Raw genomic sequence first — 60606 nt, 5'->3', positions numbered from 1 at the left:
GATGAGTGCCAAAAATTGCATATTTGAGCTCTTAAATTTGCATATGTTAATTTCTTAGTATTGTTATTTGTTTGATATTGTTTTGTTTTAGTGTTTTCAGGTTTTGAAGGAAAAATGAAATAAATTTCATTGATTTTAGGCTTAAAGCACACTTTAAGAAGACTTAGATGATGTGGTTAAGTTTAACAAAATCAAGAAAATGATTAAATCGGAATTTCTCTAATTGGAGTCAAAATTGGATTTGATTAAATTTTAGATTCTGCATGTCTTAGTATTTTGACTATAATTTAGCTCAAGTATCGGATTAAAGAAAAACTAGTAGCATTGGAAAGCTAACTCAAAATAATAGAAATCATTATGAAATAGGATTTTCCTCATTCACACGTTTACTATGCCAAAAGCGTCCCGCAATATAAGATCGTAAATCTAGATGAATCCTATTCCAATTTATACTAGGATTGCTTCCTAATTTGACTAGGAGATTGAAGTACGATTTTTATTTGACTAGGGATTGAAGTACGAAATTAAAGTAAAACTTTACTTCAATTTAATTAGTGGGATGATTCTTGGATATCTCTTGTGATTTGTTCCACAAATACATTTGATGATTTGAGATAGTTTCATTTAATTGATTGCTTGGGTTTTTTATTTATCAAAACATTGGATATTCATTGTGTTTCGATCTATGTATACATTTGATGATTTGGTTTAAATTGGATATCTTTTGTGATTTATGGATACATTTGATTATTTAATTTAAACTGGATATCTTTTGTGATTTGTGCCAAGAACGGATTCATTGAATGATTTAATTAATCTTTAAAGCAAAGTACAACATACATGAGTTTTTCTATGTGAGAACTTTGGATATATATTGATGAACATGAGAATATGCTACTATGATTTTGTCAGTGTAGATTCCAAAACCTTAGTGCTTTATCTTTTGATTAATTTTACTTTGTTTAGTTTATGTTTTCTTTTTATTCAAAAATCATAAATCTTTCGGAACTAGGTTAAGATTTAATTGATTTAGTCATTTTTTTTTTTCTTCATAAACACAATTCCCTGTGGGTTCGACCTTGCACTTGCATCCATATATTGCAAAACGATTCATGCATTTCAGAGTACATTAAAATTTCACAACCTTGGGCTTAATTGACAGTGTGATTATGTGGAGATGGGTCTTAAGGATTTTTTTTTTTTTTTTTTTGGTGTGTGTATATGTCTTCAAACACTGTTCCAGCAAAAGGAAAGCATACAAAGAAAAAAAATTGGCAGAACAGGTGAAGTAGGGTCCAGCTCAACCCTAAGATTTTGGACTGCCATTGGACGTGCCCCTCCTCTCAATCCCTCACTGGTTGTTGTTGGTGAAGCTAGGTTCGGAAAGCGGTTTCAAAATGCTGCTGATCAGAATTGATTTTTCAACATGTGCTTCAACCAATGAAAGGTAATAGTTGAACGTCCTATTACACTTCTTGGTTTCACCTGTGAGAATTTGCTTTCATTCCCCAACTCCTTAAATCCAGAGGTTGGTTGCCTTTCTCTCAACCTCAGCCTATTGTTTATTTGGATTTAGTTCCCGAATTTTACTCCAACATTCGCGGCTACTGTGCACTCACCTCTTCCTTCACAACTCGTGTTTGAGGGATATGTATTTCTTTAACTCATGAGTCTTTATTTCAAATTTTCAATATTTCACATGTGCCTGACAGCCAATATCCCTACCCCCTAACACTGCTCCCAATAGAGAAGAGTTAGGTAAACTTTTTGGAACATCTCCCTGGCCCTTTTCCCTGGCTTCTTTTCTTGTGAAATCCATTAGATTGCCTGAGCGTATGCTTGTTCTTCTGATTATGAGCAATTTATTATGTGTGCTTAGAAAAATTAACTTTACTCTTGATAAGGCACAATTTTTATATGCATTGCTAAAAAATCATCGCATTAATTTAGCTACATACATCATTGATCTCATAGCTTATATCAAGACTTCAAAATCGAAAAAATTAGCCATTCCCTATGGTGGTATCATTAGTAAAATCTTGACCCATTTTTCTGTTGTTTCTTGTTCATCTGATCACATAGCTCTAGAGTCTGGTCCTTGTGATCAATCTACAGTTGTTAAATCTGATTCTGTAAAAAGGAAAAGGTCAAGTGACCCTATTTCTGCTCCTTCCTCTTCCAACTTCTGTTCCTCCTCTCCCTCCTTCATTTCCTTCTGAGGTGTTTGCTCGTCCTGAGAATATGGTTGTGGAGATAAAGGACATGGTCAAGAAACTACGTCAAGAAGTTGCTGCTCTCAAAGGGTCCTTCTCAAATGTAGAATTTGTTCTATCGACTCTACTTGAAAGAACAAAGGAGAAGTGCCAGCCAGGGATTGAGCCAGAGGCGCGAATGGGAGATATGGGTAATGATGTCATGGAGGAAGAAGTTGAAAGCACATAGGCTGAAAATGCAGAACCAATTGAGAGACCCATTTCATTTGGGAGTTTTGATACAGGCATCTTAGCACAACAAAAAATTATTTTTTTTGTCACGAGCCGTTAGTGACTTGTTAAGGCTGTTGACACGTTACTAATAGTAAGTAACATGTCATTGGTAACGTGCCTGGTGGGTTAAAAAATTTGACGTAACTATTGGGGATTTAATAATGTGTCGTAATGGTAATGTGTTAATTTTGACACATTACTACAATGTTGGTAACGTGTCAGAATTGATACGTTACCATTCGGTGACATGTTATAGTTGACACGTTACCAAAAATGTAGTAACGTGTCAAATTTAACACGTTACTAAAAGGTAATGTGTCAAAATAACACGTCATGTAATGGTAACGTGTCAAGTTTGGCACGTTACAAAAGTTTGATATTAATAGTGGTAACGTGTCAAACTTCACCATTAGGTGACATGTTAACTATGTAACATGTCACTATATGATGACGTGTCATATTTGACACGTCACCAATTATGCCAGGAAAAAAAAAAATTTTTGTCAGGTCGTTATACCCGAATTTAGGAGTTGCCACACCTGATATATGAGTTACATCAATCTAACTATCAGAACCTATCACAAACTATCCATCAATCTAAATATAACAATTCAAATATCACAAATAACCCAACTATCACAAATATATACATCACAACCTATCAACAATAATCCAACTATAAATATATAAATATATATATATATATATATATATATATATATATATATATACACACATCAACAAAACATATGAAATACACAACTTACTTTATACACGAATACAAGAAACCTAACTTAAGTTAACTTATATAAGTTATACACAAAAAACTCCCAAACAAACACCCCCGACGAATTCCGAGTGAACATCGTCATGATCTCCAGACTTCTCTGCACTAATTGCAAATAATAAAACAAACAATCAATCAACAAAATAACATGATAGAATCTTATCAAGTCCTAAGAGATGAGCAACATCCTAATAAAGTCATCATACTCAATATAATTAATATTCAAGTTTAGCAAACCGAATGTCGCATAAACAACTTCAACATATATATCTACACTACTTACGCATAAACACATATACATCTATATGTATATTTATTCAATGAGGCGGCTTCAACAATATGGTAAAATTAAATATGCAAAACTCCAACCACAACCAAACCAACCAAGAATAACAAAGTAAATTATTTTGAGTTAATTATATACGCTATTCGATTATTATATATTGCATTTTTATTAAGTCAAATATACATACAGGGTTGCTGAACGATGGGTATAATATTTTGACAAACGAGACTTCTGTCCAATTGGGGTCCGGTGTTGGCTTTCATTGTGATGGGTGACGGAGGAGTGATCGAGTGAGAGAGAGCTATTGGGCTGAAGAAGAAAAAAAGAGAGAGAGAGGAACTGTGCGCGATGGGAGAAGGGGAAAAAATGGGAGGAAGGGAAAAAAGAAAAGGGAAGAAGAAAGCTAGAGGCACTGCCACGTGGCACATTGTAGTGACGTGCCATATGTGGCATATGACTAATTGGTAATGTGGCACAGTGTCACGTTACTATATTTGTAAATAGTAAGCCGAGTCCTTGTTATTGCGATCGAGCGTAAGCTGAGTCTTTGTTATTGCGATCGAGCGCAAGTGTTGCGGATAAAACTTTTGGTAACGTGTCATATTCACATGTTAACAAATGGTAACGTGTCAAATTGACACGTTACAAAATTGTAATGTGTTAAGTTAATATGTTAAAATTTAGTAACGTTTCAACTTGACACGTTACCAAAATATGGTAACGTGTCAAATTGTGTTAAGATGACACGTTACCAAACAGTAACGTGTGAAGATGACACATTACAATTTGGTAACGTGTCCAACTGACACGTTACCAAAAGATGACATGTCAATTTAACACCTCATCTTTTGGTAATGTGGTAGGTTTAACACGTCACCAAATGGTGACGTGTTGAAATTGACATGTTACCAAAAACTCTAGTAACATGTTGAGAGTTGGCATGTCACAATATGGTGACATGGCAATAATTTGTGAACAGTTGTCACGTCACTAAACCCACTTTTTTTGTAGTGTGGATCCAGGGAATGATCAGTACTTCACTACCTTTTCTTAGTTGGTTAGAACCCTCTTCAGGCCCCTAATGATGTCATAGCTACAGTTCCGTTGATCCCATGCAGCATGATGAGGATGATAAGGATTCTGAGTGATCCTGTTTTTTTTTTTTTATTTTAATGTTTTGGTTTTTCTTCCCCCTTGTCCATTGTGACAAAAACGAGGAGAATGGTTGAGTTTGATCAAACAATAATTCTTTTCATTTGGTTTTTCGAATATATTTGTTTATATTTCATTTTGTGACAATTTGGTTTTGGTTTAAAAGTTATGCTTTATGCAATTTAGTTTATCATGGAAATATTGAATATGATGCAATAATGCCTTTTTTTGTGAAATGTTTCATAATTAGGACAGTGTGGTCTTGATATTTTGATTATGGGTTGGGAGAATGTTTTGGTGGTACCTTTTTGGACTAGTGCAACAATGGTCATTGGTGAAGTATTCTATAACCTAGCACTTTGATTGTGTTAGTTTGCACTGTGTTCATTTTGAAAATTTGTTTGTGTAAAAGTTTTAAACCTTGGGTTTAAGGTTTTGTCATTAAATGGCCGAATGGGGAGCTTGTTAGATTTAGATTGGCCTCATTCAATGATATTTATTGTAATAGTTTGTTTTTCAAAACTTTGGGAAATAGCACTTAGGGTTTCATGGGTTTTGGAAGAGCTTTCTATTTTCCTGTCACGAACCCCGTCAGAATGGGACATGTAATGAGACTGAGCTAAGAACCTACATTTTCCTCGTCAAGAGTTTCGTTAGGGCGGGACATGCAATGAGAAGTTACTGTTTCCTCATCAGGAGTTGCGTCAAGACGGGGATGTAACGGCAAGTTACTATTTACTTGTTAGGAGCTAGGTCAAGACGGGGATGTAACGGGATTGAAGTTGAAGCCACTATTTTCTCGTCAAGAACCTCATCAGGACAAGCATGTAACAGGACCAATGTTGGACTCCCTATTTTTTCGTCAAATGGAGCGTTAGGATGGAACATGTGATGTGGATGAGACGTTTGTTCTTCTCGTCATGATGGAATTCCTTTCTCGTTAAGACATGAATTTTTCAAATCTATTATTTTGTTCATCCCGTCTTAACGAGAAATGAGCCCAATTACGACGTGAAAAATAGAATGGTTTTCCCATAAAAGGATTTTGCTGTCATTGTTCACTGCAGACTTTTTGGGAGGATTTTTCTCTGTGTAGTCTCAAAGTTTCTCTTAGGGCGCTATGTCTCGGGAGTGTTTGTTCAAAAGAGGACGTGATAAAGCTTCGGGTTGTCCTTTGCTCTTGTTTTGGTGTGTTGCCTTGTTCGTTCATCTACACAAGATTATTGGTTTGGTTACTTAAAGAAAAAAAGTATACTGAATGGTCGGTAAGGAAATGCACTTTGTGAAGATGGTTTGGATGGAGACAAGGTGGGAAGCTTGTTGTTCTTATTAAGTCTAAAGGTCCTCAAGGGTTGTGAGTATCGTCTAGTCTATAACTCTGAATTTTCATTCAGTGATTTCCCAAGTTTGGCTGCCCCGGAATGGTTTTTACATTTGATGTGTTCAAAGGGTTTTTCACTTCGTAAACAAATCTTGTATTGTGTTTGTGATGTTGTTTAAATTCCGATGTGCTTGATTTATATTGTTAAATGGCTTAATTCCATGTTTTTGATTATTTGGTGATTAGAGGTAGAACATGATCCTAGTAATCTGTCAACTACTATTACAATCAAATTTTATAAGAACTACAAAACGAAAGATAAATACTATAGGTACTCATTTTTTTTAGGGGAAACTTCACTAAAGACCCCTGAACTTCTACACGTTTTGAAATACTTCTCCTAAACTACAAAATCTCTCAATTTAGTCCTCTGAACTTTCAACTGCTCTCAATTTGGACCCGTCCGTCAAATTTTAAATGTTACATGACGTTTATACCCCTGACTTTTGTATAAAAGTTCAACTTCCAAAACGTTTTTTTTTTATTAAAAAAAAAAAACAAAAATTAGGGATATTTTGGTCTTTTTTTGTATTTTTAACGGGTAAAATAGACGGAGGGGTCCAAATTAAGAGCAATTGAAAGTTCAGGGAACTAAATTGAGAGATTTTGAGGTTTAAGGGGGGTATTTCAAAACGGGTGGAAGTTCGGGGGTCTTTAGTGAAGTTTCCCTAAAGAAAAATGCATATATAGGAGTTAGCAATCTTACATTTAAAGAAAGTCTAACAATATTTATTTTTTTAACTAAACAATCTAACGGATTATCATCTCGTATTTTTGAAAAGAATACATGTTTGTCATCGATTAGATTATAATGATCTTTAATAACCTGTAAAACAAAAAGAATTAAATCATAATTAGACAATGTCAAACTAAATATTGAGCACAAAAACAATTAAGAAAGTGTAAAAATGTATGCTTATGGTATCTCTAGCTCTCTAGTACCATTGTGCTGTAAGATAAAGAGCACCATCAATCGCCTCAAACATTTCCATAATCTTACAAATATAATTAGGTTCCCTTTCGCCAGCCTAAAGACACAACATACAAAAAACACACATTACATCCCGTAGTAAATAGTCATGTATAAGTGTGAATGTCACAAAGATTTCTAATTTTAATGAAAACATTGTATGAATTCACTCATTCAACATTCAAAACCAGTAAAACTACAACTAATAATGTGACCCAACAATAGACCATTTTAACACTATTGAAGACAACCATCTCATAGGTTTGATTAATGAAAAAACAACAAAGAAACTCCCAACAAATGTCTAAAGACTAAAAAAATTCATCTTAATTTTATGTAAGGCCAAGTGGGGACCCACCATTGTTACTATCTTATGTCAACTAGGTGAACAAATATCTATTTTATGCTAGTAAATTTAAAAGAGTCTCAACCTCTCAAACATCAAAGTCTCCCAATGTAAGCAATTAAGAAGCATGTCAACCATATATTTAAAACAAAACCTGCTTTTAAAAAGCTAGTTGTAACAGTTAAAACGCACTTAAGTTCTAAAGGTGCACAAAAAAAAAAACATAGGAACTAATAAATAAATAGGCCACCTTTTAAATATGTAATACACTCTAAAAAAATAAAGCAGCAAGGGGAAGCAATTAATGTATACAACAAGTATATAAGAGAAACACCCAATTAAGGAAAATAACATGTATGAAGACATTTTAAGAAATTAGAAAAAACAAAAATAGTTGGAAGCAATCATCCAAATATACAAAGACTTGACCATACTAAATTTTAGTTTTGTCAGTGTCCTCGTACAATTTCCAAAGTTTTGAACATTGTGTTCTCTCCAAATACACGACATTAAGCACACAAAACATCTTCCAAACTTCTAAATTGCAATGTTTTCTGAATTGTCATCTCCAATAAATAGACAATATGATTACTCTGGTGTAATTTGATCAAATTTACACAAGAATCTACAAATCTTAAACCAAAGAAATTTACTATTGACTAATATTTGACAAGATCTTAAACCTCAAATTTTACACACTAATGCTATTATTCAAACTAAAATTGGAATATAAAATGAATAACACAATAGTTGAAACTTGAGCTCACTTTGACATGAGCATCATCACCTAGACCATAAACAAACCCTCCATCAACTTTTGCCTAAGTGTAATGGCGTAGAGCTTTGTTAGGTTTACAAGCTTGAATAATCTCTTCAGAATCATCTTTACAGCTACAAATAATAGTATAATATGCCATTAAAAGGTTGCAAACATCCATAAAAGTAAAATGGTACTCAAAGAAATACATCATGTTAGGAATAAAGACAATAGTATATTAAAACAAAACCAAGGACGTTAAAACATAAGAAACAATGCTATACATGAATATAAATGTCCACATAAATAAAGAACTTATTCTATCGAAAACTTGCTTATTTGAACTTTTTGCCCCAGCTATACGCTTCTTCTGAAATAAAAGAGAGTTACATTATAATTAATTTTGACATGAGTTTAACAGAACAAAGACAACCAAAATTGCTTTGCTTTGGTTGTAGAGATAATTAGTGTCAGGATGCATAAAATTTATAATTTATAATTTCATTTTTTGGTGCCAAAAGAAGGAAGAAGACGTTCTCTTTTTCCACTTGACTAACCCAAATTTAACTACTCAATTTATGTTTATTATAAAGCATGCCATAAAATTGAAATTAAAATCTATTTCTACTCCTTTGATCTTTTAAGAGTGAATATTTCTTTTCTTTTCTTAAATCCCAAAACATGTGAATTTGGACTAACAAACCAATAAGTGAAATATATTAAACACCCAATACCACTGTCAAGCAATGAAATTTTGTTTGAAAAGAAAGGGACAACTAGAATGTTGAGTTTTAGATATTGATTTTGAGCACCCAAACTTACATTATATCCAAATGAGCATAACACAAATATTCAATTTAGTTGCAATGCCTTTCAACTCCCAAGAATGAAAGCATCATATAACTATAAATTTCTTATCTCATACATTCAAACAACAACCCAACAAAGATTGCTTACATATAATATACATAATTTACAGTAAAGATGAAACAAATCATACTTACAAGGATAAAGCTAAGGAGGGGTGCACAAGGGTCATGGCCTCTCGGAGGTGTTAAAGTCATTTTAAGAGTCAACTCATGATTGTATTATTCATATTTGAGCAATTAATTCAACTAAGATGATTATGGGATTCTACTTTATTTTTTACAAATTTATTTTAAATTTTAATATTTCTTAGGAATGTATTTTTCTTTTTTCCCCTTATTCAAACTTTTATAGGAACAAAATTTACACAATATGATATACAATTACTATAATACCCAACATCAATGAATTAGTATGTTTCTTCAACTAGCAACCAACTTCTACAATTCTTTTCTCTATTTTATTGAACAAAATTTGCTAATAAATGTATTTTGAGAAAACTTATAATTTTGTTCTGAAAAATGTGAGTAGGATCGATTTTTTCTGTCTAATTAAGTTGTTATCTTTACATATATTGACAATAAAGTAGAAGCTAATGCCTTACCCTCCCTAGAATCGAACTGTTGCCTTCACCCCTATATAATCAATTTCCTGATCTTGATGAAAGATCCACTCAAGATAATGAGGATAGCCTCTCTCTCTATCTCACTACTCCCATCCAATGCCATCTCACTATGCTGTTGTGACATTGTCAATCCACTTTTAGATTAATTTTAATTAAAAAAAAAATCCAATGATAAATTAAAAATGCAACATCAACATAGTAGGATAGGAGTATACTATTTAGACTTTTATATATATATATATATATATATACTATGTTACTAGGGCTGTAATCGAGCTGAGCCAAGCTGAAATGTGCTATTTGAGCTGAGTCAGACTTAACTCAAGCTCAAACTAGGCTATTAAATTCTTTAATGTATGACTCGAGTAAAGTTCAAGACCAAATTTTAAAACAACCCTAAGACATTTATCTATAGTATAAATATATAATACGTAACTATATAAGACATATTATACAATATAACATATAGCTATAGTCTATAGGTAGCAAATTAAGAATATATTATTATATATAACTAGTTAATAGAAACTATAGTATATTTATAATGTGAGCAAATTATAAATATAGTATATAGTTATACTTGAAGAAGAAAAAAGAATTCAATTTGGCTTTTCTATTGGGATGCTCTACTAGTTAGTATGTTAATATTAATATATAACACACACGCATATATAATAATATAAGATAATAACTACTATAAGGAAATGGCATAAACCAGGTCATTTGTGCCCTCCAATAAAAAAAAAAAAAAAAAGACACATCAGCATATTACACAAAATACCAAAAGAACAAAAACACAAGATCAAATCCCCCTTTCCTCATTCAATCAGCAACAAGAACCCACAGAGTCATTGCCCTCTCTTTCCTCCCTCCTCTAGTTTGGTCAACCCCTAAGCGATTTCCTCATCCACTTTCAGTTGTCATCTATTAATCCTAGTCACCTCCATTTTTTATGGCAGCATTCTTCATACGGGCATAGACATTTGGTATCCTAATTCATGAATGGGTCAAGAACACTAAGAAGTTGCGGTGATGGTCCCAGAATTTCAGGCCAAGAAGTTCTCTCAACAGATGTGAAAATTTCATCCCAACCTCGGTTATCTCCTAAGCCAACCAATCAAACAGATCGAGTTATGTAACCTTAGCTTAAATTAATCAACTCCGAGAACACCCATTTCCTGTTTGGAGAGAAAGAAAGTGAAGAAAATTAGAAAAAAGTCGAGAGACAGAGTTAGAGAGAGTACTTTAAGGACTTACAAGAGAGGCGGAGGAACAGGGAGGAGAGGCAGTGGCTCTTTGCTGATTGAATGGGAAAAGGAAGGGTTGCTGATTGAATGGAGAAAGGAGGGGTTTGATCTTGTGTTTTTGTTCTTATAGTATTTTGTATAATATGCTGATGTGTTTTTTGTTTATTGGAGGGCACAAAAGACCTGGTTTATGATAGGTCCTTATAGAAGTTATTCTCATAATATATGTTGGGTCATGGATCAGCCACATAGAGTTCAAGAGGCCTTCCAAACCTATATAATGTACAAGCTCTGCTCAGACAGCCCAAATGAGAAACGGCCCAGCCCGATACTCAAGTTAACTAGCCTAGGACTTTCCCAGGCTCGTCAAGCAAGCTTCTATGATTCGCCACAGCATTATCATGATAGATAATTCCAAACCAAGATATGTACGCCACAAATAGCTCAGGACTCTTATCTTCGCCATCAAGGCCGGATCACATGATTCGAAACTTGAATTCCTTAAAATCATGAAACAACTCATATCTTTGATCAACATTGAGCGGTAGATAAAGATGTTGGGCCGAGATACAAGGGGTGATAACCAATACCGCTTGCCTATAAAAGGGAAGCTTCAATTCATTATTTGGTAACTGGCAATTTCTCTCTTTAAGCTCTCATTGCGTTTGCTATTTCTATAAGCCCTTTACGGACTTAGGCATGTCTAATGATCCCGGCAGCTCTGATCCAATTACTTTCTTTTGATAGCCGGAGATCCAACTGTTCGATTGTTCCTTGGGCATGGTATCAATCCTCGGACGCAGCAGGAGACCTACTCTGCCTCGTACAACGTGCTAGAACGTGCCATGTCACCAATCAAAAAACGGTCTCAAACAGTTTGGCGCCGTCTGTGGGAAACTCGATTTTCATCAGTTCTTACCATTCAAAATTTGAGATGGTGCAAACATGTTCACACCCTCTCCCTCCTCTAGAAGGTGTAGCTGGAATGTCTAATGATCCAAACGTTCAGCTCTAGGAGTTCAGTAAGCAGATGAATGAGTCCATGGAGGCGTTGGAGAAAAAAAATGAAGATCTTGCTACTCGACTCACAGTGGCTGAAGGCCGTAATAGCCGGAGGGACCAAGAACGTGAAGAGAGGCATTCAAAAGAAAGAGAGCATGCAGAGAAGCGTGAGCGAATCCGCAAGGAGAAGCAAGCAGTAGGCCATGAAGATCGTGTGAGTTCTGTCGATGGCAGCCATCATACTACTGTACAAAACCAGGAGGATAGCCCGTGAGGGATCTCATCCTTCTCATCATGAACATGGATCCCGCCATTCTCGTCATGAGCATGATTCTTGTTGTGAGAATAACAGATCCCTTCATGAGAGTGAAAGATCTCGACGCAGTCCATCTGTTCATTCTCATCATGAGAGACGACGCGACACAGTGTGGAGGATCTTAAGAAGAAGATGGAAAAAATCGCTAAACAGATTGCGGATGGAGAAGATGGAGCACTGTCCTAAGATCTAATGCAAAGTACCAATTTGCCCTTTATAGATCGGGTAATGAGGTATCCCTTCCCTGACAAGTTCAAAGTCCCACGGGTGGACAAGTATGACGGGAGTGGGGATCCCACCGAGCATATGGAGAGTTTTTTAGCTCACCTTTTTCTCCACGGTACCCCTGATGAGATCACTTGTTGTGCTTTCCCTTTAACCTTGAAAGGAGTTGCCAAGGATTGGTTCGGGGGATTGGATCCCAAGTCTGTGGACAATTTCAAAACCCTCGGACGATTGTTCTAATCCCAAGTTTTGGCAGTTTGAAAGCGCAAGAAGAATCTTGCCTACTTGCTGTCCCTCCAACAAAGAAAGAATGAGTCGTTGAAGGACTACCTACTGAGGTTTAATCGGGAGAAGCTAATGGTAGAAAAGGTTAGTGATGAAACGGTGCTTTTGGTGTTGATGAACGGAATCAAAGCAGAAGGACCACTGATGGCTGAGCTTGCCCAAAAGAAAAAATGGGTAACTCTTCAGTAGTTCATAAGTAAAGCTGAGGAGTTTATCAATCAGGAGGAAATCGTTGGAGCTTTGTTGAAGTCCAAAACCGAGGTTGCCTTGATTAAGCCCAGCAATGGGAAAGCACCAGAGAGCTCTAAAAAAAAGAGGAAGGAGGAGAAGGCACCTCCAAGAAGTCTCCAAAGAAAGGTGGAGCCACAACACCAGCAGGGCTATAAATATACTCTGTTAAATGCCAGTATCACCAAGGTGTTTATGGAAATCAAGAGTGATCCAACCTTCAAATGGCCGGCGAAGATGAGGACTCCTTCATTCAAGCACACTAACTAGAGATACTGTGAGTATCACAATGACCATGGTCACCTCACTGAAGACTGTATATCTCTACGTCATAAGATAGAAAACTTCATCAGGAACGGGAAGTTGGTGAGATTCCTAGCTCGTGAAAGGAGCAGGGGTAGAGACCCTCAGGAGCTTTTACAACAGAGTGGTAATGAAGCCCTTGAAAGAAGGCGGGATGATCAGGTTGTGAGACCAAGGCACAATGATGAACCGAGGATGGCTCAGGCTTACCATCATAACCCTTAGAACTAAGATGTGATTGGGGAAATCCATATGATATCTGGGGGGGTTAGCTGGTGGAGGTGAGTCAAACTCGGCGATGAAAGCTCACGTAAGAAGAGTGAACACGGAAGAGGTTTTCTTTCTGGGAAGGCCATCAAAAGCCCAATAGAAGAATTCGATGAATCTATCGTTCTCGGACGAAGACTCGGAGGGAGTGGCGATGCCCCACGAAGATGCACTTGTAGCAACAATAACGGTGGCCAATCACGCCATTCACCAAATTCTGGTGGACAGCAGAAGCTCGACTGATATCATATATTGGCTAGTTTTCAAACAAATGGGAATCGATCAGGATAGGATCAAGCCATTTGGTTCACCACTGGTCGGATTTACGGGAGAGCAAGTTCAGCCTGTGGGGCTCATTTCTCTTCCTATCATAGCGGGAATAGCCCTTAAACAAGTGACAATAATGGTGGATTTCTTGGTGATTGACCTACCATCTGCCTACAACGCAATTATTGGTCGACCATCATTAGATAAGTTGAGGGCTATCACCTCAACTTGCCATTTAAAGATGAAGTTCCCATTAGAAGACGGAATTGGAGAAGTCAAAGGAGACCAGGTTGTAGCGAGGAATTGTTATAACACTTCTATGAAGAAATTTTCAGAGTCTGCGCCCTTTACAATCGGTAATGTGACCAGTAGGAAAGAAGGCGAACCAGCCGAGGATTTGGTAAATGTGTCTGTGGGAGAAGACAAAGTCGTTAAGGTTGGCTCTCAACTAACCCCACAAGTCCGGAAAGCCTCATCAACTTTCTTCAGAATAACTTTCAATGTTTGCTTGGACTCATGAGGACATGCCCAGAATCAATCCTAAAGAAATACTTCACCACCTGAATGCTGACCCGATAATGGCGCCGGTGAAACAAAAGAGAAGAAAGTTCGCCCCTAAGCGAAACATTACTATAGCCAAGGAAGTAGAAAAATTTCTTAAAGCTCGGTTCATCGAACAAGTCTACTATCCAGATTAGTTGACCAATGTAGTATTGGTCAAGAAGCCCAATGGAAAGTGGAGGATGTGCGTAGACTTCACCGATCTTAACAAAGCATGTCTAAAAGACAGCTTTCCACTGCCATGGATAGATGCGTTGGTGGATTTAACGGTTGGGTACGGGTTACTTAGTTTTATGGACGCATTCTCTGGCTACAACCAGATCTACATGCATCCGAAAGACTGAGAGAAGGCTGCATTCATCACTGACCGAGGCCTGTACTGCTACAAAGTTATGTCTTTCGGTTTGAAAAATGCTGAAGCAACCTATCAGAGGCTGGTTAACAAAATTTTCTGACCACAGATCAGACGTAACATGGAGGTTTACGTTGATGACATGCTCGTCAAGTGTGTGTCACCGTTGGATCATGCACATGATTTGCAAGAAATGTTTCAGACATTGAGACAATGCGGGATGAAGCTGAATCCCGCGAAGTATGCTTTTCGGAGTTTCCTTGGGCAAATTCCTCGATTATATAGTGTCAAATCAAGGAATGGAGGCCTACCCCGAGAAAATCCAAGCTGTCCTAGAGATGCAATCTCCAAAGAGTACAAGTAGCTTCAACAGCTGACCGGCAGGATAGCGACATTAAACAAATTCATTTCTCGGTAGACCGATAAACGCTTACCTTTCTTCAAGATATTAAGAAAGGCATTTGAGTGGTCTGAGGAATGTGAACAGGCCTTCGAGCAGCTGAAAAATTACCTAGCTAGCCCACCACTACTTAGTCGAACCATTCCCGAAGAAATACTATACTTATACTTAGTCGTATCTCCTACTGCGGTTAGTGCAACATTAGTCCAAGAAGAAGAAGGCGTACAAAAGCTAGTATACTTCATCAGCCGAGCTTTGAGAGGAATGGAAGAAAGGTACACGCAAATGGAGAAGCTTGCATTTGCCTTAACCATTGCATCAAGGAAGCTTCGGCCGTACTTTCAAGCCCACACCATCTGGGTCTTAACTTAGTATCCCCTAAAAAAGATACTTCAAAAGCTAGATATGTCTGGTAGATTAGCTAATTTGGCTATTGAGATCGGAGAATTTGACATCGAGTTTATCCCTCGGAACGCCATTAAGGGCCAAGCACTCACAGATTTCGTGGCAGAGTTCACAAACTTGCCAGAAACCGAGGAGTGGCCAAGGGATGAAACTTGAGTGATTTATGTGGATGGATCATCCACTAAGAAGAATGGAGGAGCTAGGGTAGTATTGATCACCCCGGACGAAGAAGAGTTATTTAGTTCATTGAGGTTGGAATTCAAGACTACTAACAGCGAGGCCAAGTATAAAGTGGTCTTGGCGGGACTTAGCCTAGCTCAATAAATGGTAGCAGAATTTGTCGAAGGATGAAGTGGCTTCAAGTAGTTGTCGGACACATCTGATGAGAGTTCGAGGCCAAAGGTGAGAAGATGAAGTTGTACTTGGCCAAAGTACAAAACATGCAAAAGTTTTTCAAAAATTTTTGCATCATCAAGGTCGCAAGGCAAGAGAACGAGAGAGCTAATCAATTGGCACAGATGGGTTCATCAATAGAAGACGGTTTGGAAGAAACCGAGGAACTAGTACAAACCCTACTCAAGCTTGCAGTAACCGAGGATCTCTCGATTATGACAACAGAGGCAATGCCCAACTTGGTAGAAGAACTGGTAGAATACTTGGAGAAGGGCACTCTTTCAACCGACAGGAAGAAAGCAGTCCAACTCAGGACTAAAGCTGCTCAGTTTACTATGGTAAATGGTACCCTTTACAAATGAGGGTTCATGTTACCTTTTCTTAAATATGTCTTCAAGGAGGAAGGTGATTACATTCTCCGAGAGATTCATGAAGGTATCTACGGCAGTCACTCAGGAGCAAGAGTTCTGGCACACAAAGTAGTCCGAGCAGGGTTCTATTGGCCGAACATGGGTCGGGATTCATTGAAAATGGTCAAAACTTGCTACAATTGCCAGCACTTTGCCAACATCTCCAAGCAACTCTCCAAGGAGTAGAGTTTGGTTTCCTCACCCTAGCCTTTCTCGCAATGGGGGGTGGATATAGTAGGACCATTACCCAAAGGAAAGGCGGGTGTTTGGTTTGTAGTAGTAGTTGATTATTTCACCAAATGGGCAAAGTTGAGGCCCTGGTGAATATTACAGCCAAAAGCAAAGTGCGATTTCTTTGGAGAAATATCATATGTCGCTATGGAATTTTGCACGCATTCCTTATAGATAACGGAAGGCAGTTCAACTGTGATTCATTCCGAGAATGGTACGCCAAGCTCCATATCAGGAACTACTTTCATCCACGGGACATCCTCAAGCGAATGGGCAAGTAGAAGCCACCAACAAGACCATCTTCAAAATTTTGAAAAAAAAGCTTGGTGATCGCAAGGGAAACTGGGCTAAGGATCTCCCTGAAGTTCTTTGGGCATACCGAACTACGAAGAGGACGCCAACCGAAGAAACCCCTTATGCCTTAGCTTTTGGGACCGAGGTAGTCATACCAGCTGAGGTTGGGTCGGGCAGCTTCCGCATAGAGACTTTTTGACCAGAAACCAATGATGAAGGCCTCAGGTTACATCTCGACTTGTTATAAGAAAAATAGGATCATGCCTAAGTAACCATGGTAGCGTACTAGGAGTGAGTGGCTCGATACTTCAATCAGAAGGTCAAGCGCCAAAGCTTCAATTTGTGAAATTTGGTCTTGCGGAAGGTCATTATCGCCACTAAAGACACAACTAAAGGAAAGTTAGCTCCAAATTGGGAAGGGCCGTACAAAGTAGTCGAACACCACAGAGCTAGAGCTTATCATCTCAAAGATTCGGAAGGTAAAGCACTACCAAGGCCATAGAATGCTGAGCATCTCACGAAGTACTATATTTAGTCATTGTAATTCCGTACGAAGGTTCATTTTTGTATAACTTCTGTTGAAAACCATATTATCAATAAGATTTTGAAATTACAATAACCTATTAAGAGCATAAAGCCTTTGAAGTAGGATTGTTCAAAGGTTAGAATACCTCAGGAAACATAGCTAGGAACACAGCCTCTGAAGTAGGATTGTTCAAAAAGCGCTTTCTCGAGGTCAAGCACTCAGCCAAAGAACTCTGCCAAGCACTCTGCCAAGTATATATACTAGCAATCCCAAAAGTAAAACTTTCTAAGTTTTACTTAAAGATTGCCAAGGGAAAATATGAACAAGCGAGGCAGTAATGTTAAGCAAAATACCTTTTTCTTATTAGACCATTCAAAGATTTTTACAAATCTTTAGTCTCGAAAGGGTTAACCTCGAAAACTTAATCGTTATCCGAGTTATTGTCATGCCTGACAATCTAAGGTTTCTAATCCTAAGGACGAGAACCGAGGATTGATTTCAGTTTTGAACTTAAATTGTTATTAAAATTGCGAATGAAAGAGAAAACAAGCAAGATCAATTCGAGCTAAGAATCTCTCAATTGCAATAAAATAATGGTAACAAATAGTTTGAGCAAAAATCTTCATTCATATAAACAATATTTACAAGGTATTATCATGTTTACTGATCTTTGCCCTTAGGCGGTACAATATTCTTAGCCTTTAGAGTACTAGCGTTACCCGAAGAACCCTTAGAAGCCTCGTCACTATACGAGTTTGCACTACCTTCAAGGACGGCAAAAGGGTCATGTCTAAGTATGGTTATTCCTCAAGCGTCCGACATCATTTCCTTTTCGAGGTTGGCTATCTCATCCATGGCGGTCTCCGAGGGGACAATGTCGTCAGCTTTGATAGCCTCAAGGTCAATGTCCCAGGTAGGGTCCAAACCTAGGCTCGAAATGTCTCAAAACCTAGCACGATGCCTTGGGGCCAGCCTATGTCTCGTGTCCAGGAGGCATATGACAACTGTTTTAAGTAATTTATGGCCTTCTCCTTGGCATCGGGCCGCTGAGCCCTCGTCTTCTTTAGCTGGCCTTGAAGAACTTTGATCGAGAGTTAGTGATTTCCAACTTGGTCTCTACAACTTCGGCCCTGGACTGTTGAGCTATGACCTCTTGTTGAGCCTCTCGGAGTTGTTCGGTGTGCAGATCACTATCTTTGGAATGACTCTCCTCCAGCTATCGAAGGTCCTCCTTGTCAATGGAGTGATCTTCCTAGACAAATTGTAGCTCCGCAGTGAGCTCTTTGATCCGCGACTGCTTCCTAGAATTGGTCTCGGTAGACTCAGACTGCTGCTTACCAGCAACAAGCAAGTCAGCATCCTGGTCCTCTAAGAGATCTTTAAGCCTCACCACCTAAGCCTCAGATATCGCAAGCCTCTTCTTTAGATCCTCTGTCTCCGTGGCCAAGGATTGTAAATACTTCCTGAAGTCGCAGTAAAGGAGAATTGCACCCCCAAACTTACATATTGCTAGTCCCTTAGCAATACTAAACTAAAAACAAAATGAAAAATAGAAAACAAAAAGATAAATCAATCTTTCGTGGGATGTAGGATTGCATTTAGCATATGCAACAAGCCTTTTAAACCCTAGGAATTCCCTATAGGACAAGTGAATTCTCGTAAGGGTTTTCCAGAAATGTTACCCACAAACATTATGCACAAGTTCATATTATCCAAAAAGGAAAATTACAGTTTACCCCATCAAAGTTGACATCGTTTTTTCAATTCGAACACCAAAGTTTCAATTTTTGCAATCCACCCCCACAAAGTTCCAATTTTTTTTCAAATCAACCAATATTATCCAAAAATTTCCATATTACCCTTAATTTTTATTTTTTATGAAAAAATAAATAAATTTGGAGTTGCAAAAATGGCCAGATGGCCAAAGGGGTGGCCGTAGGGGTGGCTACGGCCACCCCGAATATTTTTTAAATTTTTTTATAAAAGATAAAAAAATAAAAATTATGGGCAATATGAGAAGCTTTGGATACAATTGGTCAAATTGTAAAAATTTGGAACCTTTGAGGGTGAATTGCAAAAATTGAAACTTTGGTGTTCGAATTGAAAAACGATGTCAACTTTGGGGGGGGGGGGAACTGTAATTTTCCTTATCCAAAATTAAGGTATCACTCAAGATCATGATTTTCATTCATTAGCAAGCTTAAAAAGATAAACTCCATCTTCACAATGAATTGAAATTTTAAAGTTTAATTAGTTACAAAAGACATGCTAAGGCATCACAAGTTATAAATAGTGTAAAGTGAACTAGCACATAAATATGAAGCTTTCAATTATTTCTAATGTGCAATGTCTCAATATCTCAAAGTTCACTGAAATTTCCATTACAATGAATATCTATAGCATAACTTTTTTTTTTTTTTTTTTTTGGTCAAGCTGTATAATGTTTGGTTCTCTTAAGCTTTCTAATTTACCCATGTAGCAAGTGTTAAGTCAATGACTCCCAAACCATATGGTTTTAGGACATTAGGTGTAAAACAACCTCAAGGACATACTAACTCGAGTAAAAAAGGCTACAAAACCAAACTAACCATGACATTAACCAAATCAAAATTCTTCACCTTTTGACGTGAATACTCAATGCTTTGAGGTAAGATGTCCTGTTACTTAGTGAAAAGCTTATCAATGATCATCATTTTTTTTTTTTCTTTTTTTTTTTCTATACTCTTTTTTTTTTTTTTTTTTTTTATATATATAAATATGTCAAAGTAGTCATTTAATAAGTCATCCAGTTTCACCCAAGACATAGAGACACACACATCAGACTTTCATGTCATACCCCACAAATTATGTGCTAATGTACTTGTGTAGATCAGATAAAACATGTGAATTCTCAACTTCCAAAAGCAAGTAACCAAACTGAAAAATCCTATCATTAGATCATGTGTTCAAAATTTTAAGCTCACCAATGAGAATCAAATTACAATTTTGAAGATCAACCAAAATTTTAAGACAACATGAACATGCATATTTTTTTCTTTTTCAAAAATGGGACAAAGTGTGTGTAAAGTGTTTCCCATACCCCCAAGCTTAAATTACACATTGTCCCCAATGTGTGTATAATATGAAAAAATCTTATCCGGGAGATGGATGACATGTCTAGAATGGCATGGCTCATAGCATACCCCCAAACTTGAATTGAAGCACACTTATCTCTGTAAAACAAAATACTAAAATAACAACAGAAAACAAAAAGAACTAATAATAAAATAAAAATAAAAGCAAACAAACAAACAAGGAAATAAAAAGATATGTTGTGGGGTGCCTCCTATGAGCGCTAAGTTTAACGTTTTTAGCCAAACTGTGGCACTTTAAACTTGAAGCACCAGTCTTTTCTTCACTTGCACCAAAGGGAATGAATCTTTTCTATTGCAAGGTAATCCCAAATGTCTATAGATTGGGGAGGACTAGTTTGAGTTTTCTCAAATAGTTTCTCATCCGGTGGGGACTCATGAACTGGAATAAAGTAAGAAGAAAACTCAAGGAACTTTTCTATCTTGATGTCCTCAATTTGCTCATGACATAACCCCAGCAGACTTCTCTCTTGGATTCTTGGTAATTCGAGAATAGGAGTTGATGTTGAGAAGTCTCAATGCTCTCTTCCTTTTCTCGATGTAGCTCCTCTAAAACCTCAATTTGCTCATCTTCTTCTTCCACCTTGTTGTTATCAGGAGTAGTATCCAATAAGGCCTCAGCTTGCTCAGGTATCGTGTCAAGGTCCAAATCAAATTCATATTGAGCAAAGTGCTCTTCCAATGGATCCTCCAGACTTATCTCACTAACCATCTCAGCTTGCTTGAGGAACTCATCAAGATCCAGGTCGAATTCAAATTGATCAAACACTCATTCAATGGATCCACAAGACTTGGCTCATTAGAAGTCTCAGCATACTCAAGTAGCTTGTCCAGGTCTAGGTCACCTCCAAATTCATCAAAGCACTCTCCCAAAGGATCCTCAAGACTTGGCTTATTAAAAGTTTCAGCATACTCAAGTAGCTTGTCCGTCACCTCCAAATTCATCCAAGCGCTCTCCCAAAGGGTCCTCAAGACTCGGCTCACAAAAAATTTCCTCACCAGTTTCTTCATTCCCAGGTGTGGTGGTTGTTTGCTCATAATAATAAGTGCACTCTTCCTTCATGTATTGACCATTAGGATTTGCCACCAACTAGCCTTGACACTCTTCTTCTTTGAAGATATCTAATATTTGCTTGAGATGGCCCTCCATCTTGGCACATGTGGATTGCAACCGTTGATTATAGGCCTTACTGTGGCTAAGAAAAGCTGACATTGTTTCTTCTAAGGTAGGCCTTTTTGGAGGAGGTAGTTCTTCTTGGTATTGTTGTTGCTCTTGGTATTGTTGAGGCCAATCAATGGGAGAAGAATATGATTGATCATAGAACTGTGGATATGATTGATGGTGTAATTCATGATATTGTGGAGCATGATTTCCAGGAGCTTGAGCTTGCCACGAAAGATTAGACTGTTGGCTCCATGACGGGTTATAGGAATCAAAATAACGGTTGTTCCCCAGTGTAGAGAACGATGTGTTATTGAAGGACATTCTCTAACAGGGTGATAATGGTCATGACATAATAAATATGGTTCATGAGGCGTTGAAATGCCTCCCTACATGTGTGAAATTACAAATAAAATAACAAAAAGTTAAAAGAAAAAAAATTAAAAATAAAACTTACGAAGATGCAAACTCAACTAACCCTGCATGAAAAGAAAAGGAAAAAAAATCAGATCTATAATTAGTGCAGTAACTGTGCTGCTATCCGAATGTGCGATCGATCGCACCTCCGAAGGCAGAACATGAACTGCGGAAAAACAAAAAATAGAAAACTAAATTAAAACAAAAATAACCAAAGGGAAAAAAAAAAATCCATACAAAATCAAACAATCCCCGGTAAGTGCCAAAAACTTGTTATGCCAAATACTACCTAAATTAATAGATAATATTTAGTACGTTTTACTCGCAAGTGCACAGGATCAAATGATAGTATAGTGCAGCAAGTACGAGATCAATCCACAGAGATTGTTGATTTTGTTTTAAAAGTAATTAAAATACCAAAATTGTCACGAGATTGATATTGATACTAAGGAAAAGAAATAAAGATAAAGATAAGGTAAAGGTAGGGCTTTGATATCCACTACTAATCATGCTCAAATAATATAACAATATACCAATGATCTAATCATATTATGGATACCTAATGTTTGCCAACCTAAGGGCATGGGTGTATACTCCTTAAGCTATTGATTTCCCTAAGTAATGAGTTAGGCATGAGTATATACTCTAACTCTGTTCTTTTTTAAAGGATTTAGCATGAGTGTATTCTAAGTTGTTCTTTAAGAAAACATAAATCTATGAAAATCGACAAACACATGGAACTTAGGGCATGGGTGTATACTACCGGTTTTTCATGTTGATTAACCCAAGAATCCAGCGTGAATTTCTTTTGTTACTCTTATTAAAACCAGGACTCGGTCATCCAGATTGATTTAATTAACTAATCCATACTACATGCATATAATGGCCAATCACACACATATGAGGAATTCAAGAAAGCAGGAATTAATCAAGTTAAGTAACACAATATGATTATCACAAAAGCGCCAATATTGAAATATTAAATAAATATAATTAGGGCTTCAATCTAGCCCTCTTTAAGAGTTAGTTACACATAATTAAAATAAAATTAGAAAGAAAAGGTAAAGAAAGAACCGAAAACCACTCATAGAAGTAGCCTCCAATTTCTCTCCCCAAAGTTGTTTCCTTGAAATTGTGTATTGAATTGTGAGCCTTAAAGGTCTATATATATGGCTTAAGAGAGTCCTAGAAGCCCTAGTAATCCTAAAAAATTCGAAGATTTAAGTCCTAGTCCAATTAGGATAAAGAAAACCTAAGTCCAAATCGGAATAGGATTCGTCCAGAATTGTGTTCCTATTTTGCAGGGTGATTTTGGCATAGCGGTAATCTGAATTAGGAAAATGATATTTCACAATGATTTGTATTATTTTGCGTTAGATTTCCAATGCTACTTGAATCACTTCAATCAAATATTTGAGCTGAAGGATATGGTCAAAATACCGAGATATGTGCAGAATCCAAATTTGAATCCAATCCGATTTTGCCTCAAATTTGAGAAATTTCGATTTAATCATTTCCTTTATTTGATTAAACTTTACCACATCATATAGGTCCCCTATTATGACTGGTTAAGCTTAACCATATCTTCTAGGTCGTCTCAATTTGCCCTTTAAGCTTGGAATTTTTCCGAAAACGCTTTCTTTTCTTCCAAAAACCTATAAAACAAAGAAAATACAAAAATGAAATAAAGTAGCATAAACTAACAAAACTAAGAAATTAACACATATAAGTTTAAGTGCTAAAATATGAATATTTTGGTGCTTATCAGACTTCATAACACCCTGTCTAAAAATCAGAAGACATGTTAGTATCAATGACTAAATAAGCACTTTAAGTTTAAATAGGAGCGTTGATAATAGATCATCCACTCTGTCATGTCCTGGGCTGAGTGATTGCGATCGTAGGTCAACTGATCATGAGGGACTAGGTCTACTAGAGCGCTGAAGGGGTTCCCCAGCAGAGAACCCCCAAAGGTGGCTAGAAAATCTCCAACCGACCAGTCTACGGTTGAGGGCTTCACCAAGTCATCACTTGTAGAAGCAACATTGGTGGGATCTTTGGGCACCATTGTCAGAGGCATAGTCTCCGTTAGAGCTTTGGGCATTGAATCTGGCTGCTTCTCCTTGTTTGATGCTACCTCGTTCAGCTTACTCTCAGCTTGCTGGGTCTCAGCTCCCTCAACCTAATTGTTTTTTGCATGAGTCAAGACATCAAATTTAGTTGCCACAGCTTCAACCTCATTCTTAGCATCGACCTTCTCAACGTCAACCTCGGTTTTCGAGGAGCCTTCTTGTATCTGCTCTATATCCTCCAAAATGTTTCGAATATTTGAACTAGAAGTCGATGAAGACAACTCAACAGAAATTGCCTCAACTGACACAACTGTTTGCGGCCGCTATACCAACGGCTTAACCGCCAACTGCTTCACAGTCAATGGCCTCGAAGGCCTATCATCGAGGAGAGCGCCAGGGTCAGCCGCTTGGTGGACCATTGGTTTGGCAGTAAAGCACCTCTAAGCATAACCCATGACGCTGGTGAAGACATTTTCGACTCCCGAGCTAGCCTCGGGTCTGTCTGACCTCCTCCTCTTCAAAGGGGAGATTTGAAGATTCTCCGCCTCATCCTCTATAAGCAAGAAGGCTCGGTCCTTGACATAGTTAGTCTTGGACACTTTCCTTTTGCCCTTATCCACTACGGGCTTTCTTGTAGCCTCGGACACCCTAGTAGCAACAGGTCTCCTCTCTAAGGGACCATAAAAGTACTTCAGTAAGCTGCCTGTCGAGACCAAGGCCTTATAAAACACAGCTTTCTCATTTTTTCGAGCATATGCTGACCTTGTTTATCCGATCCATTTCATCATTGGACAAACGGGGGGTATCCTTAAGAGCATTCGCTAAAGGAAAGCTTGTTTCCAGGGGCACTTTTAGGCCTTCAATAGCTTCTGAGGAAGCAAACTCCCAGTGCCCCTAGGCAAAGAACATGTTCTTCCACTTTCTGTTACTCGAGTAAATTTTCTCCAGCTGAATGAACTTCACCCTTTGGCGAGCCACAAAGGTAGGGTTCTTAGTGAGTTTGTACATCCACATGAACTCCTGAACAGTAAGGGAGTGCTTTTCTCCAAGGACTCTCGACCAAAAGACTGTGCAGGCGAAGAAGACTCGCCAGGCATTGGGTACAATTTGATGAGAAGCTAGGTTGAGGTAGCTCAACAACTCCCAAATCACCCTCAGAAAGGGTAGTTTGAGGCCGGCTTGGAATATAGCCTCGTGCAAGCAAACCTTGTGTTCGTTAGCGTTCACCACGGTGCCTGTCCATTTACTATCAAAGCGGAGTGTGTGTAACAACCCCGATGGGCAAATCAATTAACTAGTAATTGACCCCATGGTTCGTCTCCCAACCCTATCCCTTGCAGGACAAGACTCAGAGATTTCAACCTTTCTTGTCGAAACGAGAAAATCTCAGTGGAAAACTTTTGAAAACTATAGGAAATAGAGAATAGTAAATTTAACATCCACACAACATGTACTAGAGTAAATATAAAACCTCAAAATATATAAATCACCATCAAATGTACCGGTCATCAGACCATCATCAAAATAGGATTACAATCCATAACATAATATTATAACATTGTTCCAACAAAAGATCAACAAATCAAATCCTAGATCGAAGCTTAAGTAGGGCTAACAAGATTAAAATCTCGATCATATCATCATGGACAGTTCCTCCATCCTTCCACATAGACTTCAACCAAACCGGGTCCATGTCCTAAAGAATGACCCGAATTAGATCCTATGTAATCACCCAAGTTTGCTCCGACGGCATCCTCTTATAGGATAGCTAAACCATGCAGACATTCATAATGATAGAGGAAGACATAAATAAAAAGGGGGTAAGTCTAAGACTTAGTGAATATTAACGCAAATAATGCCCATGCTAGTTTAGTGATGAACTCTAATTTTTAGTAAAGCAAGAGTTCTATCATGACAATTTTATATGAGTGTGATATAGATATATAATTCATGCATATGATATAGAGTGAAAGTCATAGTTTAACAATATAATCTGCTTGAGATATTACCCCTTCCTAGCAGGGTTAGTGTTGTCCCGAATGACCTATAATACAATGCTAGTGCCCTAGTCATTGTACTCTACCGTACATAACACTAGCGGCACGATCGAGTTTGACCTCGGGTGGTCCACACCGCTAATGATGTCCGTCCTATAGTAACCTGGTCATTTGGGAATGGCTGCACCAGGTCATAAAACTATAGGATCTAAAGCCCATATAACACTCGCACATTTGACCATAAAGCTAACATGTATAGTAAGCCCATGGCCATTATACCGCATGTACCGATGTACCATGTCATACGGTGCAAATTATCTTGTCTGTATTTTACATGCATTCTTTTACAAGTCTCACTTTCTTAACATATTCAGTATAACGTTTTTCTCAAAAATGCAAGAGTTCATGTGCAACAAGTATAGATCGTGAGAGTTGCAAATATGCATATTTTTGGAACACAAAATAGTCGTGCAGTGCAAGAAAAATAACAACGAGCATTATGTGAGTTAAAACTCATTTGGGTCGTATAATGTCTCCGAGTATTCCAAATGATCCGGGTTCCCCAAATATGTGGAAAACCTTCTATTAGTTCTATTTCTATCAAAACAAACTCTAAAACAAGAAAATAGGAGCTATCGAACGGCTGGTTAAAATAAACTTCCCTATCACACTTCGGACCGTACGTCCAGGCTCGAGACCGTACGTCCACTGTGATACTTCAGACTGTATGTCTAATCGCGAGACCGTACGTCCGCTTCGAGGTTTTCAGGGAGAACCTCATTTTGTTCATTCTTTCTCTTATTCTCCAAAACCAAATTCTAAGGCTATCAAAGGGCTTCCTAAGGTCTCCTAACTCAAAATGAAACCTACATGCAAACGCGATCATGCTAAGTCAAAACAACGCTATTCTAAACAAGATTTAAAGCAAAACTAAAGGTAAAGCTAAACTAACAACTCAAACAACAAATAAGACAACGTTTAAGCAGCATAACGACGTAAAACGAGCTAGGCTTAAGAGCGTTACCTCCTTGAAGCGAAACTTCAAGAACTTCCCTTCCGTTAGCACCAAACGCTCACAATCTCACAAAACAAACTCACAAAGGTTTCTGGCAGCCTAGGGGCGATAGAGAGAGGTGTGAAAAACTGAAGGGGTAGGGGAGTATTTATAGCTGAGGGGCTTTACCAACTCTCCAGAAAAGCAGCGGACGTCCGCCAACCCTAGCGTATGTTTGGTACTATTTACATAGTGGTCAAAGGGTATTCGAAAAGTAGCGTACGTCTGTGTGGTCCCGCATACGTTCGTGTACTATTTGCAAAGCGTACGTACGATGGTCCCTCCCATGTATGTCCGCACTACAAATAGAAGTGTACATCCACTAACCCTAGCGTACGTCCAGTCCAAAAGTCCAAATTACCCTTATAATATCCTTAGTGACCCAAAGCCCAAATTAACTCCCTAACTAAGCTACCTAAGCTTAGTTAATTATTTGGGTCACTACAATGTGACATCACGAAGTATATAGCAGTCAAGCCGGACTTTAGGCTCATCGGGGTTCGTCAGATTCACCTTTTAAAGCGCTGGGTAAGTATTACCCAGAAGACCATCTGAATCGTGCTCGTCACGACGACCCATAAGCTATATAAGCTTAGGATATAGCGATCGAGGGATACAGGAATAACCTCTATGAATCAAGAGGTGGGTTACACTCAGACGAAGCCGATCTACCACCGGTTCAATTAGAGGAAGAAGAAAATCCAAGTACTTGAGTATTGGACTGCCTGGGTCAACAAACGGTTCAACAAACGGTATAGACTTGATCGAAACTCTAAAGAAAACCACCTTCAAGATGTAATACTGAGAAAAGTTATTGGGGTGAAAGCAAGTCAGAATCAGAGCTTCAGAAGAACAAAAACAAAGTTTGGAAGAGAAGGTTGCACACAAGAATTGGAAAAGAAGAAAATAAGAAAAAAAGGAGAAAGTGGGTTTTATATAAATCCAAAAGCGAAGCACTCAAGTGCAGGGAAGATCAAGGGTCAGTGGCGCCATGTGAAGCCCTAGGGTTTCACCTTGAAAGCTTGCGTAAATATTCAATGCACCACTGAAAAGCCACGCCTCACCAAAATTGTGCAGATGTTGACGCTTGGCCACTAAACGTACCACCACACTAAGTGTGACACATGTTCCTGAGACCAAAGGAGGATCAGCAAGCCTACTAAAAAAAATTAAATATTCAGATTTCCTGCCGAAAATTTGAATTTCTCCAAGGACGAGTCAAGTTCATCAAAAGCAGATCCATTCTCATGCACGTGAAATTTCCATAATCATTTAGATAAGGAAATTGAGCGGTAATTGTTAGGTCATGGATCAGCTAAATAGAGCCCAACAGGCCTTCCAAGCCCATATAATGTACAAGCTCTGCTCAAACGGCCTAGCCCAATACTCATGCCAACTAGCCTAGGACTTTCCTAAGCTCGTCAAGCAAGCTTCTATGATTCGCCATAGCATTATCATGATGGATAATTCCAAACCAAGATATGTACGCCACAAATAGCTCGGGACATTTATCTTCGCCATCAAGGCCGGATGACATGATTCAAAATTTGAATTCCTTAAAATCACGAAACAACCCATATCTTTGATCAACGCTGAATAGCAGATAAATATGTGGGGCCGAGATTCAAGGGGTGATAACCACTACCGCATGCCTATAAAATGGAAACTTCAATTCATTATTTGGTAACTGGCAATTTCTTTCTTTAAGCTCTCATTGCATTTGCTATTTCTTTAAGCCCTTTACTGACTTAGGCATGAGAGCTATCCCCCGCCGGCACACCACTGGCAACTCTGATCCAATTGCTTTCTTTTGATAGTCGGAGATCCAGCTGTCCAATTGTTCCTTGGGCACTATATCAACCCTCGGACGAAGCAGGAGATCGACTCTGCCTCGGACAACGTGCTAGAACGTGCCATGTCATCACTCGAAAAACTGTCTCAAACAATATAAATAACATATATAGAAACATTAAGTAACCTATAGTTAATTATATTTACTAAGTTGCATATTTACTTAGTATATATTAATTAAATAGATATATGTTAGTTTATGAACTAACTAGTTAGTATATTAACTAATACACACATATAAATATTAGGGGAAACTTCACAAAAGACCCCTGAACTACCGCGCATTTCGAGAAGACTCCCCTAGTTCAAAAACTCCCAATTTATACCCTTCAACTTTCAATTGTAGTCAATTTAAACCCCTTCGTTTGTTCTAGTCGTTAACCTCAAACAGAATGACCATCATGTGCGATTCACGTGACCTTTTTGCCCCTGATACCCTCACCCATTCCAAAATATAGAAACGTGGCCTCCCCCATTTTACAACAAAAAATAAAAAATAAAGTGAAGAACTCGACCCACGCACACTAAGTTGAAGAACTTAACCCACACACTAAGCTGAAGATCTCGATCTACATGAAACTGACACACCACGGGTTGTTGATCTCTGGCAGAGTCGAGATCCACTACCCACTACCTACGAGGCCACGATGGTGAACGATAGAGCACTCCGACAGTAAGGTGAGCAACTTAGGATCGAGCTATCCGATTTGCAAATGTGGGAGCAAGATCGTGATCAAAACTACTTTCGCGACTAAAGATCTGGGCAAAAGATTTTATGCCTACATAAATTATGTGATAAGTAGTGTTTGCTACTTTTAATTTGAACTGGAGGTTCTTTTTTCTCAGTGGATGCCTAAGTCATTTAGTGATGGGTTAACCCCTAATTTGTGTGATTGTGTAGAATGAAAAAACTGTGGTTGCAACTTTTTTAAACGGGTTGAACATGAGTTTTGGTGTATGCGGTGATCGAGTAGTGTTGATGTTGATGGAGTGACAGCAATATTTAAAGTCCGAGAGGGCACTAATTGAAACAACCATCTTGAAATGAAAGGTTGAACTTGTTGAATACAAGTCAAAAACGGAAGTTGATGCTTGTAATTTTGCACTAAAACTAGAAAGGCAGAAGAACAAGTTTTGTTCAATTCAGCTGAAGTTCTGAGTTGCACTTGCATGTTGTTGGTGTCTTCTTGTTGTCTTCATGTTTTTTTCTTCTTCTAATGGACTTGCATAAAGGTTGATGTTGAAGATGCATGTTATTGGTGTCAATAAAGTTGCCTGTATTTGAAGAAACAAAAACTAACAGACTTGTGTTTAAGGTTGTTGCCTTGACCATTTTATAATGTTTTGTACCCACTCAACTGTACAATTTTTTCTAATGTACTGCCTAAATGTTAGGCATAATATGTTCGTAATTGGATTTGGATTTAACCTTTTCGATTTAGCATTTTATTAGGATTTGGACAAATTATACACAAATTATTGAGAGGCCAATGTAAAATTAGCAGTGATGAATCTCATTCGTGATTATAATGCTGCTAATTTCAGTGACTTAGGTTTAATTCTGGAAAACTTCCATTTTGGAGTTGTATAAGTTGACAATTTAGCCAAAAAAAAAAAAAAAAACACCATATATAACTAGCAGTTCCAACTAATTCAAACTAGTACATAATACATTATCCTAATTTTAGCACAAATTACATACATAGATGAATCTCAAATGTAGCACAAAAAGTTACATTGTAATATGTATACATGATCATCATTGTTTCCAAATGTAGCACAAAATAAAACAATTGTTTCTAATACTAACATTGCAAACTGTCAAACTGAACATGATCACCATTGTTTCCAAATGTAGCACCAAAAAAAAAAAAAAAAAAAATTGTTTCCAAAAATAACATTACAAACTGTCAAACAAAATTGGTTAACACTTGATCCCTTCTTCATAAGTCATATTTGCCACATTGTTTTCTTCCCTTTGTCCTTAACTGTTGTAATTGACATCCCTTTCCTCTTCTCCTTCCTTTGAGCTCCTTCAAAACCGGGGGGAGGTTTCTCAGCAGCTGTCCTTTGGCTCTTGTGTATGTCAAAATCAAGGAGGACAATCCTAAAGGTTATACCACCAATATGAGGAGGACCCCAAGAGTATACTGGTCTAACACCTGCAATTGAGGGTGACCCAGCAGGGTTCCCAGTCAAATCAAAAATTATCTTCTGCTTCGTGGTAGGTTTTCTTCAATTTCTAACAATTGCCCTTAGCCTACCATCTGCCCTTGACCTTGTGGCCAACCCTAGGGTTATCTTCTATTTTTTTTACCAAATATGATAAATGCCTGCAATACAAGTATATATTCAGCTAAATTTATTATTATTATTATTATTATTATTATTATTATTATTGCTTTTAATCACAAAACATGGAGAATTACTCACATTTATTTTGTATTCAGGCTGGGCTGCAAGCTAGGCTGCTTGCTGGGTTGCAGAATGGGCTGTAGGCCGGGATGCAGATTGGGATGCAAAATGTGCAATTGGTATTTGAGTTGTAGGAGTTGATTGACCACCAAATTGTGATCCCCTTTGATCAGAACTTTATCCCCTTGCCTTTTTTGAACCTTTAGTTGGTGTGTTGACCCTTCTTCCCCCTTTTACTCTTGTGGTTGATATGGCAATTGATGATCTATCCAACAAAAAAAAAAAAAAAAACTAAGTTAACCACCAACTAGTTAGTAAACAAAAATTTAAGTGACACTTACCATGTCCAAATTTCAGTCATTGGACACATTATCTCCATAGTATATTCTCACACATTCTCTTCTTTCATCATGTCTCTACCTGGTAGCGCATGATTTCTTACTGTGACCATACTTCATACAATGCCCACATTGATTCTTATTGCCCCTCTTTCTCATTGTACAAGGATTTCTAGGTTCTTCAACACTAATTTGTCTCAATTTTTTAGGTCTGCCACTAGTTGCCCTTGGTTTGGGTGGCTTAATCTTAGGTTGGTTGCTTCTAAGCCATTGTTCTTCACTTAGCACAGGGTATATGATGTATTGATATCAAATACTTCTCATTGCTGTAATATTCACTCAAATATTTAGCAGGGTCCCTACCTTGGTTTTAAATGACAAAAATGGCATGAGAACATAGGATATCAATAACATCCCATTTTCTACATCCACAAGTTCTGCCATCCACATTAACAGCAAAACGTTTCCCTTGGCACTCAACCTAAAACATCCCTTTATCAGCACATGTGCACCAACAATAAGCTAATTCATCCTCTTCTTTTTCCAGCTTTTTTCTAATTTTTGGCCATAATGTTTTCGCCATTGAACTGATCATCTCCATTTTCCTCGCATACCTTCTCATCAACTTACTTCTAATCCCTTCCAACATGCTCAAATGGTATGGTCAAGAAACTTTTTAATAAAGAAATTGAAACTCTCACAGGTATTGTTGTGTAAGAGGTCAGATTTAGCATTTGTATTGAACCAGCCCCTGCACCATGTGTTAGGGTCAATCTGTTTCAAGTACGCATGAGCATCCTTACTAATCATCTTAATCTCATCCATTACATTATAGAACTCTGTCTTAGTGTAGGATGAGGCAGCTTGCCAAAAATAAACCTTAAGTAGCACTTCCCGATGACCTTCACTTCTAAAATTAGTATACAAGTGTCTGACATATGTACCATGCTCAAACATGGGACACACTTGTTGTAGGCTTGGTATTAGGCCCCGCACAATATAAAATGAAGAGGATTAGTACTTGCATTACACTACAAACCAAATTTAATAAAAAATAATTGGTCAATATTTTACCTTTTGTCTGTCTGAAATAAAAGTCTACCCATGTGGACTTGGGCCAAGATCTAAAACAAGTGCCTTAAGGAAAACCGATGTATCCATTTGATTTTGCGCTAAACCATATGTTTATGTAAAAGATTTAATTCAAGAGTAATGTTATATACTCAACTCTCATCTTATTCTTATGCAATTAAGCTGATGTGATAGTGGTCATAAGCCCTTGGATTAATCTTTATTAAAAAAATATATATTTAAGAGTAGGGGTGGGCAGATTAATCGTTTACCGCCTACCGATCACTTATCGACCACTACCGAACCATCATCGACCGACAACTGACTTCCAACGGTCGGTAAGCGGAATAAAAATACTGTTTCGACATCAGTTCGGTAGGCGGTAGATGTTTTTTTTTTTTTTTTGTCAATTAACTGACAAGTAATCGACTTAATTGATTTTTCAAGTGAATTTTGAATTTTATCTCGTAAGTTTCCTTGTTGTGTGTATCCAGCTGATTTGGAGTTATTATTTTGGTCCGTATTCTATAAATTTACCATTTCTTGTTATTTATAAAGCATATACTTTACTGATTCTGTAGTTACAAGAAATTTGATAAATCTTAAAATAAAAATTTGTAATCGATAATTAACTAACTTAACCAACCACCTATTAACTGACTAACCGATTAACTGAAAAAGTTTAAACTATTCTTTGTTGATAGGAAGTCGGTTAATTAACTAATTTAACAGACTTTCATAAATCGGCAGGCAAAAATGACCCTACCAATACCGAACTGATATCCACCCCTATTTAAAAGTTAATGAACATTGCTACATCAACCTAATTGTATTGATGGTAATAAAAGATGTATGCGATAAGTATTTAACATCATGGGGTCTTTCAATAGATATGGGCCTGGTAGGAATTTTTGGGTCCATCTACAAACCATTTCGGAATTTATTTGTCTCTGGGCTTTTGCGAACATACACCACATCCACTATTACCAAAGTACCCTTAGAAAACGTGAAATTGACCATCATAGACATTGCCTTTGCTCTCTCAATGTTGCCTTTACTCTCCCTGTCTCGTTCTCTGTCTCAAAGCTTTCAACGGCTTTCTTTCTCAGCCCCAGACCCGAAATCCGAACCCTAATCTCGGATTTTCTTGGGAAAATGAGATTGACCGAGAAATTTCTCAAACTCGAGCCCAAACATTACTCATTAAGTGGATTAAATTATTTTAACAGTTAAAGGAATTACATACAATTTTTTTTAAAAAAATTGAATTAAAAAAAAAAAAATGGCAGAGCTCGATCTGTCCAAGAAAGTCGCCGATAGGTATCTGAAGCGCGAAGTCCTCGGAGAAGGTACCTATGGGGTCGTCTACAAGGCCATTGATACCAAGGTGACTCTTTCTTTGTAGTGTATTTTTTTTTTTTTAACGAATTTGTTATTTGGCTTGGAAAATTAGGGTTTGGGAATTCTCTACGCAGAAGAATTTCAGTTGAGCTCCGTTTGTTTGCTGAGAAAATTTTGGAAATAAAGGGCAATTTGGGTTTTGAAAGTCCCACGCCGATTCTTTTGTTTGGTTGCTAAGAGAATTTTAAAGGAAAGCAAAAAGATATGTTTGTGAGGTTTTATTGTTTATACTTGGGCTTTTTTAAAACAAAAAATTAGTTACAGTGAAAAGGGTTTTTGAAAATTGGAACTCTATGTTAGATTGAGCAATGCAGTTGAAGTAGGGAAACTGAGTGGATGACTAAACAAATTTTTTGGAAAGCGGAAATTCCTAGCTTGTTGGGTTGCAGCTACTTTTGTAGCATTTTACGTTAAAGAATGTGTAAATATACAGGTTTGATGATCTCAATGGTTTTTGAAAATTGGAACTCTATATTAGATTTAGCAATGCAGTTGAAGTAGGGAAAGCAAAATTTTTTTTGGAAAGTGAAAATTCCTAGCTTGTTGGGTTGCAGCTACTTTTGTAGCATTTACGTTAAAGAATGTGTAAATATACAGGTTTGATGATCTCAATGGGTTTTGGTATGAGTCGGATTGACCGGATATTAGAGATAGAGTTTTCTTGTCGTTTCTTTTGAGACATATATTGAATAATCAGAATGACTGGTTTCAAAATTTAACCTATTGCAGACAGGACAGAAAGTTGCGATTAAAAAAATCCGGCTTGGGAAGCAAAAGGAAGGGGTAAATTTTACGGCACTTAGGGAAATTAAACTGCTTAAAGAGCTCAAGGATCCGAATATAATTGAGTTGATTGATGCGTTCCCTCATAAGGGTAACTTGCATCTTGTGTTTGAGTTCATGGAGACAGACCTCGAAGCTGTTATTCGTGACCGAAATATATTTCTTTCACCGGGCGACATAAAATCGTACCTTCAGATGACTCTCAAAGGACTTGCTTATTGCCACAAGAAATGGGTTTTACATAGGTATTGTTCTTGTGCTGATGAGTTGATTTGTAAGGTTTTTAACTTCTTGGTAGGCTTGTCTCATATATGTGCTTCTTGTGCTTAACAGGGATATGAAACCAAACAACTTGTTAATAGGATCTAATGGGCAGCTCAAACTTGCAGATTTTGGTTTAGCACGAATATTTGGGAGCCCAGATCGCAAGTTTACGCATCAGGTTTGCTTCTCCACTTATAATTGTGTGGTGGTTCATTTAAGTGTTCAAGTTCTGGTATTTTGAGGTAGATATTTTTGGGGATGAATCCTTGAATAGCCCTTTAGGCAGTACTTTCATTGAAAGAAATCTTGAGTACGTTTGGATAAGTTTTAGAAAAGTATTTTATGTTTTGTGTTTTGAAAAGTGTTTTCAATGTTTGAAAACTGAAAGTGTTTTGTGCTTGTTTGGACAACAATGTTTGAAAAGTATTTCTGAAAGAAAAAAAAAAAAAAAAAAAAAAAAAAAAAAAAACTGAAAAGTTTTTGGATGTAACATTGAAACTAGTTTTCAAAACATAAAGAAACAAAACAAAGACGTCTAAAATCTTAAAAGTTAAAATGATCTAGAAGATTTGAAGAGGAGAAAGTAGAAACATAGCCTACAAGCCAATCTAAGAGAGATATCAAAAAAGAGGATTTTAAATAAAGCATAGGGGTCTCGCAGTCCTTGATCAAGAGGCACTGATACATTTGGAGAAAAAGTGATTGGCGTCTCTGTAAGGATTGCGAGACCTTTGTGCTTTATTAAAATTCTTTTTCTTGAGATTTCTCTCAGATTGGGTTGTAGACTGTAGTCTATGTTCATGCTTTATCCTCTTTGAATCTTTTAGATTTTGTTTAACTTTTTAGATTTTGTTTAACTTTTTAGATTTTAGACGCCTTTGGTGTGGTTTGTCTCTTTTGTATACCTTTTGTGGATGAGAGCTTTGCATGTTTTCTTTTTAATAAATTATTATTCATTAAAAAACAAAAATGAAAAATTGTCTAACGTCTGTTGAGTTTCTATTTTTTTCTTTTACCTTATCGAGTATTTTCCCATTATTATTATTATTACTTTTTTATGTCGGGGAACCTCTCCAAGGCAGGGCCCTTCGGACTCACCCTTTTAGAGTAAACCCCGGTCCCGTGCACTGCACCCTCGGAAGTTTCCCTACACTCTCTATAAACCATAGGTGTATTTGAATTTCATTATATAATAGGAAGCATAATATGTGCACACATAGACAGACATGCAATTTAATTTTAATGAAACATAACTTGAGAAACAGATGGCAAGTAGATAATCTTTCAATTAAAAAAAATTCTTACATACTAATTTTACTCGTGTTCTAATACATTGTGGTCAGCTTTTAGCCAACAGAGATGTGTCATAGGAATAGGCGTATTGGCCTTACTGCACATTTCCATCAGTTTGAAGGAGTATTTTCCCATTGTTAAATTGATCCTTCCATTCAATTTCGTACATATTCCATTACTTTTTCACAGAACCCGAAAAAATTTATTATTATACCATTTCTAACAAAAAAACATAAAACGAAAGAAAGAAAAATAATCTAGGGTAAGTGGTGGCTCCACCCCCGTCGTTAAGGGGTGAATGCAAGCCATCCCTTGTGTCCATGTAGGTGGCAAGCGAGCCACCCCTTAGGTAAAGGGGCGGCGTCCACAGGGTGGAAGGGGCGACCTCCACTTGTCTTTTTTTTTTCTTCATAAGTAATTTAAATTCATTAAAAGCATAGATGGGCGCAATCTTAGTACACATGAAGTATACAAAAAAGCTCCTAATGTATAGAAAAAGGAGATCAATACTCCAAAAATTTAGAGAAATTAGAAATGGGCAAACTATTGCACGCTCCTATCCATGTGTCAAGGGTTTGTAACATCTTTTTCAACCTTACCGTTGCAGTCTTACTCTACTTGTTACAATGCATGACCGACTAAACCATGTTTTTGAAGGTATTTTTCACCCGTTTTTGAAAAACTGGGCATGTGTTGTCAAAATACTCGTTATATCAAGGTGATGAAAGTTTTCTAAAAGTGTTTTGTGCTTTGTTTTCTAAAATGTATTTTGAAAAGTGTTTTCAAAAATGAAAACTGAAAATTATTTCTTGGGGAATAACTGAATTATTTCCCGTGGCCGTGGGAATAATATCTGAAAATTTGTTTGGATAACTAAGTCTGAAAAGTGTTTTTCAGCATTTTAAAGCAAAATAGTTTTTGAGAAGTGCAACCAAACACACCCCGTATTTGTTGGTGGTGCTAATTGCGTTTGTGAAGTTGGGTTTTTTCTTTATGCAGTAGATGGCTAACTTGCCGGGTTTTTAATAACAAATATTGCTTTATTTAACAAAATCATATGTCACTAGTGAAGATAGGAAACTTGGTTTAGTTGTTTCTCTTTTGTCATTTGGGCGATTTAAAGCAAGTTTTTGATGTGTTCATTTGACCAGGAAATTACGGTGATGAGCGTTATGAAATATAGAGTAACAAGAGGCAACTATTATTTTCTTTTTTCCTTATTGTTAAATTATTTTTTACTTCTTGTTCTATTATCAATGCTTTTCTGATAGTTGTTTTAGTGTGTAATTGCTGTTTTCTGAATATTTTTACTTTTATTATCATATATGTCCTGGTTTAAAGCAAATCTGGAGAAGGAAGTGATTGTTTCAGAACGAGGAGACCATTACACTGGCTTTTATATTTATTATCATGTCTATGTTATTTTACTATCCGCTCTTTAAGTGGCCATCTCGTTCAGAAATTATATATATTGCTTGCATGTTTTGGATGAATGAACAATCACCTTGCAAACTTGATTTTGGAATATCTGATGATATCCCCAAAGATGTTTTAAGGTTTATTGCATCTAAATCTCCAAATATTGATTTTTTATGTTTTATAATTCTTCTTTACCCATTACTTATGGGAAAAATTTAAGGTATTAAAACTTATCAAAAAATAATTCTTTGTTACCTATCGCAAAATGAAAAAGTATCCATTTTTGTTATGCAATTTGGAAATACAACTCAACTATTTTTTTTGATAAGTGAAATACAACTCAACTATAAACTCATAATCTTATGTACAGGTCTTTGCTCGGTGGTATAGAGCACCTGAGCTGTTGTTTGGTACCAAACAATATGGTGCTGGGGTGGATGTTTGGGCTGCAGCTTGTATATTTGCTGAACTTCTGCTGCGTCGACCTTTCCTGCAGGTGAACTGAAATTTTCATGGTTACTGGTTCTTACAAGTTGTGATTCGTTGTTTTGATTCTTGCAAATTTGATTTTCATGTTTTGATGTCTTTGTATTTGTGCTAATTTCTTTATGGTTTAGTTTTATATCTTTTAGTATGGCATGGGGATCTACAAGTGATATTTTAAAAGACTAGGTTGAATCCCCAATTAGTCTGTGTTGTGAGGGACTTCCAGCTGGTTTAATTTGTGGTTGTGTACTGTGTTTTGAAGAATTGTCCTAACCATAGTTGTTTAAATGGAGACTGAAATCGTAAAAGACCAACTCCATCAAACAATCCGGATCGCTTAAAAAATCCCCAAGTTATGTGATTGTGCTGGGATCTAGATTTAAATTGTTAAAGCGGCAAAAGATTTAGATTTTAGGTGAGATTTTACTGAGTCTACACTTGAATGGAAATTGGATTATTTTATACAATGGGTCTATCAAATCGCATATTGGTACCGAGCCCAAAATAGACTAAATCAGAAAAGAAAGAGTGGAGGCCCAACAAACAGCAAGCAAATTATTTTCGCTGTTGTCTGACACTTGTTATCATTCAGAATTAATCTAACTGTTTCTTGACTTGTATTATCATTTTTTATTTCTTATGTAATAAAGTTGATATTTTAAATAAGAAGCTGCTTTTTTTTTTTTTTCCAGATTGTTTTACTATGGTTTATATTCATATTCTAGATGCAACAATTTAAACAAATAGAATGCAACAATTTGAACGGCTCAAATTGAACTTTTAACTTGTCAGACTTTAAAAAAAAAAAAAAAAAACTTTGGCTGTGTTTGGTAAGGGTTTTGAAAAGTCTTTTCTCTTTTCAAACCCAAAAGTACACTTTTCAGAAAATGGTTATCAAATGAAATACTTTTCAAAAACAATACACAAAACACTTTAAAAAATGAAACACACAACATACTTTTTAGAAAACTTCCTTCGCCTATTTTTTGATAAGTTTTGAGAAGTAGAAAACTTCCTTCACCTTATAGGAATATTTTAAGAAAACTGTGAAAATTATTGGTGGAATGGTATGAAAATTGAGATTGCCTCTTTTGTAGAGCAGTGTCGTACTTGTCAACAGTTTAAGATAGAGCATCAGAGGCAATCAGGGTTATTACAATGAGTTCCGATTCTTGAATGGAAATGAACGCACATTTCGATGGATTTTGTTAAAAGGACCTAGCAAGATTACTTCTGGAAAGTTTTGGTTTCTTTTCAAATCAGAAAGTAATCTTGAGTGGGTAGAATCCTCTCTTTCATTAAGGAGGTGATTGGAATTGGCCTAGTGGGTCCCTCTTAATGGCAGGAAATCATTAGTGCCATGCCTAGTGATTTAAAGCCCAACATTGCGATTAGAGACAGGGTCATTTGGCTGAATGATCCTAGTGGTAAGTTCTACATTAGCGATTTCTGTCCTTTAAAATACTGTAGCAGTCAGTGGCACTTTATTTATTTATTCTATTTTTATAATTTTTTTTCTTAAAAAAATTAAAAATCAAAGGCAAAGAGGATAAGTACGATTAGAGTCCACACCTCCTTGTTGTCCAAGTGAGAAAGTCTTGTCTTGCCGTTTTGGCTGAGCTCACATTCTTTTTAGCTCATCAATTGGGAATAATAGAATCTCTCAACTTGTTAAGCAATAGGAATTAAGGACTCTTTTTTGGTGTTGGCTGATTAAACCTTTTGGAGCCCATGTCTATTAATCAAAAGCGTGACTTTCAAGGGGTCCCTTTGTGTAATGAGTCCCCTCAAATGCAATAATTGTTCTTTCGAAACCTGAGTGGCTTTTGCTCTCTTCAATTTTTCATCAAGAATTGAGCGAGTCTAATGGGGTGATCTTAACAGCAATATAATTCAAATGAAGAGAATGAAGTTGTATCAATTAACCAATAGTAGATGTCTTACCCTCATCAGCATTTGAAAAGCTTAAAAGTTTGAACTAATAGGAAATAATGAATTTATATCATTCAAATGAAGAGGATGAAGGTGTTCAACAAACCAATAGTATATGTCTTCCCCTCACTAGCTTTTAAAAGGTTTAAAAGCTTGGGCTAATAGAAAATGGTGAATTTGGACGTTAATTAATATTTTAACACTTTCTCACACATATAGGTGAAATAGACACTCCCTCAATAAGTGCGAGTCAACACGTAGAATATTTTTTTTGATAATTCAATCTTATTGGAGTGCAGAGAGATGCAATCCAAGTACACAGAGAGCGTCTAAGACATCGTTCTCTCATAATCTTCAAAATTTCAGGAATTGCATTCTTTCCAATTGCACCACTTCACACAATGGGGAGCCATCCTCCAAGCTTCTAAGTTACAATGACTACCAAATTGGCCACTCCAATTAATCAATAACTCTAGCACCTGATTGGGCATTGCCCACTCTACACCAAATAGACGGAAAACTGATACCCACAAACCTCTAGCAACGTCGTAATTGAGCAAAAATGATTGATGGAGTCCCTATTGTTCTTGCACATGTAACACAGTCGATCACTATTATGTGCCTCTTTCATAGATTATCCAAGGTCAGAATCCTCCCTAATGTTGTTGTCCAAACAGAGAAAGTCACTTTCGTAGGTGCCTTATTTTTCCATATGCTCTTACAAGGGAAAGGAAAACCAGTATAGGGGGCTAAGCACATGATATAAGGATCTAACCTCGAATGTTTGCCTTCTGGAGGGGAGTTAGTTGCCACCTCAATTCAATTTGATTGAGTACAAGAGATTGAAGAAATAGGTGACCATATCTATCTTCCAATCATGCATGGATCTAATAAAGGTGATATTCCATTGACAAGTGTCGTTTGCAACTAGCATATGTTCTGCCATTGAGGCCTCCTTGAAACAGGCAATACTATATAATGTTGAGAAAGCGTCCTTCAGGGTATGTTCTCCACACCAGATGTCATGCCAGAATCAAATCTTATGCCCATCTCATATCTCACAAATCTGCCCCGTCCCCTCCTAATGTTTTTCCACACCCGCACCCTATAGGATCCGTACACCGCATTGAAGCACCACCCTCCCCACATGCTCTTCTATTTAGCTCCTACCACCAATCTTCACAAAGCCTCTGTCTTTGTGTCATAATATTTAATTTTACCACTTATCCAAAAAGTTTAAATTGATGGGAAAGTGGTAATTTAATATGGTATCAAAGCAAAAGTCTTGAATTTGAACTTTGACTTCACGCGTACTTCCCATTTAAATTATATATTATACGTGTTGGGTCACTGTTATTGAAGGAGAATTTGTGCCCAAACGCGAAGCAGAATGTTAAAATATTAATTGAATTATTAAATTTACTATTTCCTGGTAGTTTAAATTTTTAGGATAATCGATGATTTGATAGACTACAATGAGCTTAGTGGTCTCAAACTCAACTTGTGTATGTTATTGAGCCTTAGAAATGGTCTTAGGGCAATCCAAGATTGGGAGTTGGATCCCTTGGGCTCTGCTATCCAATGGAATCCAAGTTTCAATAGGGCAATCCAGGATTGGGAGCTGAAATCTCATGACTCCTTTTTCAATCTATTATACTCATTGAAAACCCATTTGAGGAATTGGATAGAATGACGTGGATTCCAACTAGCAATCACGGTTTTGAAGTGAAGAGCTATTATAAAATGTTATAGACAAGAGAGCATTGGTCGTTTCCCTAGAAAAGTATTTGGAAGGTTAAGGTCCCTTCTCGCATTGCTTTCTTCTTGTGGACAATAGCGAAGGGTAGAATCCTCACAATTGACAATCTTTGAAGGTGAGGTTTCTCTGTTCTTAACCGGTGTTGCCTTTGCAAAAAGAATGAGGAGACCGTGAATCACCTTCTCATTCATTGCGAATACACTAGTGATCTCTGGCACTTGGTTTGGTTCTCGACTTATTTGGGGTTTCATGGGTGATGCTTATCAACATCCTAGAGCTGCTATATTGTTAAGATATCCAGGGGTGGGGGACATCCCAAAGAAGCAATTTGGAAAGTTATTCATGCTTTCTTAATGTGGAGCATTCGGAGAGAGGAATCAATGCCTATTTGGGGAATGCAAGTCCAACGTGGTTTCTCCAAAATCCTCTTTTCTGAGATCTTTATATATGTTCCTAACTTTTTCTCATTGGAATTGGTAGATCTAATTACTTTTTTTAGATTGTAGAAGCCTATAGGGTGATTGGCTCTTTTGTATACTATTCGCGTACGAGGTCCTTTTCTTTCAATAAAATTACTATTCATAAAAAATTGAGCCTGAGAATTGGCTTTGGCTTCTGCCAAAACATATATAAGCGAGTCAACTTGAGCTTCCTTTTGTGGCTCGTTCTTTGGCCTATTCATTTTACTTTAAGCAAGTCATAATGAATATATTTTATGTCATTAACCAAAAACTGTTCAATGTGAGAGTTCAATCGTACATACCCTGGCCCATGCTTCTGGTTTGTTATGAGAATCCGCTGTCTTAGATATTGGTTTTTGATCCCTGCTTCCTTTCGATTTCTTTGTGATGCTGTAAACTAAACAAATCTAATGTTGTAGAAGATTTTCAGCGGATTATTGAAGTCGATTCAATAAGAAATCTCATAGAGAAATAAAGAAACACAAGCGAATACATTAAAAGAGGGAATAAGAATTCTAGGGTTGCACCCCTATGCTCTTTTCAATGAAATGAATTACTTATATTAAAAAATATATATATAGGGTTTGTTTTGCATCCAAGAACGTCTCTCTCCTCTTCCATTTCTGATAGAATAGTCAAAAGTGGTTACTTACAATCTCTGAAGATGTATTTATAACTAGAACGTAACCCTAGTGTTGGGCCTAATCACTGAAGAAACTTTGGGTCGGTTTGATAAACTTCTCAAAATCAGTTTTCGCTTCTCAAACATTGAAAATTCTTCACAAATATCAGTATCTAAATGGATTCATGTGGCCCCCACCACCAAAAACTCTTTTCAAAAAACAAAATACTTCTCAAAACTCTTTTCATGTGGATTTTTTTTTTCCTCTGGGTTGGAGATTGCCTATGTATGTGGAGGCTGCTGGTTACATGTAAAAAAAAAAAAAAAAAAAACTGGTGTGGCAGCCACTGGTGGCCCCTTGGCCCATGATGGCAGCAGCCACCTTGGTGACCGCTGATTTGTCTGGCAGCCACTGTGATCTCTAGACAGATCTGGTGGCCCCACGGTAGGCCACCAAGGCCGTCTACTGACCCTGCAGTGGCCACCAGGGCTGCTAGATCGATCAGCTACCCTCACAGTAGAACACAGCACCATTTTCTTTTTCTTTTCTTTTTTTTTATTATTTTATTGAAATATTTCTCTGTTTTTCTTTTTAGAGCATCTCCAACAGCTTAGCTAAAAAACCAATATTAGTTATATTTAGCTATTATTGCTCTTTTTTTTAGCTCCAACAGAGTGGCTTGCCATTGGATAGAATAGCTACATTACTACAATGAATAGCAATTTGGAGCTATTTACTGTAGCACACTAGATGAATAAAATATTGTTTATTTTTCTTTTGTTAATTGTTTCCTTATTTCACCTCTTTTCACCCAACATCTTTTATATTTTCTGAACACCTCTTCACATTTTATGTCTCTCTATCAAACACAAAATTTCTTCACACAAAATTTATCTCACTCACAAAATTTCTTCACACAGTTGGATGAAAAAATTGAATGCAAAAAAAATTTATTTCATGGAAACACACGGATGGAAACAAATCAATTGCAGTTGGATGAAAAAATTTAATGCAAAAAAAAATTATTGCATAGAAACACGGATGGAAACAAATCAATTGTAGTTTGATGAAAAAAATTATTTATGTTATTAATTTTAAGAATTAGTACCTGCATGTGAGATGAATGTTCCTCATATGTGTTTATTTTTGTTTTTATGAATGATTTCTATATATGTGTTTGTTTTTCCCTTTAGTTAAGTGTTGGCAATAATATAATAAAAAAATAATGAAAAATAATATTTTAAAGCAAATAGAGAATGAAATAGAAAATCTGTTGAAGTATAGTGAAAAAACAATAGCTAAAGTAAAGAATTGTACTTTTTCACTAGGTAAAATACATAATGCTGTTGGAGATACTCTTAGAAGCACTCTTCAAAACTTTGCCAAATGATTTTTTTTTTGGTGGAGCCCGCATACAATAATTCTTTTTTCAAATGTGGCCTCCACAAATCATTTTTCAAGTTTTACCTTTTTCAAACTCTTTTCAATATCCAAAACACTTCGCAAAGCTTTACCAATCCAATCCAACCCTTCCCCTACTTAAGTGACACACATGACTGTCACATAACCCCTCCAAAGAGTAAAATTATTAAAAAAATCAAACGTTACTTGACTGAAAATAAGAATTGAAACAAGATCAGGCCAGCACTTTCAATACACCTGCATTACTCTGGCTTAGACTTCTTTTGGTAGCCTCCAAGCTTCAATTTTAGGTAGAAACTTTCAAAGTACAAAATGTTTTGTCATGACTATCCAGAATTCTTTAGTTTATTGCTTTGTTGGATGCAATGCTCTCATCTTAGTTGAATTGTCAGTTTTCAAGCATTAGTAAATTCAGTTGTTAAATAGCATAACATGTTTTGTGCTGGATTTATATCTTAATTTTGAGGAGGACAATACTGATGTGTTTTGAAGATTGATAAAGAACATGATGTGATTTGGACAGAAAGACCCTCTGTGCCTTTGAAATTATCTTTGTGATTTTTTAATATTTTTCTTTCATAATGGTTTTACATGCGTAGTTCTGACATCCTTTGTCTCTTTCACTCTCTCTCTCCCCATAGATTTTTAGAGGAGCCGCTAGCAGATGATTGTATAGGCTCACTTTTAGTTTGGCTAATATGGTCAAAAGTTATCTGGTGATTGAACTGGCAACTTGTTAGGCTCACCTTAGTGTGGCAACATTGGGAATATTTGATCATGCCTATGAAGCTCCAGCATAAGGAAAAAAATGGTTGGGGGGAGGGGGATTGCAGTATGTTCTTGATAATGAAGTATGAATGCCTCTACTTATAAAACATGGAAAATATATATATATATATATATATATATATATATATATATATATATATATATATATATATGAATGCCTCTGCTTTAGTGGTTACAACAAAGATAATAGTTTGGGGACCCTCTTATTCATCAGTATGGTGTTGTTTGTCCTACACTTTCTTTTGCAAGCAGAAGTTTGAATACCTTTGATTTATTGGTAAAATAGATTTTAGTAAAGTGAACATAATAATGATATGAGAGGGTTCCACATCAAATTTATTTGTTAGATTGTCAGATATAGTATTTTAAAAGATATCTAACTTGGGCTAGTTAATATATGCAAGCAAGATTTCATCCTCATAGCTCGTACACGTGATAAGTTGAGCTTGGTGGGAGAGATAGGTTACTAAAATTGCACTTGTTCCAAGTGTCACTGTGCCAGACACTGATACAAATGTGGGAGACATCTTTTGACTGGCAATTACACTGGACATTGAGTCCAGCACCACTTCTTTGTGTCCAACTTCAGATTGTTTTGAGCTGATGTTCATATTGAAGAAACTGCTTTCGTTTCTTCAATTTAGGATTTCATTCTAGCACCTGATGATTAGCCATTACTTTGTAGTCTTACGTAGTGCCAGGATCAATTACTGTATTGAACTCACTAGGAAATATTTTCCATAAGTTTCGTACTTTATTTTACATCATATCATTGATTGTTGTTACTTTTGTTGTTTGCAAGTTTGCTGAGTAAGTTGGCTAAAATCAACATGGTGTAGAAGTGGTAAGCAAGGATATGATAAGCGTGAAGGTTATGGAGTATTGTAGCTTAGACAATGTAGAATGACGAAGAAAGATACATGTGGCCAACCCCAGTAGTTGATAAAAGGATTTATGAAGTCTTTTCTACCACATTTGGAAAGGACTAAGGGTTATACTTTGTGTTGTATACTCCCAGTGTACTCCGGGGCGCCTTTACGCTTTTTAATAAAACTTTTTAGTACTTATAAAAAAAAAAAATACTTTGTATATCTTGCATAGGTTGATCCTGTCCTCTTGTTGTATGTTCCTGTATGTGTCATCTATATTTGAAGAATCCAAAATTTGGTGTGTTTTTCTGATTCTCTGATCTGATTGATTTTTGATATTTTATAGGGTTCAAGTGACATTGATCAATTAGGAAAGATCTTTGCTGCATTTGGGACTCCAACAGCTTCTCAGTGGCCTGACATGCCATATCTTCCTGATTATGTGGAGTACCAATATGTTCCTGCACCCCCTTTACGTTCTCTGTTTCCAATGGCTAGTGATGATTGTCTAGATCTGTTATCGAAAATGTTTACTTATGATCCTAAAGCTAGAATATCAGTGCAGCAGGCATTAGAGCATCGGTGTGACTTTTTTAACCATTTAACTGGGAAATATGTGGTTTACTTTTGGTTCCCTGGTCTCATTCATATTTCCTATTTAGGTACTTTTCATCTGCACCTCTGCCTACAGTTCCGGATAAACTCCCTAGACCTGCTCCTAAGCGGGAATCTAGAGCTTCAGATTTTAATTCACACGATGGTCCCACCGTCTTATCACCTCCAAGAAAGTCCAAGCGAGTAATGCCAGAACGTGAGGGCTTTGAAGGAAATGCATACAAAGTTCATAAGATCGACGACCATGTTGATGAAATAAGACTGGCAGCTGGTGGAAATACAAGTGGGAATGAGCCGGTACCTCTGTCAGTTGATTTTTCTATCTTTGGAGCAAAACCTCCTAACAGGCCTACAATTAACAGGTAAAAACTAAAAAGGCATTATTGTTATGTTATTTCCATAATGGTACAAACCTTTGTAAGCTACTTAAACTTGCATGATGGACTTTAAACATACTGGTTGTAGCATACTCATAGGTTGGGGAAAACTTATTAAGCAAGCCAGATTTTATTTTTCCAAAATAAAGACTTAATGCCTTATTATGACAAACAGATTATTTTGATTCCCTCTATCGTTCAGCCAAATGAAGCAAATTCTCCTCCATTCTTTGACCAAGTCAATAACAAAGTTTAAAAGCTTTCATCTAGGTATATTGCTCAGAAACATATGTTCTGCCAGCAAGGACTGTGTGGCAGTCTGTGTAGGTGGCTCATAATGAATATTTACACTAGGATCTTAATGTTTGGAAAAAAAATAACTGCCCCAATATATGCCTACATATGATTTTGGTTTGTCCGAATTTTTGAACTTGGAAGTGAAGAATAAGAGTGGTTCACTACAATGATTTGAATGAGATCAAAAAAGCTCACCTGATCTGGGATTCTGTGAAAGGATCAGAGATTCTCGACTCGATATACCTGAGTCGGACAAAGCAGTTGGGTGGACAGGACAAACAATTTCCAACACTATTTAGGCATCTGATTTTAATATGCTAATTTCTTAAAAACAGAGAGTTGCAATTTGATTAAGTAATGCTAGTAATCGGTAGGACCCCTCAATGATTGCTATTATCCAGGTGCTTATTTGTGTGATATAATATTTTTATTGAATTTCGTATTTTGGGCAAATGTGGAATATGTGTTTTAATTGTTGTTATAATATAAACCCTTTATATATATATATATATATATATATATATATATATATAAAATAAAAAATTGAGTGCTAAACAAACAAGTGGAATATGGACTTTAGAATCGCTTTTTTCATGAAGTTAGAACATGCAGAATATCTCAATGCTTGTTACATGTAGCAAACCTTGTACTTGAATGGTTGTCATTATTATTGATTCTTTCTTTTTGGTTCTTTTGCAGTACTGACAGAACACATCTAAAAAGGAAATTAGATCTTGAATTCCAACACCCCGAATGAGAACATTTTATATCGAGTATACTCAAATCCTGTTGTCGTTGTTGTCTAAGGTCCAACATTTGTGAGGTATGCAGTTAATCTTTAAATGGTGTTTTAATGCTGGCTAGTCTCCAGCTCTTTTTCTTTCTCTGTATTCAAGCCTTTCATTGGCTAATTTTTTGTTTAGTAATTAACTGCTATGAATCTGAATTCATCAAGTTTGTAGGTTTGAAGTTTGTGGGCAAATAATAAAATGTTAAAAGAAGAAAAAAGAATATGGCTTCGAGTCATGGCTCCCTTTTCACCCCTAAAGAGAACTTGTTATATATGCCTTGGAAGTCCAACATTTTGGAGGTTTTTTTTTTTTTTTTTTTCACTGTACTTGATGCTTTAGAATAGTAGAATTAGGGTTTGGGGTAGTTAAGAAACAACATTAATTTGAGTGTAATTTGTATCTCACTCTATGAGGAAAAGTTCTGGGGCCCAGTTTTCAATCAATTGTTCCTTGAACCAGTTTTGTGAGAACCTCTAGGAATATTTTCTATTACAAGGTGTTACTTTCTGGTTATTTTTCTTGAAAAATGTGGGATTCACATGTATTTCTAGGGTTTTGCACAGGTTTGTTGAGATGGATGGTAGTGGTGGATGATAGATCTGATGTTAAAAAGTATTAAGAGATTAGAAGGGATCTGTTTAGTTGGGGAGAAAAAGAGGTCTTCAAAAGCCCAAATGTTCCTCTACTCACTCTTGGAAGTTGGAAACCCACAATTTTAACCAAAAGTTGAGATATAAAACAACAGGCAAACACCAAAACAATATTCTTTTCCTCTTTTTTTCAACTTTCTCATCATCCATACACAAACTCCATCATTGATTAAATAATCAAAAAAGACAAAAACTCTGGAAGACCTATTTATTCTATTCTATTCTATTCTATTCTATTCATATACCAGTAGAAGATTCATTTGCTATATAGTTGGGACTGGTCTAATGGACTATTAGAATTAGTACCATATATAAAGGTCAGCATGTTTGACAGGATTATGAGGATGCTTGGTGATTTTTGGTATGTTCTAGATTTGAAGAAGAATTTGATATCTTTAGATTTAGCGAAATCGGTCAAACCCTTCATATGATTTTGGCCATTTTGACTTTTAAGACCTTTTTTTTTTTTTTTTTTGGTGGATTTGATAGATTCGTGACTTTATTTTGGACCTATTATAAATTCGAGACTTTTATCAGCCTTTAAGTCAAATAGGCAACATAATTTTTTTTTTTTTTTATTTATTTTTTTAAAAAAAAAAAAAAAAAACCCCGGACCTTGCGGCCACTTTAGTTTGAAGAAACGGTGGAGCCATGAATGACTAGCGGCCGCCCCCTAGGAGAGGTGGCTCAGGGCACTCCCATTTGATCATGGGAAAAGATTTGGTGGAGTTTCTCCTCTTTAGTAAAGGGAAGAGGATCTATTGCCACAACAAATCACCTAGATCTCTTGTTTTCACTTTTCAGGACTAAAAAATTTTATTTTGTTTCATTTTAAGAATGATTTAATATGACATCACTTAAAAGTTTTAAATGATGTGACAATTTATTCATCACTTAGCATCATAGATAAGATTGAATAAAACAAAATAAAATTTTAACTATAAAATAACTCAATTTTGTTTCAATTATGGGATGTTGTCGTTATCTACCGTGTCAAACATGATATGAGATATTAATTATGGTAAGACTAGGAGGTTTACACAACGTGTGGCAGGAGATATTTCTCTCGGGTCGGAAGCTTTTGGGTGTGTTTGATAAAGAGTTTTGAATGGATAAAGGAATGAATTGATTGATGTGATATAAAGTAAAAATGAATTTTAAATTTTGTGAGAAAAAAAATTATTCGATAATCTTAAAAAATAGTTTACTTTTTTAGGAGAGTAGAAGAATTGCCTCTTTTTTTTTTTTTTTTTTTTCGTGGCAAGAAATCTAAGGTGTTAGAATTGGATCAAGATTCACGGCACTTTCAAAGAATTGCCATATCCACAATAGCTACAATCCAAACCGTTTATTTAAATCAACGGATAGAAAATAATCACCCTAGTGATTCGCGTAAATGAATTTCAAAATCCTCAAAACTCCAAAATGCTTCAGACTTTCCATTTACGCTTCAACAGACCCTTCCTCCTTGCTTAGTCGTTCATCGCCTCCAGCACGCCTGTCTCTTCTCCTCCATCTACCACAAGAGCCTCCAGCGGCCAGCGCCGCAGCAGCCAAGTGAGCCGCTGTTCGCTTTGGCAAGTGGGTTTTTTCTCCATTGCTGAGGAGTGGAAGTGGTAGGCTTGGTGGTTCAATGGGTGGGTCTTCTGCTGTTGAGGATGAAAATGAGAAGAAATGTCTTATTTTGATCACTTAATCTATCACTTTTTTTTTTTTTTGTTAATTTTAATTTGTAGGCACCTGATTGTGGGTATGTGCTATGATTTTACATCAAGTATGAGCCCCAGAATTGAATGCACAAAACAATTTGAGCTTGTTTTGTCTCTTGATTGTTAATGAGTTTTGGATAGCTTAAATGGGTTTTGTTCTAGTCATTCTCGTTGCAGATTTTATTGCAGTGTTGATTGTTTAAGACGGAAAGGTAGTTTTTGTCTAGATTAAGCAGCTGCTCTCACTGCCCAGCTTCTCCCCTGAAATCCTCTAGTCCGCACATAGGCATGAAATTCTAGCTAGAGCTGCCTTGCCATAAGAATCCTAGATTTTTCAAACCCCACTTACCCATCAAACGCAAGTACATAAATGGGTGCCAAATTTGAAAGAAATCAATAAAACCCACAACCCATTGCAAAGGAGGAACCATAAGAAAGGAGCAAAGAGAGACCGTGGACAACCCATTGCAAATCCTATACCCCCAAAAAAAAAAAATTGTAACTAAATCCCAAATCAACGAGAGGGAGAGGGCTATGGTGGTTGAAGGCGGCAACCGGCGGCCTACGGTTAAAGGTGGTGTTCGCATTGGTCGGAGGAAGCCCTTAATTTGAGGAGGCCCTCGGTGGCCTTCGACGGGACGAAGCACATAGTTTCTAGAGGTAGAACAAAGGTCTTTCTGGAGAAGGAGATGGGAAACAAGGGGATAGAATGGTTTTTGTCTGAAACAAAGGGTCTCGTTTTTTTAAATTCAAAATTTTACACGCGTCATCTTTCAGGCCATTCGATGTAACTAATGGCCTAAATTATCACTATTGTGGATCTGGCAATTTCTAAGAATTGCCGTGGATCCGAATCCATTAGAATTATCTTGCGAGAGCATTTATTCTCATTTGTAAATTGATTGCAGCCTGACAAAGATTATCTATTGAAATAGTTTGGCGAGCACCATTACGTCTCACTTTCCTATTTGACAAAATAATTATACAAATACATATCTTAAGATTATGGGAGAGCAATTAAAAAAAATTGAAAAGCAGATTAATCCAATTATAACTAAGAAGAATATAAACAAAATACGACCAAGACCATTCTCTACACATTTACTATATATATATAGAGAGAGAGAGAGAGAGAGAGAGAGTAATGTTGTATACTATATGATACCATCAATCCACCCTTGGGTGAACTCTTGTAAAAAGAAAGAAGAGGAAAAAAAACTCAATGGAAGATTAGCAATGTCATGCCAACATAGTAGAATTGTCATAGGATAATGGTTTCATATAGGTGTGTACAAGCAGTTAGCTGTTATTCAATCCAATAACCCACGGTTTATAACCCTTTTTTTCTTTTTTTTTTTAATGTGGGTTTTTGAGCTTTTTGAAGTGTTTTGGACCTTCTTTGTGCCTATTTGTTGGACTTATTTGAATAGTTTTGGGTCAAAGTATTCCAAAAAACAATGAATATGATGAAATCCTATCCCTACCTTATATTTAACTTGAATTAGAAGTTAGCCCAAAAAAAAAAAAAAACTTGAATTAGGAGTATGGAGATGAATCCAAACTAAGTAACGGTGTTCCAGCAGAATGTTTTCAAACCCAACATAACAAATTAAGAACAGAAGCACAAGACATTATCATCATATCAACAATCAAAACAAACAAAAGAAGACACAAGTTAATTCAACAATCAAATTAGATGTAATGACACAATGTTTAGGTGGATTTTTATTGTATCACTTAAATGCTGCCACACAGTTTAGAAGACGGTATCTTTCTGTCAACAATTTCCAGATATCAAAAATGACCAACAGCATGCATTTCAATGGTATCCCAATCAACCCTTGGGAACCTGCAAATAGAAGAAACAAAAAGTATTAACCAAATATATTGTAACATGCCAAACTACACTGAGAAAAACAGTAAGCCAAACTAAAAGCCACACTTTTTGTGTTTTCGAAACCAAACACACTTTTCTCAAAACCATTAACAAACAATTCAAAATACAAAATACTTTTCAAACATAGATTTCTCATCTTTATATCACATCAGAACAGTTTTTTAAATCAAAACCCAAACACACTTTTCAAAATCATTAACAAATGTACCCGAACTGCATTGGTTTGGAGCTGGTTATTTGATCATAATGACTAATGGGGGCATAATTTTCTATTAAAAGACAGTCATACATACACCTCTTAGATTTTGCCAAAATTTTATCTGTGCAATATCACAATCATAATAGTCATCATCTCACACAAAATATTAAAAATTCAAATGAAGACAAACTCAATCTTAGAGCTGCACACAACCTGGGGTGCTGAACAGCCAAGACTTTTTCTTTATAACAAACTTGTTCAAGCTTCTGATTTGGTAAATCACCCTTAGCTCAAATTGTATTTTCTAGCTCATTTGCTAAAGAAGAGTCAAGCCCAGGCAGAGCCAAACTCGGCTAATGTTCAAGAACAGGGCAATTATGAAATTTTTTTAAGATTCATCTACGTTAAAACCTTGAAGAACTCTACTAGTGGTAATACAAATCGTCTGCCAAATAAATATAAGCATGTCTCATCCGAAAGCTGCTTTAAAATGATAACAAGCATGATACAACCTCTTGCATGATGGGACTTCTGAGACATTAAATTAAAACCAGAAAGCTCGTTGAGGACTTATGATCATGTCCAGCAACTTGGTTAACATTATATAGCCTTTTTTTATTTTGCTAAGTCATTACATTATTAAGCCAAGCCTCAAGGATCATGAGCTAGACTGGCAGCAAGCCAGGTTTAAACAAGAATATCTAGGGTTGAATATAGCGGAAGTGGAGCTTGAACGCTCATTATTTGTCAAGCCAAGCCAAACAGCCAAAAAATACTTGGCTCAACTAAGCTCAATTAGAGCCCAACACAATCTCACAGCACCCCTAGCACCAAAGTGCAAAAACCCTCGCTCTAGAGTTCAACATTAAGTTTTAACTACAATACTCCACCTCAACTCCATAACTGATAGCAAGTCTGACGTGCTCAAACCAACATCCAGCATTTACCCACACCCCTAAAGGAAGGACTGAGCAGAGCTAAAGTGTATACTAAATGGATAAAGTATAAAGGATAGACAAGGAGTACCAAGGAAGTGGAAACTTAAAAGAATTTGATGGATGTGGAGAGACAGAGAAAGAGTATAAAATATCATCAGAGTGTTTTTGAATCTTTGAGAGATCTACTCTAGTTGAGGCAGGAAATAGAGGGAGAGAATAGGTTTTTTTTTTTTTTAAAAAAAAAAGGTTTCAAACACCATCAAAATCTATTGCTATGTTGTTAATGAACTGAATTCAGTTTGAATTCCTCACTTATAACAATACATTAATAAACAACTCAAAACAATACATTAACAAACAACACAAAACACTTCTCAAACTGTATTATAAAATTATTCTAGGAATACTTTGACAAAAGCTTATTATTTAAAAAAGTTATAAAATTAAAAATGAAAAAAACAGAGTAGCCGCGTGGCCACCCTAAGTAGAGGAGGGGTGGCCATGCGGCCAACCCTCTCCTCCGCTAAGGGTGACACATGACCACTCTTTTTTTATTTTTCTTTTTTAATCTTTTTTATAAGGCTCTACATCTGTTAGGTTTCCCCAAAAATAAGCAATGTACTTTATAGAAAACACCTTCTCAAATGTGGATCCCACCATAAAACACTTTTAAAAGAGCAATGGTACACTTACTCCCACTTCTCTACACCCATTTTTTCACACCCATAGGTGGCTTTTAAAACCACCATTAGATATGAGATGAATCTTTATTGGATTTTAATTCAGTAGTGATTTTGAAAACCACTTATGGGCGTAAAGAAGTGGAAGCATGTGTAGCATTACTCTGTAAAAAATGTTCACTTTTATATATGTCACATCAAACTAAAAACATAATGCACTTACCCAAATACGTTAAAAAACATAGCCTAACACTTGGGGAACTAATGCCTGAAAATGTGATTTCATTAACTCCTTAGTAAGTTCTTGCTTTGTTGTTAGTAGCTTCTTGTAATTCACAACACAGTTCCAAATGAACGAAAGGAGAGTTTTGCAATGGAGAAAGGACTTGCTTCACTTGTAACATTTCTTTATTGTCATTAGTTGCAGTCTCCCATGTGAAGACAATATTAGCTTCAGTCACTTGTTCAACACCAATCGCTATATAAAAGGGAATTACAATGTTAGACCCATCCTTCGATGTGAATGCTATGATGTTGATGCTGATTCACAGCCCACCAGAGTTTCCAACACACTGAGTTAATGAAATCACATTTTGTCTAAGCAATCAGTAGAGGAGATACTGACACAAAGAAGTAGCTTAAAGGAACTCCTAGACCAGATTGTGATCCCTTATCCATATGCATAGAGATTATTTTACACTTTGAATTTGAAAAAATTGGAAGTGGTCCCTTAAATTGGAAGACTAGAAATTTCATAACCAAAACTAAACATTAAAGCTAAAGTGACATCACCTCTCCCATCGTTGAAAAAGCACAAAAATAGAACTCCTTATAAATTGATAAGTTGACATGGAGATTGGCAATATGGCATAAGCTCATAAATATGCAAAGTACCCTTGCTTCCTCATATTATTAACTTTCCGACATCCAATTTCTTATCTAATCTTAATGAAATTCTATTTTACTTCTTATTTTTTGGTCCATTAGGGGCCCAAATACATAATGGGAGATTGCCCTCACCCTTCTTTTAAACTTCCCTTTGCTATTGTAGGCAAGATTTTATGTTTAACTTTTATGACTATCTCTTCCACCCTAAACTAAATTCTTTCTTTCTAAAAATAACCCAGGAGTACAAGGATAAAAACAGCACCACCACACTTCTCAATCTTTGGGGATAAATCACAAGAGAACCCAAATACCTCACCTCAAACAAGCAAAGTAAGAAGTTGTCAAATATCAAATGAAACTATAACCAATGTTCCTAGTTTTATCATAATCCTGACTAACTCGAGCAATACACTGTTCCAGGTGGAAACCAGATTATCAAATGCTACGTTTCAACTCAGGTTGGGCTTCCAACATAGTCTATCAAAATAGGATAAAAACAGCTACATGAACTGCCACAACAATGCCTTATTATCTGAAGGGTAAGCGAGTATACATTGTTATGTGTTACATAGAGATCTATGCAATCATTTTGGCATTCATGCTGCTTTCTTAGATAAAGGTTGGTTTAGCTAAGATTGGACATGCACTAAACCAAGCCCAACCCAAAGTTTAAGTTGATTTAAGATTTATCATTTTCCAAAAAGAAAACGATGTGCCAATGCAAGTCCAAGCAGTAAACTTAACCTAGCATGTTCCCACCCAAAACAAAAATTATAAAAGGCACCTAATCTAACCAAAGTAATAAAAAATAAAAGTTCAGAGTGGGTTGTAGTCTGCATGCACAGACTTGCGACAATAAAGATCAATTTTGACAAACTTTCAAAATGGTACCTATATTTAATAGAAAAGTCCCTGATTGCCTTAATTGACCAGAAATTTCTTTTCCAATAAGAGGCAGCCCTCCCTTTCTTTCGATAGATTGAATCCTAACACACTACCATTGCTCTGATTGTCTTCAACTCAACTTGGGCAGCACAAGAAAACAAGTACTTTGAATGGCAAAGGCATTTCCTCGAACATTTTCTCCATTTTCCTCGCATAAGCAAACAAAAGAGGTTAAAATTTATAAGGTTATTATCTTTTCTTCTCTTTTTTCTGCCCATTTACTTCATTCCATTCTCCTTATAAGTAGTGCGCTCTTTCAATTCTTTTATTAGCTGATTTATGCTACAGTTGTGAAATAACGATTGGCTGTCCATAAATATTTTGAATTTGCTCAGAATAAGCAAATTATTTCTGCTCTTGTTTCCACTTTTCTGGTCGACTACAACTAGAGAGGCTCTAATAGAAGCAGCATGGTTAATGCTTTGGCAACAGAATTTACTAGCAGGATCCAAAAATTCCACAATGAACTCTGCAGGATTATGCCTCTAGAAACTAAGCATGTGGCATATAAAAGCATATATTGTACACAGCATAAACTTTACATACAGGATCTTTGGCATTTCTTCAATTTAAACAGATCAGTTAGGATCTTAGGAGGTTCCCCCTGGTATACAATGGCAGCATAAACCCACAACAGACAACATCACTTAATCATATCAATAACTACTAGGAGATTAGTCTACAACTCTACATCAATACATATCAACAGTATGCGCAGAGAACGAATCACTAATAGCCTCTTCAGCCCATTAAGGTCCAAACTGACCCAAACAACAGCCACTAATATTTTTTTTGATAAATAAATAATTTATTAAAAAGGGCAGAGAGGCGCAACCCTAGTACACAGGATGTATACAATGAAAGGCCCCACTAAAGGCGAAAAGAACAACAATAATCCACAAATTGAGGCATAGTAGAAAATTGAGAAGCATTAAACGTCCCCGCCCAAGTGAATAAGGTCTTGACAAACTATTATGAAATCATTGTAAAGAATCCAATTCACACACATTCTCAGGCATGGTATAACAAACAACAGCCACTAATGAAATAAGAAATTATTGAAAAAATAATTACTCATTTGAACACCGGCAGTCATCAATCATTGACAGACAAATCTAGGGTAAACCATCCAATATAGACTTATTAGATTATAAAAAATAAAAAAATAAAAAATAAATAAAAATAAAAAAGAAAGAAAAAAAGAAAGGTATTCACCAAGCAAATCAAGGAAACAACAAAAATTAGTTATAAATTTAAATACATGCATCACTTAGATATAGAAACCTTAACTCAGCCCGCAAAAATCAATACAAAAGCCAGCAAAACCCACCAATCAAAACTGAATTTTAAAAAAAAATCAATGATTTAATACTGCATCAATCGAAAGTCAGAACTACTATCAGGAAAAAAATAATAATAAAATAAAAAATTAACGATTACTCATTTGAGCACACACCTGCAACAACTGATAGATTGATCATCAGTGGCCTCCTTGGCCGTGCTCCTTGGCATGCTGCTGGTGCTCAAGGTGACGGCGTTCTTCAGGGAGTGCAACCAGGTAGGAAAAGATCATCCCACCATAACAGACATGCAAGAGAGGGTCAACGGAGCCGGTTTGGATGTACTTGGCATTGTAGTTGTCCAGCCCTCTCTGTACTGCACTCTTCACATAGTTTAGGGAAAGCATTGGCTTCACATGGTTGGGCAGTTCCTTCACCTTCAGCCCCTTGACCTCATTGTAGAAATTCCTCCACGCCATTTGCTGTGCATAGACCACAAAGAAAAAAACTCAAAAAATCAGCACACTTTAAGACTCCATTAATCACCATAAATACCCTTACTATTTTTGCTGATAAAATTTTAACCCAGCAAATCCATTAAAACAAAAAGGGGAAAAGAAAGCTTTGTTCGACAAAGACAAGCTAGGCCCCATTTGGTTCACTTCAAAAATTGAAATATTGATTTGGGCATTTCATGCCAAAGCCAACCTCTGGAATCCTCCAAATGTCCAAAGCAAAATATTGACCTCAATAAGACTTACAGATCTCAATTATAACACAATTTTTTTTTTGATAAGTATTATTCTTTTTAATTGAAGTAAGAAATGTGTGTGGTGTTTCCAGGATCAAATGGCATTGAAAAAACCACTCATCAGGATAGCCACATTGATAAATATAGCGCCCAAGCCATTATACCAAGAGGAACTATTTATCCCCCAGAATTGATAATGGGCGCAATAACACAATTATAAGCCTTCATATTCACTCCTACTTTCCCAGCAACCAAACAAACAGATGACAAAAATAAAATAAAAAAATCTAATTTCCCCAGAAAATGTATTCCCTAACACTATTTTCGGGCAAAACAAACGTGACCCACGTTCGTTTCTCCTCTGCTTACAATTTTTTTCATATTCCCTCTCTATAGTGCCTAGTCCTTCATTTCTAATGCCATACTCATTTCTCTTCCTCAGTTTTCTCAATAACCAAAAGGAACGACATAGAAACGAATCTAAAGATTAAAAATTTGAATCAGCGATGCCCACAAACCCTAACGCAATGTAATGCTTGTTTAATCAAGAAGCAAGAAAAGCAATATCGAAAATCCTAATCAAGAATACGATCAAATAAACGAGTGGATCAAAGTGAAAAACAAGAGACTTACTTGGTGTCGCAGGTGTGTGATTGGGATCTTGGAAAGAGGGACGGGGGGTTCTCTTCTCTTTCACGGCTCAACAAACCTCAGAGAGGTCAACAGCGATTCCAAATGGAGTGCTAGCTGATTCCATCCAACGGTCCACAGTGGCCTACGTATATAGAATTATATTTGTCATGGAAATGTCTGAATTAGCCTTCACTGGGGATTCTCAGTCTACTACTGCGTGGGAAGTCTAGCCTAATTTCGTAATTTGATAAGCATTGATGCCATGGACATCCTATCCAAGCCCATACCTGGCCAGTAGAGTAGTTTAAAAATTGGTAAGCTAATCATTTGGAGCTGAGTAAGGCCCATTGGGCCAACTTTACAAAGTAATGGTACTTGTCGGGATTTTTAGTAGTTTGTTGTTTAAATTGCTAACAATTCAAATAGTAAATATGAAAAAAGTTGATATGCAATTCACTTTTTTGAACAAGTAGGTCTCATATTAACTTTTTCATATTTACCGTCTGAATTGTTAATAATTCGGATAAAATTACTAGAGATATTTATCATACTTAGGGTCTGTTTGGGATTGCGGTTTCAATAAGTGTGATTTTAAAAATTGCGTTTTTGCAATACCAAACTGATGCGAACCTCAATTAACACACTTTTGAGACCCAACAAACAATATTAAAATACTGACCCAAGAAAGCTAAAATTCAGATTTTTGATAGAAAACCCTGACCCAACGTTTATAAATGAGATGCAAACCAAAGGTATAAATTAACAAACCTCGACTCAATGATTATAATTGAATCACGAATCAAAGGTATAAAATTTGAACGCTACAAGGAAGAATCCTCGATAAGTTCACAAGTTCTTTGAAGAATCAATAGAAGAAGCAAACCTCTCTTTTTTTAAAAAAAATATATATAAATAAAAAAAAAAAAATCATTCATGATCCCCTCATTACAATGAGTGCATGCTATTTATAAAACATGGATGAAAATAAGACTACAAATTATTAAAACTGATTAACCCTACATGCCTACTATGGAAAAGGAAACTAACTTGGTTCCAAAATAGAAAGTAGATAAAAAAAAGGACTAAATAATAGAACCCTAAAATTAAGGCTGATTTGATATGAAATTAGTAGCTCCCCCATACCAAAAATAAACTGAAATATGCAAGGAAATCACATCTAAGGAAGGTCTGAAATAGGCAAGTCAATTAGCCAATTAATTAGTATGAAACTGGAAAGTTAATCAGCCATTTAATCCTTCTAATTCCACGTCCACTCAAGCCATAATCAGCCATTAATCCACGTCATTACTAAGGAAATTATGCCCAATTAAGCAAGAACAACTCCATCAATAGCTTGGATTAAATTTATTATGTCTTCATTTTCCTTTGGACCAAGGTTGGAATGCCCAATTTTAAAACCAGTCCAAATGTCTTGAATTAGCCCATTAAATGCTTCTTTGATCTTCTTGGATCTTACTTTAATAATAGGCCCAACTAGAGCATGCAATAGATGCTTGTTGATTCTAATCATTTCCCCTCTCTTCAAAAGGAATCGTCCTCGAATCATCACCTATATCA

The 60606-nt window shown here is 36.4% G+C and overlaps 4 protein-coding genes and 1 non-coding gene across 5 annotated transcripts in view; 2 read left to right on the top strand and 3 right to left on the bottom strand.

Annotated features, from left to right (window-relative positions):
• Positions 1-16033: 16033 nt before the first annotated feature.
• Positions 16034-16504, top strand: LOC148589779 (uncharacterized). Its single transcript, XM_088515037.1, has 2 exons — positions 16034-16246; positions 16307-16504. The coding sequence occupies exons 1-2, from the start codon at positions 16034-16036 to the stop codon at positions 16502-16504; spliced, it is 411 nt and encodes a 136-aa protein (XP_088371163.1).
• Positions 16505-33934: 17430 nt separating this feature from the next.
• LOC132172227 (cyclin-dependent kinase D-3) lies at positions 33935-48621 on the top strand. The gene is made up of 7 exons (XM_059583690.2): positions 33935-34264; positions 35008-35306; positions 35395-35503; positions 38408-38533; positions 46725-46960; positions 47041-47355; positions 48367-48621. Exons 1-7 carry the CDS (start codon positions 34160-34162, stop codon positions 48422-48424), a joined length of 1248 nt encoding a protein of 415 aa, XP_059439673.1. The 5' UTR covers positions 33935-34159; the 3' UTR covers positions 48425-48621.
• A 3888-nt stretch (positions 48622-52509) lies between these two features.
• Positions 52510-59144, bottom strand: LOC148589778 (ATP-dependent RNA helicase). Its single transcript, XM_088514238.1, has 3 exons — positions 59029-59144; positions 57821-58126; positions 52510-52666 (listed from the first exon to the last, which is right to left on the bottom strand). The coding sequence occupies exon 2, from the start codon at positions 58121-58123 to the stop codon at positions 57845-57847; it is 279 nt and encodes a 92-aa protein (XP_088370364.1). The 5' UTR covers positions 58124-58126; positions 59029-59144; the 3' UTR covers positions 52510-52666; positions 57821-57844.
• On the bottom strand, positions 58467-58590 carry LOC132173197 (small nucleolar RNA snoR80). The gene has a single exon (XR_009439288.1). It is a non-coding gene; the product is annotated as a small nucleolar RNA snoR80 (small nucleolar RNA).
• Positions 59145-60551: 1407 nt separating the features above from the next.
• Positions 60552-60606, bottom strand: part of LOC132169679 (transposon Ty3-I Gag-Pol polyprotein) — a 1586-nt gene continuing 1531 nt past the window's right edge. The window contains 1 exon segment of the mRNA XM_088515034.1: positions 60552-60606. This exon segment is cut by the window's right edge and continues 170 nt beyond it. Coding sequence (XP_088371160.1) covers positions 60552-60606 — 55 coding nt within the window.

This window comes from Corylus avellana, chromosome 1 (genome assembly GCF_965113065.1).
Source record: "Corylus avellana chromosome 1, dhCorAvel1.hap1.2, whole genome shotgun sequence".
NCBI lineage: Eukaryota > Viridiplantae > Streptophyta > Magnoliopsida > Fagales > Betulaceae > Corylus > Corylus avellana.
The sequence above is the reverse complement of the archived record's forward strand: the minus strand, read 5'-3'. Positions and strand labels throughout refer to the sequence as shown.

Excerpts from the sequence above, each read along its gene's own strand:
- LOC148589779 (XM_088515037.1), top strand. The coding sequence starts at position 16,034 with ATGGGTTCATCAATAGAAGACGGTTTGGAAGAAACCGAGGAACTAGTA. Across the intron at positions 16,247-16,306 it reads AAGCTGCTCAGTTTACTATG|GAGGAAGGTGATTACATTCT; the intron begins GTAAATGGTACC and ends TATGTCTTCAAG.
- LOC132172227 (XM_059583690.2), top strand. The coding sequence starts at position 34,160 with ATGGCAGAGCTCGATCTGTCCAAGAAAGTCGCCGATAGGTATCTGAAG. Across the intron at positions 46,961-47,040 it reads CAGCAGGCATTAGAGCATCG|GTACTTTTCATCTGCACCTC; the intron begins GTGTGACTTTTT and ends TTTCCTATTTAG. Across the intron at positions 47,356-48,366 it reads AACAGGCCTACAATTAACAG|TACTGACAGAACACATCTAA; the intron begins GTAAAAACTAAA and ends GTTCTTTTGCAG.
- LOC148589778 (XM_088514238.1), bottom strand. The coding sequence starts at position 58,123 with ATGGCGTGGAGGAATTTCTACAATGAGGTCAAGGGGCTGAAGGTGAAG.